This window comes from Vigna unguiculata, chromosome 1 (genome assembly GCF_004118075.2).
Source record: "Vigna unguiculata cultivar IT97K-499-35 chromosome 1, ASM411807v1, whole genome shotgun sequence".
Taxonomy (NCBI): Eukaryota; Viridiplantae; Streptophyta; class Magnoliopsida; order Fabales; family Fabaceae; genus Vigna; species Vigna unguiculata.
The window spans coordinates 39866616-39936432 of record NC_040279.1 but is presented as its reverse complement, the minus strand read 5'-3'; the positions used below and the strand labels follow the sequence as shown (position 1 = coordinate 39936432).

Below are 69817 nucleotides of genomic sequence, written 5' to 3'. Positions count from 1 at the left end.
GCTTGGTATTGTAGTAGGTTAAAAAATTTCATGGTAAATTGCGTAGTCTTTCTAATGCTATTATCTACATTAATATGAGAGTATAACAAGCCTAGCTAATATAGTCTCCCATCCCATTTGTCATAAGAAAATAAAAATTTCATCGAGCTATTGGATTTTAAGTCTTTGCTAATTTTGTTCATCCTTATATCTAATAGTTAAATTTTGTCATTACGTTTTAAATTTCATTTTCTTGGAATTTGATTGGATTAGTTTATCATGCGCAATACGTTCCGTGGTCATATAAATATAATAGGTGTGTACTTGTTTTAAAATCAAAATTTCGTACTGATGCCTTTTGTTTTATTTTGTGTATGTCTGTTCTTTCTTGGTTGGATAAGACGCTATTCAACTTTGAGCTATGTTGTCGTGTTTCCCTCTAATTGCAAACTCGTCTTTGTAGACTTTTCAACCTTGCTGTGGATCCTTTGCAACCAGAGCAAGAATATTATTTACAGCCTGTCGAGCCTGGTAGACTTAGAAATGCCTCATCAGTGTGCCCAGTTGATTTTTCTTTTGGGGGTGACCACTTATGGGACAGGTTTAGTGTAAGTTCTGATATTATTTTTATTTAACTACTAAGTATTTTTTTTGCCATTTTACATTATCTACTGACATTACTTATTAGTTTTAAACATTTTATTTATTGTGCTACTTAACAGGTTTTTATTTTGTTCAGTAATGGGGCTATCTATGTACTTTGCCCAGTTGTGCCATTTGGAAGGTATTTTCCTGGTTTTGTTTTGTATCTGTCTTTCTTTTACTGCAGAAATATCACCAGTACTTCCTGCATTATGGTTACGTTTGAAGAAAGCATATATAGTGACATAAGCATTTTTATGAATATCTGAGAGAGAATATGAAAATAATAAAACTTATTTCGTCATCAATTATAGAGACAACTTGTATAAGAACTTATTCAATAATTGCTTACTTATACTGTTTACCCAAATGAAACCTTGATGTCTTTTGGCCATTTTCTAATGATTGTTGTTTCATAATAGATGAAGTTATTTCTAAAAAATGTTTGTAACCTACTCATATATTTTTTAATCCGTGACTGTTTTCTCTGCTTCTCCAGTCTCTTCAAATGTGAGTCTTTGGTAGAAATATACAATGATGCTCACACATTTGGAATAATATCAGCCAACTCTGTTGCTGCGAGTAATTCAAAGTTGGCAATTTCCTGGTTAGAAGCAGCATTTCCCGAGTTACAGAACCAAGATACTGAAGGAGACAGCCTGTCCTTGCTAAGAGCTCGTGCTTATTCTTTGTTTGATGCATCTCTTGTCTTGCAGGTATACATATACTATGAACTAGACTTTTGTCGGCTGTGTTATCAATAGATGGAAAAGTGCCTGTCAGATTGTTCCATCAGTTGCAGTGTTACATAATGTGATTGTATGTCATGTTTTTTAATTTGTAGGGACCTCTGCAAAGAGTAGGTCAGGATGGAAATGGAGATTCAGTTGGTTGTAGCACAGAATGTGAAGGTCGTGCAGTTAGTTTTCTCTACAATTTAGTCAGCAAAGACTCTATTTTGGTGACTGCCTGGAGTGGTGGGCAATTGCAAATAGATGCTCTTGCCGATGAAATCCAACCTGTCTGGTGTGTTGGTAGTCCACCTCGTCTTCGTGTTGATTCCCATGACCAAATTCTCGGCCTTGCTATGATTTGTGAGTCAATTACCTGCAGCAGTCTGGGGAAGGTCGATCATAATGCCTGGTTGGGTAATCCACCCCCTTTGCTGAGATTGGCTATTGTTGATTTGGCTCTGCCACGAAGAGCAGAAAGTGGTTATAATATTTCGTTGTTCATTGATATGCTTATGCCAGAAAGAATATTTTCCCTTCATGATGGAGGGATTGACTCCATAGTTTTACATTTTCTTCCTTTTACAAGTCAGTCAAATGGCAAGGATGATACAATGAAGACACCGTCTGTACACCCTGTGTTAAATACTTGCCAGAGTGGATACTCCTCAGAACCCTCATTTTGTGGCTTTGTGTCTTTATCGGATTCATTTGGATATTCATGGATTGTAGCTATTACACTTTCTCTTGAGTGTGTTGTGCTTGAGATGAAAAGTTGGAACCTCTTGCTTCCTGTAAGCATTGATATGGAGAAGAAACCCATTTCATCAGAGGGGGTATCAAAGGAGAGGGACATACCAACAATAATTAGCAAAGAACTACTTAGTGGACCGAAGGAGGTACTTGTTCCCCATGCCTCTCCAAGTTTGCGTTCTGTTGCTGCTGATTCTATTGAAGGTCGATCAACATTACATCAGTATTTCAAGCTGTTTCATGAAACTTATGTGGAGTATGGACATAAGGTAGGACTACCATAGTGTCCCAGCTTGTCCTTCTTAATTCTGATTTATCCAAGTCCTTATTCTGACCTTTTGTAGTTTATCATATTTGCTCATTCAGTAGTATTCTCTAACAAATTTTGGCCAGCACTGAAGTAATACTTACGCCAAGAGTCATTAATATTTTTACAGAGGGCTGAAGGTAGCGTAATTAATGGACTATAAATTCTTTCAAATGAACTTAAAAATGCTTTTTATGACTACTTGTGCAATATATTTGCACTAGAAGATCGCTTTAGGAAAAAATAGACATTGCATGTTAATGTGTCAATTGAAGTAGTTCATTATAATTTAATTCATTAGTTTTATATTCTATATTCTATGTACTCTATAGGGGATTTCTAAAATGAGCTATGACTTTTTATAATAACTGTTGGATCTCTTCCATTGCATTTTGTCATAATAGGTGTACCTGGAGCTCAAGCATCACGCACCTCAGTTGAATAAAATCATTAATGACCAACATTCTCGCTTAGGCGAAGCACAGCAGAAACTTTTGAACGTTGAGAAGAAAGAGGCTATATTACAGAAAAGGTTAGATCGTGCTATTCAAATGCACAATTCTTTGGAAGAGCGCTTGCAACAATTAAGGAACTTACCTTGTGCTCACAAAAAACCACTGTCCACAGCAGAGCGGCAGTTTAAATCGGAGCTTGGTAATGGATGTTTGATCCCTTACTTTCAGTATTTATCTGTTCATGAAATTTTGAATACATATTCCCACAGATTCATATTTAAATCCTGATCGGATAAAATTAATACTTCTAGGAGAAAAAAATGAAGTTTTTCTTATAGATTAAAATCAGCTTATATATTGTAATTTCGAAAAAGTTAGATGAAAGTTCTGATACAAATTAATTGCATAAGTTGATAGTTTATAGAAGTTCTATTCATTTTACTTTCTTATTTTCTTTTTTTACAAGTTTTGATGAAGAATTCTATATATAAAAAACTTAATGGTTTGCAATAATAGTATGCTATGCTTTTCACAAGAGCTCTTTCTGAATCTAGACATGTTTACTTTCTACCTTTCTTTTCCTTTGCCTGATGCACCATTCCCCATCATTCTGCATCATCAATGGTCATTTCTGTCTACTGAGAATATTTTTTTCAAAAGCACTAAATCATCCCTTTTTTCCAGACCGCTTTAAGGAAGTTGAATTGGATGCTTTGCATTCTTCTGTTGATGCGGTAAGTGCAAGGTTGAGAAGGCACTTGCAAGCTTCGAAAGCTAATCAGCAACAGAAAACAGCTGGGAAGAAAATTCATGCTGTAGACAGTCAGATATCCATGCTCAAATCGTCTCTTGAAAAACTCTCACTTGTAAATACTGATAATTCAAAGAAAGTTAAACTTGTGGAGTCGACATTGAGAAACAAAGAAAGAAGTAGCGGAAAAGAATCAAGCTTGCCATTGCCCTAAAACCGTCGTGTGGTGTCCATCTGCTTTCTTATCCGAACTGGTGAGGTTTGAATTATGATCCTGCTGTCTGCACTCCAATAGTTTAGTCACCTCCAATTGTCTCTCCAAAATTTGGGAATGAAGTTAACATATTTACATTAGAAAATACATTCATCTCAACATCAACAGGAAAAGGAAAGTAGCAAACTCTGTTGTACACTTGTACTGAACTCCCTTTTCAATATGGCAGTGTCAGAGAAGAAATGCCAGGAATCCATGGTATTTCCATTCAGATTAGAATGGAACATGCAAGAGACCGGTTTTGTTCAAAAAATTATGTACTTGAATTTGTTTTGCTGTATGAGTAGCATACAGGTCCATAACATTCCTTGGTGAACAATCTCTGGCTATATATGAATGTAAAAGAGAGAGAGAAAAAAAAAACAAGTTAAATATCGTGCATAATTAAATTCATTATCATTAGCAGTGAGTAAAATGGATGAATTAAAAAGAACTAAACTGAATCACGTAATTCGGACAAATTGAATTTAAATGAATTATATAAATTGGTTGAAATATCTAAATTGTCGAACTATTTTAAACATATATCTTATTTCGGAACCGTTATTTTTTATTTTTTATAATTACACAAGTACAATCAAGTTTAAACAGTTTAATTTAGAGAAAAATCAATTCTAAATTCCAAACTGGAGTAGTTTGGTTCGGATATTTGAAACCAGTTCAATTTTTTTAATGCACATTAGTTTTGTTTTACCGTGTTTGGTTTAGTTGTATTATTTTACAATTTAGCTGCAAGTGAAATTGTTGATGAATATATCCGTTATATTTATTTATGCGCTAACTGAAACATCTGATAGCATGTTTTTAGAAGTTAAGTAATTTCTTCAATAAAAAATCCAAAAGCTTTTAGCAAATAATTTCCTGAAGAAACAAGATAGCGCCTGTACTGTCCTTTTTAATAAATAACTTAGAGTAATTTTCAATGTTCAGCATAGATTAAATTATAAATGTTCCAACGTCGAGTGTACAAGATAGGTTTGTTAGAATAAATTACTATATTCGAAATAGAGACACTTCAAAAGATCATGTATATAAATTACTTTTAATATTACTTATGTGAGATTAATAGATATACACGAATAAGGTTTATAAATGAACAATAATGATTCTTACGTGATGATGCGAAAATTAGACACATTGTTTTTGTATCTTTTCGAATAAAATAATCGTTTTTAAAAAATGTTTAAACCGATTTTTAACTGAATAGTTGGTGCATGAACTAATTGCTAAAAATTTATTAAACTTATTTAAATTTTATTTTTCCAAAAGTTATATAAAAATTAGATTTAACTTTAAAAAATGTTTTTCTTCTGAGACAAGTTTTTTTTTTTTTCAATGGATTAGTCTTCAAAAACGTCCAGGTCCAATACCTTTCCATTAGCGTTGCAATTCATAAAACATATCGGGCCAACAATAGTTTATTTTTTATTTCATTTGTTGTTTTTATCCATGCAATAAATTAGCACGATAACGCCTTTTTTGGGCTGGCCCAGAATTATCCGTACCATTATGGTTGAAAGCAATTGAAAGAGTGAAAACTGTATGTAAATTTCAAATACAATCGTTTTTTTTATTTGAATAGTTTAAATAAATATTTTTTTTTATTTTTAGTGTATTCTCAAAATAATCATTCAAAAATTTTAAATAATATATTTTTAAAAGAGTAGCATTATCTAAGTAAAACTTTTACAAGAAAATGACATTTATTATTGATCTTAACACGGAAAACACAATCATAATATATTATAAATCAAATATCGTTCCATGTTTTTCGAGTTCTCTTACATGTATTGATTAGTGATCTCCGTAGTATTTTTCTTTTTAATTTGATGCGTTTGGTATCGATAAAACCACTGCTGGTTATAATTAAAATAAGTTGAATTGTGCCAAATTTATTGCAAACTTTTCTGAAATCATATATGAATTGCTAAACTGAAATATAATATAATTATTTATTCATATATGATGAACATGAACTTATTAAATTGATCTACGCTGAGGTTCCTCTGTGCCTTCTCTACCTGTTACGAGGCTCTTAATTTTTCATGTTGCTATACATGGTTTGCACTTCTACGCTTCACAATAATAGGATACCTCTTCTGCGTCCTAGTTGTTGGGAAAAACACCAACTTGTCTTCCTCAGCAGGAACCCAACTGCCATCAATTCAAACCACGAAATTAGTGATAGATTAAAATTAAACTCTTAACACATACACCATAATTAAAGAGTTTTTAGTGTAAAAAGTAAAAACTATAAAAAAAATTTAAAAGATTTAAAAAAAAAAAAAATCACAGACTGACGCGTGACATATTGACTAACGGCGCAACTCTGTCTGAAAGGGACCTAATTGAATTACTTTTTCAAAAGTTAGGATGCAATTGACACTTTTTTAAACTGGGTACCTATTTGACACCATAGCCCCAAACTGGATACTATACGACTAATTATACCTTATTTTAAAGACACGTCAAAAAAACAACATAGAAAAGAGTCTAGATTCTTTATTGGATAACAACATAAAAAAGAGTCCAAATTCTTTATTGAATTTTTTTGGTACTGTCTCTTACTGAGCATTAAAAATACACTGTATTGATATTTTAAATATTTTTTTAATATATTTTAAAACGTCAAAATTAATGACGATCAATGTATTATAAAGACACGGTAGAGAAACAGTACAGAAAAAACCAACAACAGAGAATCCAAATTCGACACAAAAAACAGCAGAAAATTCAAATTCCATAATTAAGATACATAACTATGCATAACGTTTGTACCTGAAGCGGGTGACAATGCGGTGAAGGAAGACAGAAAGTACAACTCTGGCTAGCTCATAACCAGGGCACAACCGTGGCCCTCCCCCAAAAGGTGTATAAACATTCGCAGGGTTTGATGCTTCCGATGAGTTACTCTGATAAATTATGGTCACCGGTAAGTGACAAAGAACAAAAACTCATTTGAGACCGAACTTGGATTAGTAATAAAGACTGAAGTACCTGCCATCTCCAGGGATTGAAGGTGCGTGCATCTTTGTAATATTCAGGATTCAGATGTACAGCACGAAATGATGCGAAGACCTTCCATCCCTTAGGAATAGTGTAACCTATTACAAGTAAAGCATTCAAATTTTGTTGCAGTAGGTAAATTGCAATGTGCGATTTCTCATAGGCTAAATTCCACAACCTTTTTATTGTGGGTTACCTTTTATGTCTATGTCTGTCGTTGCTCTTCTAAATATCCCACCAATTATATTTGCCACCCTCAAGGTCTCATTCACAACCTGTATTGCACAAATGATTAAAAAACAAGGAAAGGACATGACTTAAAACACCGACAAAATCAATAGTAGCTGTTGTTCAACAACCTTATACTGTTAATTTCATTATACATTGAGCATTGAGGTAACATGTATATACTGTATACTTACACACTGGGTAAAAACCATTGACTTGTAATCTGTCCATTCCAGTGGTGCCGCTGGGTCACTCCTTGCTCTGATTTGGTCATGCTCTTCCTGTAAATAACACAATCAAAGTCTAAAAAATAGTCCAGTATTAACATACACTAATGCGAGATTAAGGAAAAAGTAATCCTGATTAACATGGTGATACCAGATTAAATCTAAAAGGATTTACTGGTATTGTAAATAGTTGAAGGAATCAAAGTTATAGTCATCCTCCACGTGGGGTTTGGGACTAATATGACACTGTCACCTTTCACATAACTACGAACGTGTGATCATAAATAGGCGTTGAAATTAGAGCCACACGACTTCCCAGACATGACCATGGGACCGAGAGGTCCAAGGAGATAAGTCCGCGGCAAAACAAGTTCTGCAAACACAAAAAGTACTTTCTGCAGAGTGCAGCAGATGATGCAGAAGCAGATACAGACGCACGGTGGCAAGGGCCTTTCCGTCTTTCCGCACCACACACGGCCGTGATCAGGTCAAAAAGACCAATACCAAGCGTGAGCTTTGAATGTAATAATTTTGCCTCTTGGTTCCACCCATGTCTCCTATGACTTTTTTTTCCTGTCTACTTTTTTACTACGTTTTCACACCATCATTTGTTTCCCCTGTTAAACCAAATCCTGGCTATGAAGATCTTTCTTTTCTAATAAAACATTATCTCTCCACACATATATATAAGAATGAAAGTGTTTTTAAAATATTTAGAAGATCCAATTATTTGAAAGCACTTGTGTTGGGATGTGAAGTATAGTGTGATATGGATGATGTCAGAAAATGACAAAGGACTTGGACACGGGCGGTGAGTAAGAATCATTGATTGGTGAAATGAAAAAATGGAGTCAATGGTGAAATGACCTTGGATAGATCACCATCTGCCCATATCCCTCTCTTCTTTTGTGTCTGCTCTCAGTCATGACAAAGCGTGATTGCTTTCAACTTATCAACCGTGTTACTACGGTGAAAATTTGAAGGAGCCAGGCTTTAACCACAGGGTTTGAATTCAGAATTAATTTAACGTGCACAAAACAACAAAAACCAGACATAAAATCTTTTTCCTGTGTCTGGCAGTGTCCTAGGGAAAACAAAAAAGGAATCCTACATTAATTACAACTTCATAGCCGTACTTTTCCAAATTTGGATTATGGAACTAACCAATTTTTTTTATAAACAACTTAAACAATATTTGCGCTTTTCCTAATGATTGTCATAATATAGTCAGAAATCACGATGAATAAAGGATTTACTCCTTTATTTTGCTTCTTTTGTATTTCTAGGATTAGTTTGCAGAATAATGTTTTCTAATAAAATCTTTATATCATTTCTTATTTTATCTTTCCTCTTTCCATCTAATACCATAAATGTACGATTTAAAATATTTAAAATTAGAAGACAGATAATAGTATGATAATATATATTTAGAATTCAACAGATAAAAAATAATTCCTTTCCATAATTATGACCGATGTAATGCAACAGAGAGTGTTAAAAACCATGATATTTAACATATCGACTATATTAAAAGTCAGGGGTACGATATTTTAATATAAAACAAAAAATTCTCATTTACTATTTCTATTCCAAAATAGCTGCAATTTTAGAAATAAAAAATGTTTCAAAATAATTGAATCTTCCAATAAAGCATTTTTTTCCTTCTTAATATGTTTTCATTCAAATCAATTATTTCTTTTATTTAAAATAATGTATTCATGAAAAGGTAGAATTATTCAAAAAGATAAAAATAGCAGCAGTATATTCATGTATGCGTAGAATAATCTCGTGGAGGTAGTAACCCTGTTAGGCATTTTTTTAAGCAAAATACCTTTCCATAATTAATGTTTAGAATGGGGCGTTTATAATAAGGAAAAAGTCAATCCCGGTGGCGGTGGAGACAGAGAGTATAAAGGATCAGATAACGAAAACGAGTTTCCAACGGAAGCACACCACACACGGTGGACTGGCGGTGGAGTGGTGGTGGTCATTAACATGGACAGGGTGGTGGTGGGGTTGTTTGCAGCCACAACCATTCGGTCCAGAAAACCCAAACCAAATCATGACATCAAAATTCCAGAATTATAATAAAAACAAAAATTGTTAAAAATTAAGAAAAAAAAATTAGATATTTGTGAATCATGTTTTACGTTAACAAACGAATATTCTGATGATCATATAAATAAATAAGGTATAGCATAGCGGGTGCTTAGGTTTGTTACGTACCTTGAGCTGTGCCAGGGCCAGAGGAGTCTCAGTGAGGAACTTGACTGCAAGAGTCATTATGGTGGAGGTGGTCTCGTAACCGGCGACGAGCAAAGCCAACAAGAAATCCACTATTTGGTCGTCGGAAAAGTGGTCACCGGAGGCCAACAGTGCCCCTAGCATGTCACTCTTTTTCTCTTTCCCTTCGTTATACTCTTCTCTCCTCTGCCTCACCACCAACGTTAGTGCCTCTGCCACCTTTGTTCTTGCCTGCAAACTCAATTCATATTCACTAATCACTAATCTCATACTAAAAAGATTTAATATTGTCATTAACCCATGAATTAAACGTGTTGAAATTTGGGTGCATATGGACCTTGATGGCTCTGCGGTATGTGGTGGAGAAGAGAGGTAAAGGGAGAGTGAAGAAGCCTTCAATCACAAGAACATACTCTTTCCTTAAACTCTCAGTCCATTCATCAGGGTCAAAGCTCATCAATTGCTTCACTGTTAGCTCAAACGTTATCTGCAAAACCAGCGTTGTCAAAACAATTATCCATAACCATCATCATTTGCACAAACATTGTTAGCAATTTGGGGAATAAAAAAACACGAGTAGTTGAAAAGGAATTACTAAAAGGCAACAACCCCCTCCCTTTCCACATGTCTTATATCATGCATACAAACATCTTCATACATGTGCATGCTCACCCTACATGATGATGACCAAACGTTTAATATGCAGAGTGTGATTATTATCCTTTGTAACCGAAGGAAACCTTTTTCGTTTAAATTAACGTCTGATGCAAAGCCTCATGTGCAACCAGATTGGACACATTGTACCGAACCATGGAATCTGAGTCACCACACCCCATTTTCATCACGCACATCGCTATCACATGCTCACACACCCGTATTACTTTATTAATTACAAACAACTTTTTCCGATTAAACCAAAATTAAATAAAACAAAAACAAAAACAACAAGAAAAATACTCAAACAGAGACATGAGAGAGAAAGCTTTAAAACTTTCCAGTGCTGGTTAGACACATATACGAAAGTTGCTGATTAGCTTTCAACTAAATAAGTAAACAAACAAAACTAGATTTAGATAATAAAATCAAAGAATTTGAGGTGCAATAGGGAAGACCTGGTCCACCACTTTTCTCTCACTCACAGCCCCCATATGGTACATTATGATGGTGAGTCAACCAGCCAAACTCGCCCGAGCCATAGCTGACTTGACTCGGCAACACACATGAACGTGTTATTCCCCGGTAATGATTTGGGAAAGTTAAAACACTATTAATAACACCTTTTCTAATCAGAATTCAAAATTTCACCTTCGTAATCCACAAAGTCATGAAAAAAACGTTACACAAACATAATATCCTTGAAATATCCGCGACTACTACTATTGTTGTGATCACATCTCTTCTGCAAAATCAATAAATGCAAAGAAACCGCGACCACAGCCATATTTAAAACCTTGGACTAATCAATACTGTAAACTAAACGCAACATAACTGTGACCACGACAGAAATTTAAAACCTTGGTAATTCATAAATGAAAAAATCAAATTCAAAAACCGAAATAAAACTTTTATTCTCACAAGGAAAACACAAAAAACACTAACACAGCTCAAGTGACTAATACATCAACAACTTAAAAAGGTGCAAACAAATACGCAAGTTAAGTGACAAAAAACTTGTACAAAACTTAAAAATATACAAGTTGGTTTAAGTAAAAAACTTAAATTATTTTATATTCTCGTGTTCTGTTATAAGTATTTAACCTTTTTTGCCTGGTTCATGAGAGTAACACGATCGGACCAGGTATCGAGGTTGAGGCCGATGAGGCGGTCGATGTGGTGGAGAAGGTGATCCTTGATGATGGAGGAGTTGGCGAAGCTCATGGTGAGCGAGTGCATTCTCTTGTGCAGAGCGCCTTTCATCAACAGAAGAGAGTGTTTTCCGAGTAGGTTCGATATGGAACCAGGGTAACTGCAATCCAACAGCTTCCCCTCGTTCTGCAGAATGAACCGGTTCAGCTCCGGGTCCGCCGAGAACACCGTCGGCTCGCCGAATACGTGCGTCATGAAGATCGACCCGTAGCGCCTCACGCGCTCGTCCATGAACGGCTCCGGATTGGCGCTCTTGTACGCAGATATCAGCTGCAGCGTCTCGCCGATGAACGGCAGACCGTAGCTGCCCGGCGGAAGCCGCAACTTCCGCCGGCTCAACGCCCGGTGCAGGAAGATCGCGGCGGCGAAGGCGGCGAACAATAAGAGGAGTGTTGGCAGAGAAACCATTGCTGCAACAGAAGAAGTAGAGAAAAGAAGAAGTGTTATGGATATAAACCCAACCAAACTGTTTTGAATGGTTGGAGAGAGAGAGAAGAGAGAGAGAGAGAGAGAGAGAGAGAGAGAAAGAAAGAGAAAGCGTATTAATAGAAGAGTGGAGGAGCGCACGAGGGGGTGGGGGTACCTCTGTGTGTGAGTGCCCAGTGCTCAGACTCTAGAAGATGAAGAAGAAAAGGATCTATTGTGACCAAACAAATTATCTCACATCACTTTTTTTCTTTCCTTTTTAATTTTTACAATCATTTTATTTTATCTTATAATTTATAATTATAATTAAAAGCATTTATTATAATTAATTAATTGCTGAATTCATTTACTACATTGATTATTATTTTTCTAAAATGAAAGCAAATATTGTATGAAATAAATGTGGGATTCATTCTATGGGGTGATAAAGGAAACTGGTAAAGAATTAAAAAGTTTTTTTTTTTTTTTACCTATTTCTTTTTTCACTTTTTCATTGTCAAAAAACTGGATGAGGTGTAAATAGCAGCGTGTATTGAATAGTTGTACCAATGTGTTAAGTTGAATATCCATATTGTTGCCTGTGTACTTGCTTAGTTCCTATGGTTGCTGTAGAAACATTTTTCAGTCGAAGTACACAAGTCTTAAATGGGATTAAATTGATAATAAATATTTATTTAATTATACTTAAATAGTAATATTAAAAATAATAAATACACACGTGAAAAACTTGAAAAACGACGTAGTTTTTAATATTTGTAATATTAAATAATTAGTCAAATATTATCTTCAATAATATCTTTTTAAATAAACACAATTAAATGATGAAATGAAGAAAATAAAATTCTAACCAATGTCCACCGGTTAAAAATATTAATAAACATTAAATTTTAAAACGTTCGTAGTTAATTGTAACATAAATTTTTACCTTAATAATAACTAATACAGTTTTATTTTATTTAGAGATAAAAATACATATAAATATTATTTTATTTTATTTAGAGATAAAAATACACATGAATATTATGAAGGATGTACTGCATTTGCCATTGTAAGTTAGTCGGTGACATTGTTTGTAATAAATTTTTAACAATGGGTATAGATTAGATGAACGTGTCAAAATAAGTGAAGTAGGGTAATAAGTGAGATACGTGGTACACTGATAATTATAGAAGAAGTCAGGTTTAAACTTTGGAAACATTCTCGTTTTTGTTTAAAATCTTAATTGGATTCTTGTATTCTATGTCATCCTAATTAGATTTTCGTTTTTTACAATGTGTTTTAACTTGGTTCTTTTTATCATTGTAACACTATTAATTTTGTATCAAGTGTCAAGTGCTGATTTTTTATTTTCTTTTTTAAATAAAATAATTTTCATTTCTTAAATATGATCATATCACATATCAATTCTTTGTTTTTTTAAAAAATTTTAATTGCTTTTTCTTCAATTATTAATTTAAAATAAACAAAAAAAAATTACACAGTCACATATCGAGGAGGGTTTAAAACTTTTTTTAAGTTATAGTTGATACGCTAGAATTTTGTAGGTGGAACTTTCTTTATATTTGATTGATTTTTTGTAATTTGGTTCATTAAGTTTTTTACAGGAGTCTATACATCTATCTATTATTAATAAAGTAAAAAATATAGTATCTAAAATAGCTTTTATTATTAATAAAATAATTATAATTAGTTTGTGAAATAAATAAGGTTTGAATAGTATTTAATTTAATTAATACAATGATTATTTATTTTTTTTATCTCTAAATTTATTTGCCAGTTAATGATTTTTTTTACAACAATATTTACATCAAGTTTCAGAGTATGATAAAATGTGCGTTAAACCGATACACACATAAATCATTTAGTAAATTTTAGAGTTTTTGTTTTTATTTCTTGATTTTTCTTTTACTCGTTTATCTTAATTTTTGTTAATCAAAATCAAATAAGTGGGGTTGAGTTTTATATTGCTTAAAGTTTATTTTTCTCTCTAATCTTGATTTTTGTTTTTTTGGATTGCAAGTTGTGTGTTTGATTTTAAAAATTAAATTAGAAATTGATTGAACATTATTTTAACAATTATATATATATATATAGAGAGAGAGAGAGATTTATATATTTGATTAAATGGTATTTTAAATTATTTTATATAATGGATTTAGTAGATTAATTCAATTAGTTTGTTATTCATATTTGGGTATGATTATTTTGATAATTGTGACGAGAGACATTCTATTAATTCTTTAAATTTGTTGTTATGCTGATCAATTTTTTTTATACGTACGTATCAAATATATTGAGTACAATCAATATATTTTTCTTTTAGAATCAATTTAAAGATGTACTCTGTGTTGTAAAATTTAGAAATATTTAATATGTCTGATTTCAAATCAAACAACGAATGACAAAATAATTATTTAAAGACATTAAATTTATATAAATTTTAATAACTCTCCTTAAATAATTTTTTTTCCTTCATAAAATTTTACTTAAAGACATTAAATGATATATTTACCTAAACTCTCGTTTTATCATACTTTCATAAAGGTATTATGAAATAATACCTTTATTTCTTATTTTTACTTTTAAGTACTAGTTTGATTTTTTGTACACTTATCATTACTGTTTCATGTAACACTGTTTTTGACGGTTTCAAAAATATTGTACGCATTGATTTATTGTATTTTTCATTTCTATTTATAAATTTATATTGACATAGTAAAACAATGTTAGATTATAGCTATTGACAGTGAATATAAATTTAAAAAATTAAATTAGTCTAAAAAATTGTGTTCATTTTTCCTGTCATTTCTCTTATTTTGTGTTTATTGCGTCTTCTTGTTGAATTCCAATTTATTATGATTTGTATACTGTAATTCTTAATCAAATATTGCAATTGAGGTTTTGTTAATCAAATACAAAAATTTAAACATGACTTTTCTGTTGATAATATGCAACCGTAATTTTCTTTATATTCAGACACGTATTTTATAGCCATTTAAATTGCATGGACTTAATTAGAAACTTCAACCTTAACAAAATATTTAAAAATAGAATCATATTTGGTAATTTCAATTATCAATTGATGAATTTAAAAAAAAAAATATTATAATTATAGTAATGAAAATATCTGTCCACAAAGATAAACAATTAAAGAGAAAAATAGGTAAAATATTTGAAAATGGCATGTATAATACAGTGGGGTGATGACAAATTGTGAGAAAAAAATTATGTATAAATCAATTTTTGTGATATTGAATTAGGTTTAAAGTCTATTTTTGTGATATTGAATTAGGTAAAATATATTTTATAAATTTAATATATTTATGAAATAATGTGAGATTTGTACCATTTTATATATTATAAAATTATCTTATCTTTAATTGACGTGTTAAATGTCTAGTGCACTCAATAAATATTAATTGGTGGTTCGATATAAAACAGTTGGTATAATAATCAATAACAAATTTTACTAAAATAAATTCAAATTTATGATACTGATATTATGTTAAAAGGTAAAACTTTAAGTATAAATTAATCCTACAAAATAGGTTTATCAGATGAGATTTATATTTTTATATAATAGAAAATATTTTATTTCTATTTCTATGTGAGATTTTTAACGTATAAATTTTGTTGATTTAAGAAATGAAATAATAAATAATTGTGTACTGTATAGAGCTTGGCATGTTCTCAAAATATTTAAAAAGTAAAAAAGGTTATTGGGGATAATGGGTTTGGCGAAGGAGCGAATGGGTTGATGTCCCTTTTAGAAGGGTCCATACCTTTGTTTTCTTTTGTTACACAGGGAACATGTGGTTCAACACAATGCACATCATTATACTTTCGTTTATCCTATTAATTAATTAATCATAATAATAATCTTCGATCTATAAATATCCCACCCCAACAACCAAAAGAACTCGTCTATCTTATTTTGAAGTCACTTCTTACAAGTAAGTATATGCTTCATCATATGGATTAATTTATATTTCAAAACAGAACATTACTTTTTATTTTTTTAAAACTTTATTTATTTTAGAAGAAAAAAAGAAGGTGATGTTTTCTCTAGTAAAAAAATTACTTTTTGAATACGTTACGGAGGAAGAAGATTCTTAGCATAATCCAGTGTGATTTTATTAAAAAAGATTATTATATTGTAGTAGGTATGTTAGTGGTTTGGAGACAGATTAAGATCCAAATTTGCGGGATTTGGATGAAACTTTCTTAATTAGTTTCTCAGTTTAAATATCTGAAATAAAATCACAATTCGTACAGTTTCAACAAGGTATTGTAATATCTGTATCTACCATTAGCTTTTATATTTACATTCTACTTAAGGCCAACAAATCAGTAATACTTGACATATTTCAATAAAATTTGTAAAACAAATACTTGACATGACACAATAATTAAAACAATTTTAATGAAATCTTTAAAGTTAATATTTTGCTCGCTTGTTGAACATTTTCTGGCGTCGTTTTTTTTATAAAATTTATTTCTCTACCTTTATACTTATATATACAGAGAGAGAAAGAGACAGAATTACAATCAATATTAAAACAAAGAAGATATACAAAATTACATAATACTTATCTTTATTAATCGTCTAATTCACCAAGTTAATAAATTCAATTGTTTTAAGTGTATTTTAGGTAGTTTATTTAAAGACGTGTTTTTGTGCTTTAATATAAGTGCGTGAAATAAATAAATAAAATGATAATTAAAACTTATTCTATATCTACGCTTTAATTTATTTAGTTTTTTTTTTAAGTCATTATTGGTGATGTATGCAGTAAAAGCATATAAGCTTTAACTTTTGGGCTGGAAATAATTAAGGTGAACTTAGTGAAATGGGGCTACAAATAGAAGTGAGAAGAATTTTTTCCTCTCTTACCAACTAATCCAATCTTTGGTTTCTTCCCAATTATTCTTTTCTCTCTTTTGATTTCAAAGTCAATTTCTTTTATTCCTCTGTTACCCTTTGCCTTTGTGTAGTTACAGAGGGAGCCAAAAATGAAATAAAGGAAAAGAAAAAGAGTAGAAAATGTTGTAATTAAATTAAAAGAAAAATAATAAATGAATGAAAAGTTTGAGTTATTTTTATTTTTTACAAAAGTAATTGCTAAATATTAAAATATTTTATTTTACAAAATAATAAATCTAACCTATTTTTGTTTATTACTATTATTATATAATTTATTTTAATTATTTATTATATTTACCCAAACATAAATGATTCTTTGGGAAAATAATCAATTGCACATTAATATAATGAAATATTAATCGATTATGTCAAAATATTTTAATATTTCAAATATAATTATTTATACCTTAAACATAATAATTATGGATAACTTTTGTTGTAAATCATCAAAAAATTTAAATGATAAAATATGTCTTTATTTCTTGTTTTACTATCAATATTTTAACTTTTTGTTTTCTTTGCTCACTGAATTTTCGTTGTTGGAAACAAGTACAGGGTTAGTGATTTGAAGTCCACAAACTAGTTAAAAGAAATTATAGAGCATCATGTTAATTAGAGTGTTGGCTTCAATAATTTTCTCTTCCCACTTATCCTCTTCAATGTAAATATCTTTCAGAATTTAGATTCACCATCGATTTTTTTTATGTTTGTGTTGTTCTTCTATTGTACCTTTATAATACATTGATTACAATTACTTTTGACGTTTTAAAATATATTAAAAAAATATTTAAAATATCAACACAGTGTATTTTTAATGCTCAGCAGATAACAACACCAAAAAAATCAGTATGCTTAAGATCTTTACGACTATTAAGAAGTTTATTTTGTGTTCTTTACACCTATTTTTATTTTTTCAAATTAGAATTTACTACACAAGGAAAATAAAGTTAAAGTATAATCTAGTTTTGGTTTTGTTTTCTAATTTAGGTTATAAGTTACATTTGTATAGTGTGATGAGTTGATATCATTGTATCTGAAATTGATATTTTATTAAAGCTTTTTGAGATGTAACTATTGTTGACTTGGTGGATTAAACCTTAAAGTTTATTTTTGTTTTACTTATAAAATAACAAATTTAATAACAAAATTACGAAATTAAAAGTTTAGTTAAAAGAACCGCAACATTTAGAATTTAGGAAAAATGTAGAAAATTATATAATAAAATATATAATTAAAAAGCTCGAATTTACCTCATTTTAACGAACTCATAAAATAAAAAATTCAAAAAATTTAAAATAGCGTGAGACAATGATGATGTCACATAGTCAAAACAAAGATTGTTGTCCCTGGTCAGCAAACACCCTCACGTGTCCGCTTCTGGTTTCCTTCTTCTTACGAATGCTTGTGGTACGTGTCAGTCCTCGCACGTGTACCTCCAGTTTTCTTTTCAATCTTCATTTAAATAATTCTGGTGCTACTTATATATTTGGCAAATAATAATAATCCACGTATATGTCCGTACACCATATACATCCATTATCCAGGCACGTGCATGCAAATTTAGCTAGGCCACATTTTGCTACTGCCATGGCACGTGTTACTGTCACTAAATATCTATTACTAAATATCTATTCGATTTTCTTTACCTTTTCTTTCTGATCTTCTGTGTCACCATCGTCATTCACTCTTTTCTCTATGGAATGAATAATTGCAATTTTTCACATGTTTTTTAATTTTTACTCATAAAAGGGAAGGTTAAATGCACTGCAAAATAACTTGGCCTTGAAAGCAAAGAAATTGAGTTTGCGTAAAGCTAAAACAGAACAAGAAAGCGTGAACTAAAAACATGTACCCTTCTATTAATTTTTAGGTAGCAAAAGCATAGGAAGAACTCTGATTGGACAAGATACTAGAAAAATGTTAGCTTTTTGTAATCTTAAATGAACACCAATAATTATTGGAAGACTTTCTGATTAAACCAGTGATAATTGGATTATCTTGATTGACATTAATTGCGGGCTAAATTACTGTTAATCTTTTTTGTTCTGGTTACTTTTTGTTTCTAACTAATGATGCTCATTAGGAGAAAATCCTATCCAAAAATTGCCGCTTGTGCCTTTTTTTTTTGTCAAATCCTTCGATCCAACGTCGCAATTTGCAAGCATTGAAAATTTGTTCATAATCATTCTTCAATCGACTATGTATATATTATTGTGAAGCCTAAACCAATGAAGTTGGTTATGAATTTTGTTTGGCGTCACATTATTTATGGTGATGAAAGAAAGTGATTAGAAGTTGAAAAGACTAAAGTACGTGGTTACAGTGTACTATTGATGATGTTGTGGCTTGCAAGGTGCATAACGTAAACGAGGGAGCAGACACTACAAAAGTGTACCATCCATGGTCGACATGCTGTTTTCTTTTCACCATTTTCATAAAATCATCGAGTAGTAACAGTGTAGTTTTATGATCCTAATATGCCATTCACATCTCTGACTATCATATCTCTCTAATCACACTGTCATGTCCTCTTCACATCACTTTTCCAACTCTACTTTTAAATAAGAAAATTTTATATAAGTTATTGGTATAAAATATAATTTATGAAAGATTAACAATGATATCCAAGTAATGAATTAGTTTAATGTCGTTCTGATTTCGATTCAAGTTTATTTCGTAGTTATTGTATTTTCAAAAATATTGTTAGTTTAGAGTGTTTGAACTTCATCACAAAAACGTTTCAGAAGATGAAAATAATAAAAATATTTAAATTTTATTTAATCTTAACTCTTAAATAATATAAAACTTATTAGATATATCAAAACAAGTAAGAACTAAAAATCGAGACGTGAAAATGAGAAAACACTGACCTGGGAGGATTAGTAACAGTTTGGAACTGACATTGGGAATGATTAGTGTCGAGGACGATGGGATTTGACAATGGACTAAAATTATAGTGAAATCATGATTTTCACCAAACAAACACACCTGCAAAATTATGGTGCTGAATGTGTACCCATTGTGGGAGGTATTCATTTTTGTAATTCCTGTTTTGACTTTTTTTTTTCTTCTTAATGCACAGATTATGGCCCCATCTACTCCACTTAGGCATGTCCCTTGCAACCTTTGTGCCCATCACCATTCTTCACTTTCCACTGACACTCTCCGACACCCAACACGTGTACAATCATCACTCTAATTCTTCTCCACTTTAAAATATTTTATAACAAAAATTATCCTATTAAAAAACATAAACATGAGTAGAGTTTGCTGTTCATGAATCAAAGTCAGTGTTTATCTCTGTAGTACATGTGAATTCTGATAACAACAATCTCGGTAATCTAAACCTGTTCAGAAAACGATAGTCCCGATTTGTTCTCACTCTTAGCATTATTCAGAATTCAGAAAGAGGTTTCCTTCTTTCACAAACAGTTCCTGATCCATAGATCCACTGTTCATGCATGTGTATGTTTCCTGGGTCATAAGCCTATAATGCATGCCATTATAAATTTCACTACAACAAAACTTATAATTATAATGATAATATTTCAATATAATGTTAAAGCAAAAATTAAGCTAAAGTAATGGTTTTTCACTTCATGTTAGTGAGTGAGTAAAAGATGGGTTCATTATTAGCATGTCAAGAAAATAATATTTATTTTTCTGTTTAAGTGTCACTCTCCTTTTGGCATGTTATCTTTTATAACAAAAGGTTGAGCACGGTCAAGTAAAACTGAAGTTAAGTTTTACAGTAAATCTTGTTGGTTCCTTAAAGTTAAATCGTCGTGAACGTGGTTAAATAATTAGTCCATTGAAGAGCCAAATTTTACTGTACTGGTTGTCTATGCGTGTTGTTGTGAAATTAATCTCTAATTATTAAATCAATATATGTTTTTCGTCAGCACTTAAAATTTTTTCGTAGGAATGAAATATAAGTATACATTCTTGATGTTTCAGAGATTAATTGGGGATTTTTTTAATATAATTTTTTAATTTGATGACATGAAAAACTTTAAAGACCAAATCGAAAATATTTCTCGTTTACCCTTGGTAGTAGTGGGTATGCATTATTAGGCATAGACTTTTCAACTTCATGGGCTTCATTTTAAATTCTGATACTTGGGCTTCATGGACCAGGTTATCAGATGTTGCATAATTAATAATGTTGATTTCTTCATCTGTTCTTACTTGCTGCAATAAGGATATATTTGGAGTTCCAAGAAAAAACAAAACAAAATTCTCAATAAACTAATACAAAAAAAAAAAAATCTTTATATCATTTTTCTAAATTTTTATTTTGAACTTATATATAAACTACTTTTAGTTTAGGAACAAATTTATTTATTTAATTTTTACCTTGTTCTCCTAAAAAAATTAATGCCACTGTTGTAAAAACAGTTTAAAAAGAACAGCAAAAACGAAAATTGAAATGAATGTTGTGATCTAGCATCATGTCAAATACATCGCAGACAAAGCACATAAACTGTTAAATTGTCAGTGTGCTTACAACTGAGGAAACACTTCAATAACTCTCACTATTGCAACAAAATAATAATTCATGCAAGATATTATACTCCAATAAGAGATGTTACCAGTGATTACTTTCACACTGATAGGGTTTAGTTAGACGAATACAACACAGTATTCATGTAAACATATATCTAAGAATAATGCAAAATTTGGTTGAAATCATAGATACATGGTGATTTCAGATTATTTCACGTACGGATCATGCTAAAACAAGAATTTTTTTATTTTATTTGGCAAGTAGAAAACAAATAATAATTGCAAGGCATAAAAAAAAAATCAAGGGAAACCAACAAAATGTGAATGTAAAAAAAATGGTGTTTTTCCACCAGGACCACAAAATAAATGTGAAGCAGCAATCAACCAACCATCCAAGAACACCCATGGCAGATAAGGCTGAGAGATAAGCCACATTTTATGCTCACACACTCACTCCTCACTGCATCCATCACAAAACTCACCTACACTCAAAAAACATACTTAACCATATTCATATATAAACATCCCTTTCCCACACTTTTTCCACCCATAAACACCACCTCACTAATCTTTAAAACACCGACATGGCCGCCATCGCCGCCACCACATCATACTTCTTCGGCACCAATCTCTACAGCCCGACAACCTTAAACACCGGAAGGTTCCACGCGTTCTTCAACTTCGGCACCAAGAAGGCGCCGCCGCCGCCGCCGCCGAAGAAAAAGGAAGTGAAAGTGAAACCCTCCTCCGGCGGGCGCCAGCTATGGTTCCCGAATGCGGAGGCGCCGGAGTGGCTCGACGGAAGCATGATCGGCGACCGCGGGTTCGATCCGTTCGGGTTCTCAAAGCCCGCGGAGTATCTGCAGTTTGACCTGGACTCGCTGGATCAGAACCTCGCTAAGAACGTTGCCGGCGAAGTGATCGGAACAAGGGTGGAGGTCGCAGAGGTCAAGCCGACGCCGTTTCAGCCCTACACGGAGGTTTTCGGGATTCAGAGGTTCCGCGAGTGCGAAGTCATTCACGGAAGGTGGGCAATGCTGGGTGCTCTCGGTGCTTTGGCCGTTGAGGCTCTCACCGGAGTCGCATGGCAAGACGCCGGAAAGGTACCGTTTTAGTGTCTCTTTCCTTAAACTGATTCTTCTTTTCGATACCCTTTTGCTCTTTCTGTTTTGGATTTCACCATTTTTTAGAAACATTTGATGGGTGTGAACTTTGACTACTCTTTTGCTTGATTTTACATTTTGATTTGTTCGATTCTCCTTCGGTTAACGACACAGTGATAGGATATCTATCTGCGTGAGGAAACTTGGGTTCCGAACTTTTTTGACAAGACCATAGAATTTGCATGGAGATGTTGATTTTCTTATTTTATTTTGTGGGATGATGGTGTTTGTGTTTTGTTGTGTTGTGTGTGTATGAGTTTCAGACAACGTAGCGTGGTCCCAGGTCAGTGACAGCAAAATACTGGAACATACCTTCGACGTGTCCTATTGTAATCCACTGACATGCACAGTGGCACCAGATATTTTCAATAAATCATTATAATATTTTACAAATTTGATTGAAGGCGGAAATTATGTACTCTAAATAAAGTAATTAATACAAAAGAAGAAGGTAAAGGTGTTGTTGTTTGGTTTCAGGTAGAGCTGGTGGAAGGATCATCTTACCTGGGACTTCCACTTCCGTTTTCATTGACGACACTGATATGGATCGAGGTGATAGTGATAGGATACATAGAGTTTCAGAGAAACGCAGAACTTGACCCAGAGAAAAGGTTGTACCCAGGAGGAAAATTCTTCGATCCTCTGGGTTTGGCGAACGACCCTGAAGAAAAAGCCAGACTTCAACTTGCAGAGATCAAGCATTCGCGCTTGGCCATGCTCGTCTTCCTCATCTTTGCCATTCAAGCTGCTGTCACAGGAAAAGGTCCTATCAGTTTTATTGCTGCCTTCAACAAGTGACATATACATATAATATAATATAACTTTTTACTCCTCTAATTTTATTAATTCTTTTCGGTACACCCAAAATATCAAAACTGCTACCTGTAATCTTATGAACCAATGTTATGTATGTTTCTATCTATAGTAATTTCGTGAAACCTATACGCTTCTTGAATAATAATCTTAATAAGAGGAGGATTATTAGTAATTTTTTTTATTGGTATCATCAAACTTACAAAATTTAATAATATTAATAAATAGTAAAAATACATTAAGTATAAGAATGATACTGTTAAGATTTATCTTTCACGTATAAACTATATTAAGCTATTGGACACGAAATTAACGATGAATAATTAACACCTGCTAGATTTTGAAAAGAAAGATGATGTCTCTTATTATTTGTTCTTTTACAATTATTCACCGGAGAACACGATAGAAAACTAGTAGCATGACGTTGAGTTAATTTGAATGAATGTGTTATATACCTTTTTATTTTTTTTTTAATTTTTACTTTTGATCATATAGAAGAAAAATATAAATTTGTATGTTGATTGAATTAATTATTCGTCACAACTGTGAATCGATTATAGATCTTGCCGGAAAAAAAAAATGTGGGTGGTGAAACTATAATCAATGAAATAAGAAACTTGTAAAACGTTATTATAATTAGGGACACGTTAGTTTCTATATCTAATATTTTGTCATTTTTCTGGTTTCAATGAATAGATAAGATAAAGTCTAATTAGTAATGGTATGTCTGATGATTAGTAATTCAGCATTCATAGTCTAAGAGATTAAACTGTCTCATAATCAAATAAAAGTGTAAATTAAATCTTTAACTTTTAGTATTCTAAGTTTTAGTTTCGAGAGTTTATTTTTTAATGAGTTTCAAAAATTTTAAGAATCTTCCTATAATATAAGAAAACTTTAACCTAAAAAAGACTTGAATGCTTCGATTTAAAATCACATAAACTTTGAACCAAGACGCTTTATAATAATATATTTTTTGTTATTTAATTTTTTTCTCCTGTCTAACAATTTTATATTTTTCTTAAATGGAGTCCACGATTCATCTCAAATTTTTTTATTTTATTATTCATTTTAAATTAGATTTAATGTATTTTAAGTCAATCATCAAATAATAAATAAGCAAATAATATAGTTGATTGCCTGAATTTTTCACTGAAAAACTCAAATAAGTATACGCAATTTTTGTAATTAGATTTTTTGTGATACATGAAGAAATAATATACAATAATAATTTGAAAGATTAGAAAGAATTTTAAGTTAATAATTTTATTTAAGACTGTGAAGGAAAATAAATCAATGTATTATTAATATAGTTTAAATTTTAATCACTTAATGTAAAATCAAGTGTTGAGTTGATTCCATGAAGAATATAATTTTTTGTTCATACTTTAAAGTTTAAATGATATATGTTAAGATAATTATTTTTTATTTTGAATTCTTATTAATATACATTTGGTCGTATTTTGAGTCAGTTTTATTTATTTATTTATTTATTATTTTGAATTCTTATTAATATACATTTGGTTGTATTTTGACTCAATTTTTATTTTATATATATATATATATATATATATATATATATATATATTATTTTCTGAAAATTTTTCACATGTGAACCTAACCCTGTATCACGTGTGTTGATGTCAAAATTAATATTTTATATAATTTAATTTAGTTATTTTATTCTATATTCAAATTACTCTTTATTAAATAACAGCTTTTTAAAATTAAAATAATTATTTATTGTTTTACTTAAGTAATCATTTGATAGATTTAATTGTTTCATTCATTCATTTTCTCTTTAAATTAATATTTTTAAACTAAAATAAATATTTTTAATAATAAAAAGTTATCTCCATAGTAAATAACAAATATTTATAATAAAATTTAAAAAATTATTTAATCCAAATAATATATGGACAGGACTCTACAAAGTATATTCAGTTTGAGTCGGTCGTCCTATTTTTGAAAATAAAAAACATTTTAAATTATTATAATTCATATACATCTTCAAATTATATTGTATCGCTATATTAACTATTAAAATTAGTTTTTCTATTGTAATTTAAATCTTAAAAAATCTATTTTTCTATCTGCAATATTTTTTTTATCTATTTCTAATAAGACCAGTATTGTGTGTTAGTATGACATACGAACTTGTTTTGTATAGCGACAATAGAATAGTATAGCGGAGATGACTATGACCACATTATTTGTTTTGGAAGGTTTACCATTGTAATGATGAACTAAACATATTTTTTATTAAACTTTTTAAAAAATATATATTTAAGTTTAACTTTGGCAATTAATTATTTTAACTATCAATTTAAGAGTTAATGTATATGCTTGGTATCCTCTTTTATTTAATTTTGCCATTAAAATGTATTTTGCAATGCTTATCTTGTAAAAAAGTGGGATAAAACCACATATTTCGAAATTAGTTCATGCTTATCATTATTTTTCATTAATTCACAGCACAATTTCTTCCTTTCTTTTTTTTGTTTACTTTAAAAACAGTAGTTATCACATATACTTTCTTTCCAATAGAATTATTTAAGAATGAAACCCATCAGTTAATTCCTAATTTGAACTGTATCCATCATAACACATTTCATTAAGAAAGTTTTAATTAATAATTGTTTTAAATATACATTTCAATCACATTTAATTTTTTAAATTCCAAATCGGTCCAAATATTTCAAGAGAATATTAACCATTGTCCTAAAGGTACTAATTAAAGAATAATTAATATGTATTGGTATAATTATTTTTACATTAAAAATTGAGATAATTAAGTATATTAATTAAAATAGTATAAATGTATATAATAGAATTTTTTTAAGAAAAAAATACCATTTTAATTTTTAAACAATAATTTTCTAATACAAAATAAGGATTTTGAAATTTTTAAAGTGTCTATTAAAATTTATACTTTAATTGTTTATTATTTTTTTGTAATTTTAGATGTTTCACATTATTTTTTTATTTTTGCTGGTTTTTATGTTAATTTAAACTTTATATTTAATTTTTAATAATATTAAAATATAGTTATTTTATTATTTAATTATTTTAATTTTTATTAGTGAACATTAAATAAGATATTAAACACTTATGGATATTTTTGTCCTTCAAATAAAATAAAGTTATATTAATAATTATTAGATTAACTTTTATTCAATATCACACTTAACTATATACTTCTATAAAATTTATTGTATATTAATTATTTTTAATCGGTTACTTTAAGGCACTAGTTATCAAGATCAACCTTTTAAAAATAAAATTAGAATAATTTAACATTTTTTAACTTTTATAACAAATGCCAAATAGGTCTATTCATTTTTGTTTGAAATTTTTATATATTTTTATTTAACTTAATTAGATCTTTATGTTAAAAAATTCGTTACAATTACATCTTTTATCACCTATATGTCAGTACATTATTTGTTTCGTATCTTTTCTTATTTTTATAATTTTTGATAGAACAACCAACTAATGAACAACCTTACCGGTGTCCTGTGCCTTATCGACTTTCACCAAAATATGAAAATACAAATATTAAAAAACACAATAAATACAAATACTCATGAGTTTCTCACCTCTGAGTCCACAATTTTATTTTATTTTTTGCACCTACATTGTAGCAAGTGTCACAACACAGGTAAATAATCTTCAAACATTCTTCTCCTCTTCTTGTTCCTTTTTCTCCTTTATCCCAATTGTCTTTACTGTGCAGACTATGGGGAGATTGTTTGTGGTGAATCTGGAAGGGAAGATCTATAGCTGCAAACACTGTCATACCCATCTTGCTCTTTACGATGACATCTACTCAAAGGTTCCATCTTTATCCGTTCCCCTCTTTTATCTCCTCTATATCTTTTCTGGGTATAACATTTTCAATCCCCTTCTTCTTAATTCATCTGTTGAAAATTCGAATGGATCGTCATGCTGTGTAATGTTTTTCTGGTTCCTTGATTGGTTATTGCTTTACCTATTTTGATGTTTGACTTAACCAGAGTTAGTTTGTTAAAGAACAATTCACCCCTCAAGTTAACCACCACCAGACATTTCAATAACTTCGTGATTCTGATAAGCCATAGCCATTTCTAAAACATACTTAACCATTAGTCGCAAGCACAATTCGATAATTGTATAAAATTGTATTCATTTACTCTTAACTTCTTATGAGACAAAATATGAGGATTTTGTTACTCTTTGTTAAAGGAGATATAGATTCTGTTCTTCTTTACCCAATTCTTTGGTTAAGGCGCTTAGCCTGTAACAATCTTTGAAATGGTTATTACTTTTCGTGTCATGCTTTTGGTGGTTTTAGACTGTTTTTTAGCAACTAATGACCCCCTGAAGCCATGGGGATCTTGATTACGATATGTTTGTTTGTCATTCTTTTTAGTAAATGGACCGAAGTGAGTAGAGAGGTGTGGTGTTTCTCCCTCACCTAATTCTGAACTTAAATACATTGATACTTGCTGTGTTTTTCTGATTTTTTTTTTATCAAAATGGTGCAGAACAAAGCAGATAAATTTCTGGATGTCCTTTAGATATTTTACTTTCTCCTTAGATGAGGCATGTCTATTTCACAGGGAAACTGTAGAAAGCCATTTGAAATCCGATATCTTTGAAATTTTATTGCAAATAAATGTGATAGAGTTTTAGACATCCTTGCCACTTTTCAAAGAGTGTTCCTACTTGTAACATTTATCTTCTTCTCCATTAGAATTTGCGCTATATTTATGATCTTGGTTAGAGAAAGCTGATTGCGTTGAGTAACTTGTGTAGCATTTTAATTAATCAAGTGTAGGTTGTGTCCACTCAAGTTTCCTGTTTACTGACTAGAACGGAGGGAGACCTCAATCAGCTTTCACATCTTTAAATGTTGCGACTTGTTACCTCTAGTTTATTTAGTTATGTTTAGGCAGACTTTGGTTGCATTTGCATAGATGCATCTTCAACTGTTGCAATTTGTTACCAGCATTTATAAGTAATATCAGATATAAGTCTGTTCCTGTCAATTCACAAGTGCCACATATCTAGGCATCTAATAGATTGTCATATGAAGTACATTACCTTTCAAATGCTGCTAGAGTTTAGTTTCTCCAAAATTTAATATTTTCTTCTTTATTTTCTTTTTTGTGATTTTTATTGCTTGGACCCCAATTCTGAATTGAGTTTTTTCCATAAGAACAAATTATCTGACTATCATTTTTTCCTTTGTTATATTCAGACATTCCACTGCAGACATGGGAAAGCTTATCTCTTCAATAAGGTGTAAGTTATCCTTACTTTTGCGCATCTTACCACTGGTAAATTCTCATGTGCATTTAGTACACGTTAATCAAATTGGAAATCATAAAATTGTATGTGAATCACAAATGCGTGACAAAAACATTGCGTTACTACTATAAGTTTTGTGAACTGTTTCAGTGATTGTGTGTAGCATGTGTAAGAAAACTGGCTCTTGAACCTTAAAGCTGTCACATTATAATATTGGAGTTGGTTCTTTTCACGGGTACAGTTTAAACTTTTATTCTTTGTCAGTGTGAATATTTCTATTGGAGAAATGGAGGACAGACAGATGATGACAGGGTTACATACCGTGGCTGACATTTTCTGTGTGGGTTGTGGATCGATTGTGGGTTGGCAATATGTAAGATTATGAAGTACTGCTTCAAACATGATGGTATTTTGCCTGTGTATATGTAGTTCTTAGTTACTCAAACGATTCTTTTCAGGAAACTGCCTATGAAAAAGCCCAGAAGTACAAGGAAGGAAAATCCGTGCTTGAACGGTTAGTAGAAATGTTGAGAGAAAACATTGATAATAATATAATCAAAGTGAAGTCATGTTTTAGTGTTAAGTATGTAGTGGTTTAGATAAGCTCTATTATTGAGCAGGTACAAAGTGTCTGGTCCGGATGGAAGCAATTATTGGATCAGTCATGAGGCTCATGTTGGTGGAAGTGATGCAGATGATGCTTAGTCATCCTACCATTCACAATTGTACATTCCTCAACCCTGTGTTGTTCAATGAGTTTAGATTTATGGAGGAAATTTCACAAAAACAAACTCATTGTCAAATTCTGTGTCTATAACGTTATCTAATTGTTGGTTTAATGCTTTCATTTAAAAAATAAAACTGATTCAAAATTCTAATGTATCCTGTTTTTCAATTTGTAGCACATATTTGGATGAAGAAAGTCTTTCAAGTGCCCTGATTATGACTCTCACTAAATAGAATGTTCTGAAATAAAAGACTGGTGCAAAAATGTATAACTAAAACTTTGTTGGCTGAACTCACTTTAGTTGCTTCTTGAAACAGATTTTCATCAATTCTGATTCCAAGTAGAATATGTTTGAATGTATATCGACATAACAGGATGTGTCTCAGTCTTAGTGCATGAGTGGTTGATTGAGTTGAGTGAGATATACTGAAAGGAGAAATCTTAAAGAATGTATTTCAGTTACTTGTGATATAGTTTTCAAAAATTGAAATTAGAATTTCATGTTGATTTGAGCTGACATTAAGATGTTAGTTGGTAAAATTCTTAATGTGGTTTGGATTCTCTACTCGATGTTCTCTGATGTTTCTTTACTATATCTTCAAAATATATCGATAGTCATTAATTTTAAAATTTTAAAATATATTAAAATTATCTTTAAAGTATTAAAATAATGTATTTTTAATGTTCAGCAGAGGACAATGTACAAAAGTTCAACAAAGAAACTGGACTCTTAGAGTCAGTTGGCTGGAAAGTAATTCTTCCAATTTTTTAGATAGTTATTTTTTATTCTTTTATTCTATAGTCATTGATTATTAACTGAATTTTATTAAGTTTAATTAACAATTCAAATGTTTTACGATAACATTTGAGTTATTTATACCATATGATATATTTTCATTTCAATATTAATTAAAAAACACATTTGAAATGTCAAATAGACCTAACAAAATTTGATTAAAAAAATTAAATTCACTTATTTTTAAAGTTTAAGAACTAAACTATGTCAAAATTTTGAAGAAAGAAACTAATTCCAACTAAAACCATATTTAATCCATAAAAAAATCCTAACTAATTTCAATGAAAAAAATGATTAATATGAAAAAAAAGAATAGCAATAACTTTTTAGATAGAAATAATAATTCTTACAATCAATTGAAAAATAATAATAAATAATCTATAACAATATATAAAGGAAATTATCTCTTTTGTGTCCACATTTTATAATACCAATTTTATCCTTAATTATTTTAAAAATTAATTATTTTATAAATAATTTACTTTTAACCTCTATTCTAAAAGCCTCTCTTGTCTTAAACTATTATTTAAAATTTCTTTTGTACATATCTTTTTTCTTTAATTTTATATTTAATAACTATTTTAAAAATTAATTATATATTTATTATTAATCTTAACTTAAATTTCTTGAAAATTAAAAAATGGAACACATATACACGTCAGTATCTTTGTGTTCGCTAGTGATAATAATTAAGTTTGGCTTTAAATAAACATATGCACACGTTAGTTAAAAACTAAATGTCAAGTCACCGAATTTCTGTTCCAAAAACAAAAATATACGCCTCTGAACTCAGCTATTATGTGTAACATGGAATGAAGAAATGACAGAGAACAATAAATAAACAAAATAAGAGAAGAAGTAAAATGACTTTTGTATTGATGATGGATGATAACTCCCAGATCCTGCCAGCTAACAGGAAAAAAAATCGTTCCAGAAATGGAATTCCGATATCCCATTTTGGATCATTGACTAACTCCTTCTAATGATATAGGTACTAAAAGAACAAATAAAGCATCCTGAAAAAAAAATATTCAACTTAAATCCACTGCTATCACTGATTGAATAAATTAATCATCTAACTATCTTGGATGAATCCTATGCCTATGCTTTCATAATATACCAACACACCAAGACATTCTTTCCTCGTTTCTATGTACTCATAAGATCTCCTTTTTGAAGAAAATAATACTAACGAGATTAAATTTTAGACAAGAATTTATATATAAATTAAGATTTACTCAGATTCTTTTTTTTCTTCCTTTTTGTTATATACCAAGTATACATGGGAAAAAAAATGCCTTACCTAATGCACTTGACTAATGCACCGGAAAGTAAATACCATTGAACTCCATTATGCAAAAGCAAGAGAAATTTGATTAGGCAAGATCTAAAACGAAACAATCCATTAACCAAAAACTTCAGGGCTCACACAATTGCTATTGCCATTATCATTAGACTATCCCAGAGAAGAACGCGTGAATTATATTTGCAGTGGTTTCTTTCCTTCCCTAGGAGATTGGCAGTAGCTTCTTATTAAATTCAAGTACTGAGATTATATTATCCAAGAGAATAGACCATTCGCTCAGATAGCACTGTACCCACAACCTTCCTGTATCTCCGCAATTGTGACTCCAAGTAACTTCGCTGCTCAGGACCAAAGGCACCCCGCAGATCCTTCACAAATAAAAACGGCAGTATATGCAAACCAAAAAAGTGGACAAAAGTTAAGTCAGACTGAAAAGGGACAAATCATACAGCAGTTACCTGTTGTTAAACATAAAGGTCTGCTAAATCAAATGACTACTATCCCATGTAATCCTGTTCTGTGTTTAACAATGCATTATTTGTTTTCATTTCATGTTTTACAAATAATTACTAGAATGTTATGTTTTCACTTTCTTTTTCAAATATTTGTACCCAAAAATGATGAAAGAAGATTGTTCTTTTCACCATTTCCTTCCATTTTTACTTCAATCATATGTTCAAACTCCATTTCAAATAGCGTCTGAAAAAATGCTATAAATTAGTGAGATAAATTAGTTAATCAAGCACTTCCATTATGGCCAAGTCAAACATGTTAAAATGGCAAATGCTATATGCTCTTTAAGAACAATCAGGTGCTTAAAGTGCAGGAAGTAATAGAGGTTTTTATTCAACAACCATTAAGCATACCTTGTATTTCACATGCGATCCCTTTATCCCCAGCAAAACCTTGCTGACATCACCAATTTCTGGATCATCACATGAAGTAGTTTCTAGGTCAGGTTCATCATCAGAGCATTCTGATTCAGAGTCAACCGTTTCTTCATCTTCAAGCATTGGAACATCATTTGCATCTTCTTGGACACCGTCATCAAACTCCCTTCCCATTATGTCATCAGTAACTTGAGGTAGGGAGGACTCTCCTTTTTGTGGAATGGAAGCATCTGATAATACAACATAAGGTCTTCTATCAAGCAGAGGCCTTGCAACATCAAATGGAACCCACCTGGAGGTCGTGCATTGCAGTCAGACTTGTATAATATGTAGGGACAAGGGAGCAGAGAAAAAGTGATCAAAGTTCACGGAAAAACATAGTATGATCTGTGTAACATATACCAGAAGTATACGAAGATACAACTATCATTTTACATTATTTATTCCTTAAGCGATTACACCAAGATTTGTAGTCAAAGAGGAGGAGAATATTGAATGAAAACCCAAGGGTTTTAGACAAAGTAAATGCTCCATAAATTCTAGAATAAACTGCAAGCATGGTGAAGAAGTGGATTTATTAGCTCACTGAAATGGAACAACTTACTGATAGCGAAGAGGGCATAGAAGTTCTGAAGGGCGATATGCAGCTTTGTATCTCATCTTGCTGCAAGAGTGAATATAGTAGCCAAGATAATAGTATTGTAAACTAGGACAATAAACCTGATTTTCTTTCACCCAACCTATTTCTTGAAACGCTGAGTACTTGCCTAGTGATAGAAAGGCAAAATCTGGATCCCAGAACAAATATTTACTTGACAAACATTTAGGAAGGATATCTATAACACCAACTGCTACTAACTGGCCATCTATTAGATATTGTTGATGGAAAGAGCCAAAACCACAAGGAGGAACCGTGCTATCACCATTAGGAAAAACTTGTAATAATGGAGAATCAACCAAAAACATGCGATATGAGTTCTCTGTGACATCTTGTGGTTTATCATTATGTACTTTGACCTGATACCTTCTGTACAAAGCAAATTCTTCTGGATCAAAACTGGATCTGTTTAAACGGATCTCGAGCTTTCGCCTTTTTACTTGACAATTTTGAGAACCAATCAAACCATTTCTTCCAACATCATGCTCCATTCTAGACTTTTTGGGAATGGAAGCAATTTTACCACTTCCTGTCAGGGAAAAGTGCTTACTAGAAGCATAAAAATTAATATGTCCATTGCAAGCCCTGATCGAAAGACCATTCACTGTTGGATCTAAAGACGCCACTAGCTTTTCTGCAATGATTTTAGGAGACAATTCATTCTCCTTTTCGCAAACTATTGATGGATTGGAATCATTGCCAACCTTGTCACAAGAATGTGCTCGTCTAATAGATGCTGCAATTTGGAAGGCTATATTACTACTGTATAAGAGATCATCAGATCCATTGGCTAGGGACTTTCTTTTTCCCTGTGAAACTATGTTTACTGAAGCTTTTGGTAATTGAATACCAGAAGGAAATTCCCCCTTCTCGATGAAGATCTGTATCACACTATCAATTTTGTTTGATAAATAGTGCAGAGATTTTTCAACTTCATCCTTGTCATCATTGCCAGCAGCTTGGGATTCTTCTGACATAGGCCTGGGGTGGTTTTCTGTTTTAGTTGAAGTATTCGGGTCCTCCATAACCTCAACTCTTTTTACATCCAAGGCTCCATCTAAAAACCTAGGAAGATGGAATTGCTGATGAAAAATACAGTTTATGGATGGACAAAGAATATGTGCATGTTTATGGGTCACAAATGTCAAATAAAGTGAATTTCCTGTGCTAGAAAAATACAATTCCAATGTACCCTACCAACTTGATAATTCCCACACAAATAAATGAAGGAAAGAAAGGAGAAGCAACGTCTTAAATTAATATACATTGATGCACTTAAAAATTCCAACCACCTATTCCCAATCCCAAAAGAAAATAAAATGAAGTTAGAAAAAAGTTTTTCCTTTGTAAAATAATGTTATAATTGTTTCTCATATCACGCCTATAGAGATGCTTAAAAAACATCTAAACTTATAAAATAGTTAACAAAAATAACACTTTTTAATTTCAACTTTTTCGATTTTAATAAAAAAAATGTGTCTCAAATCATCAAGAAAACCATATCAAACATGCATACCTTTGCATTCGTCTAGATACACGAAGTTGTTCCTTAGAGGGAACATAGTCACTTGCTTTCAAGCGAATTGTATAAGAAGGGCAGCATGTCCTTTCCATCTCTGGTTTATAAAGAAAAGATCCAGACCTTCTCCAGCCCCGATCAAGCAGAGCTAGCAAAAGAAAATAAAGTGAAATTTAAATAGTCCGAACAAAATACCACAAATTCATTCAAATCAAAGTTCTATTAACCAACAGCTAAGAGATTACAACTATACATCTCTCTGAAAACAGAAATGTGGAACATAATGGAATGTGAAGGTCAAGAAAGAAGGAGAAAATTAAACCATGAAGCAAAGATCATGATTTCAATTAGAAAGCAATCACTTTCATTAGAAACATTTTTTTTAGGACAAAATAATCATTTCTTTTAAAAGCTTACTTTGGAGGCCTTTTATTAAAACTTCTTTAAATACGCACATCAACACTTCAAAGAGGAAAATATTCAACACAAAAGCATTAATTTTGATTTGCAACAAAGAATATATGGTTCACGTAGCTATACTTCGTGAAGAAAACAGCAGGCCTGTTAATCTAAGCCTCGAGAATTTTCTTACTCATAGTTGGAAATTAGACATCACATGATGCAGAAAAAAAAAATGAGCAATCTAGAATTGAGTAGAGTGTCAAGCATGAACAAAGAACAAACTGTACTGACCTTGGTAGTCATCCACTGTAAGACTATGTGCCCACATCCCTATGACAACAGGGGAAAAACATAACTAATTAGACAACTGATTAATTACATTAGTATAATAAGTCTGGAGAATGCAAGAAAATAATAAAAACACGATATCTACTCTCATCTATCAATAATATTGGAAATGCATTTTCCAAAAGGAAACTAAGCACCCACAATCTGAATTGGCATTAACAACTTGGTGCTCTGGCCAAGCTTAGCAGAAGTGTATGACTGAATGTAGATCATTTGTTCACTCATCCGTTTATATGTCCCCTCACAGTTAAAACATGTCTATCAACAATACAAATTTTTATAATCTACTCGGAACAATCAAATTAACTGTTCGAGTCCATGGCTCAGTGGCATAAGATTATTGAAGTAAACAAAAATTGAAAAACACGGGACCGGTAAACAATAAATGAGAGGAATTTTCTAAGCTCACATAGTCATATCAGGATTAAGTGAGTAACTAAATCTGCAAAGCGAATTAGAAGATTAGAAGGATGCGTTTACGTCGAATTAAAAACGCTATCGCTTTCTGCAGAAGATTATTTGTTTCTACCAACCAAACCAGCTACTTCGTCAAATTGACGGAGAAAACGAAAATCGCACCGAATCCAATAAAGAACCGAAAACTCAGTTGAGGAAAAAAGAAACAATTCACGAAAGAATCGAATTGAAGAGAGAGAAAGGGAAGGGACCATGAGAGATGCTGTTGTGACGAGAGGATCTGCAATAGCCGCAAGAGGTTCGACGCCTTCCGCAATCCTCAACCACGCTTTCCTTCGGCGTGTTAGTGCTGCTACTCGCCATTTCTTCTTCGCGTTTGGAGAGGTTTTGGGTGGAACGATGTCGTATTAATGGATATTCATCTATGTCAGTGCACTCTTAATAAACAGAGGGTTCTTTCTTTCAAACAGGTTTTCCAATTTTTTCTCTTTGTTTGGAGATCTAAAGAATAACACAGTACTAACAGAGAAAGGCGTCAACGTCAAACCACTGCAACAACAAACGCCGTCCGGGTGATTAGAACTGTGATTAGGATACAATCCTTTATAAATGGATGAGATAGTAATTATATATATATATATATATATATATATATATATATATATATATAAAATATAAATTTTTAAAACTTAATCTGTTATTTTTACATATTTTTTATAAATTTTTTTATTCTTTCTTTTTTTTTCCTTTTTCATTCGTCAATTTCATATTTTTTTCATAAATTTTATTTTATTTTTAAAAGATACAAATTTATTTTACATATTAATTTAATAATAATACAATATTACCAACACAATACTTACATTCAGGTTATATTAGTTGTAAATAAAGAAAATTAAATTTAAGGTGTAATTAAATTTTTGTTTCTAATAACATTTTATAATTTTAATCAAGTTTTATTTAATATTTATTAATTGAGTCTTGAACATCTTTTCATTAATAACGAATATAATTATTATTTTATTTCACAATTTACTTATTTATCTTTATTATTATGAATGATGAAGTTTTGGGCATAATATAAATTATATTAAAATTAATTTATAATGAAAAATATTTTTAAATAAAAACGTGTTAGATAATATATTATATTTATGACCACTAAAGAAGCATTGTCGATTTGTATTAATAATAAAATTTTAAATTTTTAGGTGAAAATTTTAATTTGATCTACTAATTTTCATGAAAAATTCAATTACACTTTTTATCTTTATCTTTTTTTAGATTGACAATATATATCTTTTATAATTTATACATTAAATCACTCTTTCTATAAAATAAAATGAAGTTAACTTTTCATAACAATTAGAAGACTAGAAAAGAATTTTAATTTTTTTTACAAATAAAGACAAATAAGCAAAATCAGAGGACAATTTTTCATTTATGTCATTATAATAATAGAAAAATTAAATGATAGGATTAAATTGAAAAATATAAAAATATTGAGTATTCAATAAAATAAATAAAAATTAAATTAAAAATATATAAATTTATAAGAGATTTAAAACTAACTAATTATAAATTAAAATATATTTCTATTTTCTCTAAAATGATTATTACGTGATTATATATTAACAAATACTCATATAAAAATATATATATATATATATATATATATATATATTCTTATTTCTTCAAAGTAAGATCCATATTAATTACATTAATTATCAACTTTGTTATGAAATTAACATTTATTTATGTTCAAAACTTTGATATATTTTGGTTCTCAACTTTTTAAAGTAAATGAATATAATTTTAATTCAATTATTTTGAACTTTTTTGTGTTACTAAAAGGTTTTAGATAAAAACAAATTTTAATTTCAGTTAAAGTTCAAATATTACAAACACATTTAATCCAATATAAAAATATTATAAATAAACTATAAATTCAAATTAGATTCAAAGTACTTATAATATTATCTTTTTAATATATAATTATAGTTGGAGATAACAAGAAATAAGACAAATACATGTTTCAGTATCTCAATATCTTGTTATAATCAAGTATTAATTGTTAAAACAATACATATATATTTTTTCTTTATAATCAAATATTTGTTAAAAAAATTATAATGATATAAATATCAAGTAGTATCCAATAATAAATTGATAAATTTGAAATAAATATAAAACATAGTAAAAGTAGTCAAATGTATGTATTAAAAATAAATTATGAAAAAAAAATACAAGATAAAAGTTGATATATATTTGTTAGATTACCTAATAAATTAAATGTATTTTAATAATTTAAAATGAAGACAGGTACGAAGACAAATGTGTACATACTCATATTTGTTTTCATACTTAATTTAAAAAATTGAGTATTCTTTTACTCAATTAATGCAAAAAATTGTAGTCAAAATTACAAGTTCATTTATCTCTATTCATGGTGATTTTTCTCTTTTGGGAGTTTGAGAGGAAGACGGGTTGCGATTTGGAGATAGAGACGCTATTGGAGCATGAAATGACTGTCAAAAACATTGAGAGACAGCTTGCATTTCTCTTTGGTTTCCATTTGTTTTATTTGTAAACCATAGGTTCTCCACCACGGATAGTTACCTTTATTTGTTGATATTATTTATGTAATAAATTGAATTTTTGCGTAATTTGTGTTGTTAACACATACACACACACACACACACACACACACACACACATATATATATATATAATTCAAATGAGTATTTGATTTTTGTGCTTAATGCTTATTGTGGCTTAATCATTTATGACTTGTTGGTTGGTTATTGAGGTGTTAGAAAATGTCTTTTAAACCTATAAATGAAATTGATTGTATCCATTGATAGAATGTGATTCATTAGTAATCTTAAAACTCCTAAACTGAATACATGATTGCTTGTTGATGATTAAAGAAATTAACTTTGATGAGTTATCGTAAATTTAAAATTATTATGAACAAGATTCAAGTAAACTAGTTATTTGATTTTAACTTCAATATGAAATTGAGATGTTTTGCAAATATATGAGAATGAAGTGAATGAACTTTTACAATTGTATTTGTTCTATTTTAAATTTTAGTTTGACAAATTACCAAAAATAAGTTATTTGTGTTGTTCATGACTTTGTTGTGTATTTGTGATGTGTTATAGATGTACATGCACACAAAATCATATTTATTAATGCACTTGTCATTTTTTCTCTAAGAAACATATCTCTCGTTGAAACAATTAATTATTGTTCAACCGATAATTTTATTATATTTAATGAAATTTGTAGACAACATTCTTTTTTTTTTTCAAAAATGATTATATCAAAACTATACGGATTACATACCATATAGACTCTTTTCTCTGTCCTGATTATTGATGTGATAACACAAGTATTTGTTTGTTTTACTGAATATGAAAATAAAATGTTTTTTATTAATTCACCGTTTGTAATAATTCATCAATGTTATAAAATTTTCAAGATTGGTTTGTATATATTAAGTAGTTAAGATTAATATATATATATATATATATATTATTTAAATTATTATTTTCTTTATTAAAAATAAAATATATCAATATTGATTGTATTAAACCAATTTTTATTCTAATATAAATTATAATTTTTTATCAGGTTAGTATCGAAAATGAAATACATAAATAAGTTAGTTCATTAAAATAATCTATAAAACATTTGTTGTTGATCGATATAGTTTTAGTAATGATAGTTTAATTTATTATTTAATACAAAGAGAAAAAGAATACATTTTTTAGTGGTGTAAATTTTCACCCTATGTAACAACTTATAATATATATATATATATATATATATATATATATATATATATATATATATCATCATAATTATTTTATTATTTCAATATATAGTTGGAAATGGATATGTCAAATTATATATAATAAATGTACTATTTCATATTTATTATTTAAATAATGAGGTGAAAATAGTAATTTGAGTTGTTGAGTCAAAGTTTTGTTTCAAAATTGAACTGAAAATATTTATTTTTTAGTACAAAATATGTTTTAAGCTTAACAGATGAGACAGTTTTATAACAACAATCTCATAAGTTTCATTCTCTTCACCTTTTGAAAATACACAAATATGTCTCATTCTTCATTCATTTTCATATACTCTCTAAAATATTTATCTCCCATTAGACAAGTTAAGTTTACAACCTACCCAGAAAGTAATCCTCCATTAAAATGAATTTTTTATAGTATTAGTTTAACCAATTTCTTATTGATGATTTTAATTTTTGTTTTCTGATTTTAACTTTCCTATTTTAAAAAAAAAATCAATTTTGGTAACATAAATTTTATTTCATTTATTTTATAATATGTGTACTTAAGGTATTATCAAAATAATGAGTTAATCAACTAAAAATATAAATAAACAAATTAAGAATTAAGAATTAGATCAAAGTCACGATTTTTTAAATAAAAAAATTATAACAACAAAAACTAATTAAATTAAAACTTTTATTTGTTACAGTTACTTGCATGTATTTGTAACCGAAGCCCAAAGCTAATATTGAACTCTTCTTATGTATATCACTATGCTAAACAGCTAAACAACGTGACATTTTTTGTTAGAGTAAATAATATTTTTATAATATAATTTATTAGTTCAGGAAATAATTATCAAACTATTAAGATATTAAAGTTGAAGACATATGCCTGTACAGAAATGCCGGTAGTTTTGTACTAATGGTCTGTAGAACGGAAATATTAAATGCTTTTGCTAGTTTCACTCCAAACCTACTGAAAAATTATTACACAATTTTTATACATGAAACATCATATTATTTTTAAGTTAAATAGATTATCTAATTGACTATTTTGATGGGATATTGTTTTCTGTCTTCCGGATATTAAATTCAAACTACAACTTGTACTCTATGTTACAGAAAAAATGATTGAAGCAAGAAAATCTGAAAAATGTATTGATGCTCGAAAAATTAGGAAAATTTAATATTTTAATTATAATGTTTGGAATATGTTTGGAGTATACCAAAAAGAGACTACATTCTTGAAAAACATGAAACACGCAACCACTATTTCTCGTGACCTTTTCTATTTAAAAAAATGTATATTTTGTTGTGATATGATCGATTTAAGCAATGAATACGAACTCATTAAAATATTCAAATTGGGAACAGTGCATGGCTTCTGAACAAAGTCACCGTTGCTAAAATTCAAAAATAGAAGTCCTAAGAGGAGGGGTATTTTGGTGATTATCCACTGAACCATGAAAAGTGGCATCAAACCAATAGGAACCAACGTCTGTCCTGTGTCCTATCCACAATATATTCCCAATTTTGCATCTTAACAGTTACTCATATTACTACTCACTGCCACTGTCTCTCTCTCCACCACCGTCAAACTCAACCATCCCGTTTTCCGATCTCTCTCCCCCACGCGCTTCTTGTTCCTACCTTCTCCACGCGACCTTGGCGTTTCCTAGAACGCGGTTCGTTTTTTTTTTATTCCTTTATGACAATGTCGTTTTGTTGGAGCAGTGAGCGTTTTGTTTTCATTCGCTGAGATTTGAACTTTGCAAGAGATTCAGCGCTTTATTTCTTGATGGCTTTTGTAGAGTTATCTGTGTAGGAAACAGTGGTTCTCTGTGTTTGTGTGTGGGGTTGAGTGAGGAGCTCGGTTAGGTTTTTCGGTTGGAAATCTAGGGTTCGTGGATTGTGGAGATGAATCGGAGTTTCAGGGCTCAGGAGTCGCAAATGCACTCTGCGTTGAGGCGGAGGGAGCAGCAATTTGGGGGTTTTAGGACTTCGGTGATGAAGGATAAGGAGGAGGAGCTAGCATTGTTTTTGGAGATGAAGAGGCGCGAGAAGGAACGGAGTGATCTTCTGCTTAATGGCTCTGAGGACTTCGATGCGCCTCTCGGTATGATTTGTGTTCATAAGTTTCTTGATGTGTTTTTGGTTTTAAGGTTTTAGAGGATTTGCTTATTTGCAGTGTTTTAGTGAACTGAGACGAGCATGTGAACTTGTGTCTGTTCGTCTAACTGGATGAAGAACTAGAAAATGATTATGTTGTGTTGGATTTCTGCCTGTTATGTTGCATGTTTCATGGTTGCAGGGTCGAATGCCAGCTCGAATCCCATATTTAACATTTCTTCATCTACACCGGCTCCTGTGAGGAAGACTGGTGTTGATGATTTTCTCAATTCGGAGAATGATAAGAATGACTATGACTGGTAAGTTGTATCCTTCTAGTAGCATTTTGATTCCATGTGTGTATTTGTGCAATAATGAGTTTTTGTTGTGTAAATGATTATGACATCCCAATGCGGTGGCCTTCTAGAGGGCAGCATTAATAGGCACGACCCTCTAATCACACTAGCTCATGCATAGGAGAGGCTTGAGGTTTCACGAGTTCATAACATGCTTTAGAACTCCTCACTCATTGTATTTTTAAAGCATTTCCTTATGGAGAAGTCTTTCCTTTTTTCTTTTTCTTTTCCTTTTATCAAGCAGCTTGTGGTTGGTTGACAGGACCCATTTTTTTCGTACCATATTTATGCCCCTTTTCTTCTTATGGTCCTTGACTCTCTGTGGTTTTCCTTTTCAATTTAAACAACACCCTTGCTGGTATTTGATGAAAACTTTGGGAGAACCACACCATGAGAGCTAGCTTTTGTGGTTAGAGAGGTCAAGACCTTCCCCACACTAGAATTCTACGCAATTTGTGAAATACCGGTTTCATGATCACCCTAGCTGCTCGATTGCATCTGTGAGAGATATGGCTAGCTATTGATAATAACCTTAGTCTAGGTGAAACGTACTTCCAGTGTGGTACTCAATTCCCACACCTTGCAGTTTGATCCTAACATCTGATGATAGAAACTTCTCTGAACAAATTTGGTACCATGGGGCTGAGCTTGTTCACCTATGCTTTCAGTAAAAGCCAAAAAGAAAATGTAAGAAACGTAGTATGGTTTGCTTCAATGCCTAAACAAAATCCTCAAGACCTGGATGTGTGAACTAATGAGGTAGTATTTTTTTACCCCTGATATTATCAAATAAAAGAGAAGATCATGGTGCTAAATATATTTTGGATAAGTTCAATATTTCAGTTGAATGTAATTATTTATTGCTTATAACAACCTTTCTTTTAGTTATACTTCTAGTACGTTTACCTTAACAGATAAGGGTTGTTTGAAGAAGTTCCACAAAAACAATTTGTAAAATGTAATCAATGACACTTGCTACTAATGCATTGCATTAGGATGTAGAACTCCTAATATAGATCTGACCTAATGAGACACCGATATGCAGAAGCTGCAAGAATCCCTTACAATATTCTGAAATTAAAATATATATATATATATATAATATTTTAGATTCTATTGCTTGTGTCTACTGTTGCAGATAATTTATTTATCTTTTTTTTTCAATTGCTATTTAAATAACCAAATAAGCATGTTAGTTTTTTAAGAGTCAATTTGGATGAACTACTCGTTAACTACTTATAGAAGAGGAAGATATAATGAATTAATGAGGTAAAAGAATAAAATGTCTCTCCAAACTTGAAATTTACTTGTACACCTGTTAATTTTTTGTAAGCTCCCTCATCTAATATTTCCACAAGTTGTGACCGAAAAGTTGATTTTATTTATGGAAGAAGTTTGATTCATATACCTCTTTAATTTCCCCCCATCTATTAAGTACGCATATTGAGGACTTTGTTCTAACTGTGACTCAAAATGCAAAGTAAAGCCAAATAAATTATTACTACCTCTGTTCTCATTGATAAGAAGAAAAAGCAAAATTTTCTTGTTCTCTAATACAAGTAAATTGTAATTAGTATTTCATTTATTGATATTTTCCTAAAGTATCTTAACTATAATTAATGTTTGACTTTTGGTTATGCTATCATAATAATATGTATTTTTTGTTTAACGATACCACCATTTTAGAAAGAAAAGTATTAAGAGATTAGTGAAATTTTATGCATCAACTGATTTCCTCAATTTGTGGGAAGATAACTTCTTTTGCTTATATATGAGAACATGTAGTGTTATTAAAATTGATGCTTAGTATGTTTAATTTGTTTCAGGCTTCTCACTCCTCCTGGTACTCCTCTTTTCCCTTCTTTGGAAATGGAAAGTCGAAAGACTGTTATGAGTCAACTTGGTACTCCAACCACACGTCCTGTAGCATTAAAATCTAGGGTAAGCATCTCAGTGAAGCTTTCAGATTATGTGAGTTATTTTATTCATAGTGGATGTTCGTCCTTTTGTGTCTGGTTTGAAATAACTAATGGAGTGGTACTTTTCCTTGTAATTTTGGTCTTAGAAATTTTATCATTATTATTATGCTGTATACAGGATGAATGTGGTCTGGACTTTCAGCAAAAGTAGTTGATATGCATAACATGTGATCAATATTTTGGGTTACTAATGACTTACTAGATAGGATTTGTTATCATTTACTGCCCCTCGTAACAATGACGTCCTTGGCCTATGACGAAAATAGCTTCTCGTCATATTGCATTGTTTACATATTTTCCACAACATGCTTTGGTTGGGGGTCTAACTTCTAAGTATCACATTGCGTTGAATATGTATCAAGAGTTTTAGATTCGGGTAAATTGTCCATTATTTCTATTAAACTTTATATGGTGCTAAAAATGATGACTTTCTTTGATTGTTGTTGTCACTGATCTCTCTCTCAGTGAGAACTGGCTTGGCTGTTGTTAGTGTCAGGATTTCAATATTTTCTTATTGCTTCCTTGTGGTTTATAGTTAGCAAATCATCAGTCAGAGCCTGCTGGGAGGACTAATTTTGTATCTAAACAACCTGCTTCTTCTCCTGGGTTGAGCTCTTCGAGTGGGGGAACCAGGAGGCCTTCATCATCAGGGGGTCCGGGATCACGACCTGCAACTCCTACTGGGCGCCCTACACTAACTGCATCTTCAAAATCATCAAGACCTTCCACACCTACACGGTCCACCATACCTTCAAATAGGTCCATGGCAGCTGCATCCAAGAACACAGTTTCCACAACCAAGCCTTCAGTTTCTACCACAAAGCCTTTGAGTTCTGCCGCTAAGACTCCAGTCCCTGCGGCCAAATCCTCAATTCCTTCAAGATCCTCTACACCCATGTCAAGATCTGCTGCAAGATCTTCTACGCCTACTAGCAGACCTACTTTACCTCCTTCCAGGTCCACATCAAGAGCATCTACCCCAACCCGGCGACCCTCATTACCATCAAATGAACCCATCATATCTGCTTCTTCAGTTAAAGCTTCTTTGAGTCCCAAGCCAACTACTGTGACGTCAAGGCAGCCAACTCCTGTGACAACAAGAAAGCCAGCTCCTGTGAACTCAAGGCAGCCAGCAGTACCATCACGTGGCAGTTCACCAACAGTGAGATCAAGACCATGGAAGCCGTCTGACATGCCAGGCTTTTCACTTGATGCCCCACCTAATTTGAGAACAACATTACCTGATAGGCCTCTTTCAGCAACTAGGGGCAGACCTGGAGCACCAACTTCTCGGTCTTCATCTGTTGAGCCTTCTTCTAGTGGAAGACCCAGGCGACAGTCATGCTCTCCTTCAAGAGGACGGGCTTCCAATGGTGTTGTTCATATCAGTGGAAACTCTATGCCTGCTGTTAGTCGTGGGCGCTCCAAAGTAAATGACAATGTTAGTCCCGTTGTAATGGGCAACAAAATGGTTGAGAGGGTAATAAATATGCGAAAACTAGCACCACCGATGATTGATGACAAAAACTCTCCGCGTAGTAATCTGTCCGGCAAGTCAACCTCATCTCCAGATAGCTCAGGGTTTGGAAGAACACTTTCAAAGAAGTCGTTGGATATGGCGATTAGGCATATGGTGAACATCTTCTCTGCATCCTATTTATTGTCTTTCCTGATGAAAATAAACTTGCCATGCCTAACCTGCATATAAATAATTTTTTTATAAGTGCTAATTATCTGTTCTTGATGCGTGCTGTAATTCAATTTTCTTATGTATTACCTTCACCGGACATGATGATTATAATTGTTTTATCTTTTGAATAGGATATAAGGAGAACCATTCCAGGCAATTTACGGCCATTGATGACAAATATTCCGGCATCTTCTTTGTATAGCGTGAGGTCTGGATCTCATCATGGCCGAACAATCAGTGTTTCAGGCTCTCCACATGCCACAAGCAGTAATGCTAGTTCTGAACTGAGCGTAAACCAGAATGGAATTTGTTTAGATAGCAGTGAGGTAGATGATGATATTGGCAGTGAGAGATGTGGTCAATCCCCTGCCAGTGTTCGGGGAAGGTAAATCTTTCGCACTTAGGGGAATTCTGCGTATTTAAATAGCACCAATGTTCTTATCCTAGTTTCAGCCATAGCGGATTTGCATTGTAGCTCACCTAACCACGCTTGTACTAATGTAAAGCTTCTTGGAAGCGATGTAACCTCGTTTAATGTGAGGTACTCTGATTTTAAGTTAGATGATGGGTTATCTGTTGTAGCGTTAATGCTCATTTTTTGAAACAAACCGAGGTTTATCCTCCATTTATGAAAATTGAGCTTAGTATCTGGAAACCGTTAGCCAGATATTCATATCCTATGTCATTTCAATGTAAATGCTTCACAACTTCGCATTAGGCTTCACTTTCTTTCTTTCCATTTGATTATATTTTTTTAATTGACAGCTTTATAAGTACTAGAATGGAATGGATGAAAATAAGAGAATTTGCGAAATAAGTGTTTATAAGTTAACTAGTGAGGCTTGTTCATATGTGTTGACTATCACTAAACGATTTATAGTCATTAAAATAAATTAAAGTGGATATTTTGATAGGGAAAGGTCAAACCAGTCGAGTGATTCTACAAAATTATGATGGTACTTTATTGTAATTACTTTTTAAAATTTTATCAAACTAAACCGAATATTCAGAACTAAATAAAAAAAGAGATAGATCAAACAACTTAAAACATAATATAGGGACAAAAGAAAAACTGAGAGTCAAGCCAAGTGAAAAATTATTTGACACAAAATAAATTAAACAAAAGTTTTTTAAGTGATAAAATCAAATATGATTAAATTTTAAGAACTAAGAACATTTAGGATAAAATGTTCGAAAAAGTAAAAGTTAAAGTTGTATATACAAAATACGCCTCTGGTTTTAAAACAAAAAAAATATAAAGAACATGCAACTTTAATGAAAAACGTATATATTGTTACCAAATTATTTTTGTATTAAATATATAAATGATTTAATATTTAATAGGAAATATTTATTGTCATGTGGATGAGTTGTAGAACTCAGGAATCACTATTTTTGCTTTAAAAAAATATATATAAACATACACCTCCATTTGGACATATCTTCTCTACATTTTCACATCTTAAAAATTAGTATAATTATTCGTTAATTTCATACATGAATGAACCAATTGTTACACATCCGAACATTACATAATTACGAAAAGATCTTCTAAAACCCTTATAATCATCACCAACCTTGTGATACATGAAAAATCATTATCATATTATGATGAGACACGACGTCTAACTTTTTTTTCAAGACCACGACATTTTAGTTAAATCTGTGTAATGTGTTTTATTAAATCAATATAATTGTAAATTAAAATCTAAATAAGTAGTATCAAATCGGTGTATACAATCTTAGTGAGATACATCTATCACAATTCTATTATCTTTTTCATGAATCGTTATCCAGATAATTTAGTAGAAAAATGATTCATGGATACAAGAAAAGTATTTCAACACTTACTATATATGCCTAACGAGAGAATAAAAAGGATAGGTTTAATGATTTTATGACGTGATACGAAGAGAGATAAAAAAATGTAGATAAAATGAAAATGCATGCTCAAGTATTCTACAACTTTAAGGAAAACACATAGGTATGTGATTGAAGTTTAAATTTGGAGGTTTATGAGGTTTGTAACGAGGAAGTTGAGTATAAGAATTTGCTTATGAGAGTATATTATTGAGGAAATATTTGAATTCAGTGATGAACAAAAGCTGACTCAGCCAAGTCAATAGCACGAGCAAGAGCTGCAGCTTTGTTCTGACACTCTTGGTGCTCATCAGCAGGAACACTATCAGCAACAATACCAGCGCCAGATTGAAGATAAGCAACCCACTCCTGACGTTGGTCGAGGTTTTTGTATGAGTACATTGTGTCGTACCTTGTTCCTGTCGGAAAAACCATTGTCCTCAGAGCAAGGGCAATGTCCATCTCCCCAAAGAAAGATATGTATCCAAATCCTCCACTGTAGGGCCCTCTCCTTGTCACCTCCAACTTATCGATCAACTCCATCGCCTTCACCTGCACCCACCATTCATCACATTACATAATCTTCCTATCACAACCAAAACCACCTTAAACTTAAACTTCCACAAACCTTTGGTGCTCCACTCACGGTTCCAACCGGTAATGCAGAACGCAGCACATCCCAGCTACTCAAATGCTCTTGCATCTCTCCCGTTACCTGCAATAAATAATCAACTTTTATGTTCAATACTTACTCAGTTCAATACCAACAAACGCTTACTTACCGTTGAGCTTATGTGCATGACATGGGAATATCGTTCGATATTCATGAGTTCCTCCACTTTCACAGAACCACTTTTTGCAACCTACAAAAAAATCATCTTTTTTTTCAGAACCATCAAGAAATAATATTATCCAGTAAAATGAACATGTATAACAAACCTTTCCAACATCATTGCGTCCCAAATCAACCAACATTACATGCTCTGCAATTTGCTTTTCGTCTTTCAGCAGCATTTCTTCTAACCTTGCGTCTTCTTCAGGTGTGTTCCCTCTTCTGGTTGTCCCAGCCAAAGGACGATTCACAATCTTATTCTGTTCATGATAAAAATTCTTAATACCCCAGTTGTTTTAAAATAAATCAGATTAATCTAGCAAAGCTAATATACTTTTTTTCTTTTATGGATCAAATAGATATACATAATTCTACCTTCTTTATACGAGTAAGAATCTCTGGACTTGAAGCAACCAGAATACACCCCCTAGCCTGTTTAGGAAATACATAATCATCAAAAGAGGAAAAAGCAAAACAAGAAAAAACTTTGTTGAATGAAGGATGCACAGAAATAAACCTGCAAATAGGCCATGTATGGACTTGGGTTAACAATTCTGAGTGCTCTGTAAATTTCAAAAGGATCAGCAAATGTTCTTCGTTCAAATCTCTGACTTAACACAATCTGGAAAATATCCCCTGCTTTAATGTGTTCTTTGGCCCGAAGAACTGCTTCCTTGTATGCTTCAGTTGTCATGCTCGACTTCTTCAACGGTGGACCAAAATGGTGAGTGTGTAAATCCACAAAACCTGGAGCCAGCCTTTGACTGGGGAATACCCATTTTAAATCAATCTCGATTCAATCATAACATGAACATCATCAAAGAGAGAAACGACCCACACAAATGACTTACGCTTTAACATCTTGTAATTTGGCAGCTAGTTTTTCTAATCGTTCTATTCCATCATTGTAAGCACTCTCAACAGTGGAGTACCGATCAATCCTCACCCATTGAATCAGATATGCTTTCTGTTATCAGTTATGGATCAGTCCAAAATACAACCCATATCAATGCAATCCTAACATTTTGTAGAAGCGTGTGAATGGAGTTTTTGTTGAAATGATAGGAGGATTTACTGCAAATTTCGACATTGTCATGGAAGAATTACCGAGTTATATTGAGACAGCATTTGTAAAGGTACCTTTTCGACATGGTCAAACACAATGAGACTCTCGTAGAGGCCCAGATGCATGTCACAGAGGTTCCTATCATCCACTGGAGCATTTGAAAATGGTAGCTTTTTCTTTTCCGCATAACGAACTGTGTCGTATGAGAAATAACCTGCCCAACCACCTAGAAGAGTATCTTCAATAGTTAATGTACAATGGATAACACAATTACAAAACCAAAATCTTAATCGTCCCAAATCACAAAAAATCAAAAACAGAAAATACAAATCTTAAGGATTTTTTTATTTTCTCTAAATTGTTTGTGTAGGATAATTTGATACACTTCAAAAGATTAAATATTTAATATATTAATTAAATTATTTTAAGTGGTCGTTAAAAATTAATAATATTTTATGTTAACGGATAGAAAAAAATAAATATTTTACGTATTAGTTTTTATGTTATTTCTATGTAGATGGTGTTGTAATGTAATGTTAATTTATTTTATTTTATCGGTTAGTGAAACTTTGATATGCAAACGGGTAATTTAGTTATTTAAGTTTGATCAATGTAGGGTATGTAAATAACTATTTTAGCTCCTTTTTGAAAGATATTTCATTGATTTTAAAGTGATTAAAATAATTTAAATTTTGAAAATATGGATTTGATGATAGAACTTGTTTCTATTGGATTTTATAAAAGAAAAAGGGTTAATTTGGTTATGTTGTATGCATAGTGTGAATTAAAAGGTGTTTTAATTCATCTATGATATGGATAATTTTGTTGTTAAAGTTTGGCTAAAACATTGATGACTTTGATTCTTGGATAAAAGACATATTTGAAAAATGAGAAAAAAAAGACTAAGTATACAATATCGATAGAAATTTTTATAATTTTGAACTTTTTGTTGGTTCTTTGAGTTTGAGAGGAGAATCCTTATTCTTCTTCATAGTAGCGTAAACACATATTTTAAATATATGATATTAATATCTCTAAGTTAATAAATAAATTTATATTTAAATAGAGAAAATAAGAAAAATATAATTATTAATAAATGAAAAAAAAATAACTGTTACAATAATTTTAAAAAAATATGTAAAAAAATATTGTTATTCTTTAAAAAATAAATAAATAATTATATTTTAACGAATAACTTAGAAATAAATAATTATGGACAAATTATATATATATATATATATATATATATATTTATAGAAAAAAATGCTTGTATGGACTCTTTGATATGTGAGTTTCTCAAAGTAATTTTTAGAAATAATTTTCTTTTTATGACATGATTGTTTTATTATTAATATTTTTGAGTAATTTTATTTGAATTAAAAATTTAAGATTATTTACATAACAAAGTATATTTTTAATTAAATGTATATATATATATATATATAATGATATATTGACACAATAATAGATTTAGACAAAGGATTAACTTTATTTGGTTCTCCATCTTTTTTTATAATTACAAAATTTTACTTTACTTTTTAATAATTACGTTACCGTTAAATCCGGTGGTAAAATTGTTCTATTGGAGTTTCCATATCAGTCTCTTGTATTTATAAGGAAAAATAGTGTTTTGATAATCAAAACAAGTAGTTGTAATAATATTATAATATAACATGGGTAAATGGAGTTATGAATATATCTTTCTTCATTAGGAAGTGTGTTTCTTAAACAAAAGTGAAAGACACTATATATGTTATGGTTACTTACGTGAACATTAATGCATGATCATAAGGAAGATGAAGAGTGAGAGAATCCTTACCACAAAATGCATCAGGAAGTTCATCAATGAGATAGGGTTTCCAACCCTCTGAGATTTCTCTCGGAATCATGACAGGGTCATCAACAGTTCTCTCAGTTAAAGTCTCAGCTACATGATCAATAATCGCCACCTTATTTTCTTTTGCCACAACCTCCATTGAAGGGTGAGCTCCAACAACACTATAGCGCCCCTGCAATCAACAAATCCAAGTAAAGCATCTCACAGATTAATTCAAAATCATGAAACTGCTAAAACCGTACTCACCACACTCGAAGCATGATAACTTGGTTCTGCAGACTCAAAGAGAAAGCTTGGAGCCTCCCGATCATCCTCTTTAAGCAAAATCCGGTAAGCAACCACCGGACTGAGTTGGTCGGAGAATATGCACTGATATAGAGGAATCAAGTTCCCCTTCTTTGCAGCCTCTGCAAACTTTGTTCCTTCCTCAAATGCAAAAAAAAAATAAAAATTAAATATTCATCATACATGTTTAGTCCAAGATTATAACTTTACTGACCCATTTGTCATGTTTTGCTTGAAAGTTAAAGCACCACAAAATACCCATTCAGACATCGTAGAATGTATTCAAACATGGAACAATAGTGAATCTTTATGAACAAGATAGTCACCCTTTTGTCATTCTTCCTATAATTTAACGTGGGAAACTGGGATCAAGATTACGAAAAAAGAAAAACACTTACGATAGGAAGAACTTTTGAGTGAAGAGCACCTCAACGTGAGAGGAGCGCGTGAGAAGGATATGCCGGTGAGTGTAACCGGAGAGAGACGGCTGCCAGAGGGAACCACCCGGCGGGAGAAGGATAGTGAGGCATTTGCAGAAGTGACGGAGGTAAGAGACATTGGAATGGTCGCAGAAAACATCTTTGTAAATTCTGTTACTTTAACTACTACTACTTCTAATTCTAGCGTGGAAAAATTCCTAATTTTTAGGACAATCATGTTGAACTTTTCTTTTTGTGTAAGGTTCGAAATATTTGTCCATATGTTTTGTTAAAGCAATTAAGTAACACTATTATATTTATCTTTCATGTTTATTATTAGAAACATTGTTTTTATTTTAATTCTTATGTGAGAAAATACTATTTTTTCCATGCTTATTATGTTTGGGCTGATCATTATGAAAGAGAGGTAGAAACATGATGCTCATTTATTTACCTATCTAAATGAAGTTTATAGTTGAATTGAAACTCCATCAAGTTTATATGCAATCAAGTATTTCATTCCTTTGATGGAGTTTGCTTTTTGTAGAAACATACACCTCCCTCCACATTCACATGATTGTTGAAAGACAGTGATGCTCATTTATTAACCTATCTAAATGAAACTCCATCAAGTTTGTATGCAACGAAGCATTGATTCGTCATTTATCAACAAATGAGGACTCAGCCAAGTCAATGGCACGAGCAAGAGCAGCAGCTTTGTTTTGACACTCTTGGTGTTCATCTTCAGGGACACTGTCAGCAACTATACCAGCACCGGCTTGAAGGTATGCAATCCACTCACGGCGTTGGTTGAGATCTTTGTATGAGTACATTGTGTCGTACCTTGTTCCAGTCGGAAACACCATTGTCCTCAGAGCAAGAGCCACATCCATCTCGCCGGAGAAAGAGATGTATCCAAATCCTCCGCTGTAAGGCCCTCGCCTTGTCACCTCTAACTCATCAATCAACTCCATCGCCTTCACCTGCATCCACCATCCACCCCATTAGACAATGTTTATCACTCCTCACACCAACCAAATCTATGTTCTTATCACGTACCTTTGGTGCTCCACTCACAGTTCCCACAGGTAGTGCAGAACGCAGGGCATCCCAGCTACTCAAATGCTCTTGCAACTCTCCAGCAACCTACGACCAACATTTTTATTCAAACACAAAAATGCAATTAAATACTATGTGCATGGCATGGATAACACTTACCGTTGAGCTAATGTGCATGACATGGGAGTATCGTTCAATATTCATGAGTTGCTCCACTTTCACAGAACCACTTTTCGCAACCTGCACAAGTCAATTGAATTTCTAGACTGGCACAAGGGAAGGAATATAATTTGCAAAGTGATATGAGTATCCATTAAAATGAATATGTAACACAAACCTTTCCAACGTCGTTGCGTCCCAAATCCACCAACATCACATGCTCTGCGCATTGCTTTTCATCTTTCAGAAGTAACGATTCTAACCTTGCATCTTCTTCAGGTGTTTTCCCCCTTCTAGCTGTCCCAGCCAATGGACGGTTCACAATCTTATTCTGTTTGAGAAAAAAACAAAAACAAAATAACTATCTGTTAGTAATTTAACAAAACCCCTTCTATGTTGTTCTTTCAAGATTTTATGACTAACATATATCAGTATAATTTAATTGAAAAGTCTATAATATGTAAGGAACACACCTTCTTTATACGCGTAAGAATCTCTGGACTTGAAGCAACTAAAATACATCCCCTGGCCTGTTTAGCAAAAAGATTGTCATCAGAAGATGAAATGAGTTGAACAGTGAAGGAAGCATTTTCAGATGTCACAGAAAAATAAACCTGCAAATAGCCCATATATGGACTTGGATTCACAACTCTCAATGCTCTATAAATTTCAAATGGATCAGCAAATGTTCTTCGCTCAAATCTCTGACTCAACACAATCTGGAAAATATCTCCTGCTTTAATATGCTCTTTTGCCTGAAGGACTGCCTCCTTGTATGCTTCTTTAGTCATGCTTGACCTCTTCAATTGTGGACCAAAATGGTGAGTGTGTAAATCCACAGAGCCTGGAGCCAACCTTGGACTAGGAAAACCACACTTTAAATTAATTTTGCCTCCTCAATCATAACATGTACATCATCAGAGGGAAAAGTAACAGATTACTTACGGTTGGCCATATTGTAATTTGGCCACCAATTTTTCTAATCGTTCCATTCCATCCTTGTAAGCACTCTCAACTGAGGGGTACCGATCAGTCCTTACCCAAAGAATCACATATGCTTTCTGTTACATACCAGTATCAAATACAATTTGCTGTCATGAATCAGTCCTAAATGTAATCCATATCAATGCAGAGATAGTATCATTCTGTTACATATTTTGTTTATGATTAAGAAACTGTCTTGTGAGAAATACCAAACTGGATGGGAATATTGATACATTATTTGTGAAGAGAAAAAAGGTACCTTTTCCACATGGTCAAACACAATCACATTCTCATATAAACCAAGATGTATGTCAGCAAGGTTTCTATCATCCTTTGGAGCCTTTGAGAATGGTAGCTTTTTCTTTTCCACATAACGAACTGTGTCGTAGGAGAAATAACCAGCCCAGCCACCTAGACAAACAGTTGTAACAAGTTAATGTACTATGGACAATATATTTAGATAAATAAAAAATGCTTCATAGTTAGAATTCTCTGCCTCAAACACACGTCCATGTGTGTGCATGCACATACACCGTGCAAACAAACGTGTAAATAAGTCACCTAACTACAGATAAGTCAAGAATTTCAATAACAGAATCTTCATCATCTAAAGCCTATAGATTTCAGAAACAGAAACTATATAAAAGCATAAACTACAAGGCAATTTAATGTGCATGCACACCCACATGTGCGTACAAACAGACACATGTATACGCCTAACCACGGATAAGTCAAGATTCTAATAACAGAATCTTAGTCATGTAAAACCTCTAGATTTCAGAAGCAGAAACTATAAAAGCATAAACAACAAGGTGATTTAATGTGCATGCACATGCACATGTGCGTGCAAACACACATGTATACGCCTAACCACGAACAAGTCAAGATTCTAATAACAGAATCTTAATCATGTAAAACCTCTAGATTTCAGAAGCAGATACTATATAAAAGCATAAACAACAAGGCAATTTAACGTGCAAACAAACACATCTAAATCGATCGGTCACCTAAATACAGAGAAGTCAGGATTCCAATAACAGCATCTTAATCATCTAAAACCTCTAGATTTCAGAAGCAGACACTATAGCATAATGTTTTCTTCTATCTTAGGATCTTTTGTCATTGTAAACACCCCCACATAAATGCCAATGACAATGTATTCATACATAAATGATAACACAAAATAAAAAACCGTTCAACCTTATCATTTCATATCAACACTATGTCTATATGAACAATGAATCATAATTTGACACTATTCTATCTTGATATACATGAGTTATGATCATAGAACTCTTACCACAGAATGCATCCGGAAGTTTATCAATGAAACAGGGTTTCCAGCCCTCTGAGATTGTTTTGGGAACCATTATAGGATCATCAACAGTTTTCTCAATTAAATTTCCAGATTCATGGTCAATTATTGTAACCTTATTTTCTTTGGCCACAACTTCCATGGTTGGGTTAGCCCCCACAACACTATAGCGTCCCTGCAATCAATCAATCCAGTCTAGAATATAAATAAAGACACATTCAACTCAACAATTTTATATCATTAAACTACCAAAAACACACTCACAACACTTGAAGCATGATAGCTAGGCTCTGCAGACTCAAAAAGAAAGCTTGGAGCTTCTCGATCGTCTTCCTTGACTAAAATTCGGTAAGCAAGGACAGGAGTAAGTTGGTCAGAGAATATGCACTGAAAGAGAGGAATCAAGTTCCCATTCTTTGAAGCCTCTATAAATTTTGCTCCTTCCTCAACTGAAAAAAGTAGTATCCTTGCACACTTTTAGTCCGACATTAACAAAAAAAGCTACAATCAATAATAACAGGAACAGTTAACCAAATGTTCATGAATGGAAGCCCCAAAGTTATCCGAAAATAACTAAAAATAGTTAATTCAATAATAACAAGAACAGTTAACCAAATGCTCATGAATTGAAGCCCCAAAGTTATCCGAAGATTCTTTCATTCATATAAAATCAATTAAACATAATTATATTTCATTGGATACGCTACTCATCTATGATTTACCACAGGACATCAAAAGTTTATTCAAACATGGAGAAAAGATTTAAGCTTCCATTGACAAAATAAAAAGCTTGCTAGCGCCTTGCAGCGAATGGAAATAAAGAGAATCAGAGAGGAGTATGATAGTGGTTTGTTTGAACTGATTTGTAGGAACTGGTGAAGAAAGTTTTGTGGACTCCATTGACTATTGTTTCAGCTCAAAGGTGGTGAGAAAGGTGAGGTTAGTGGCAGTCTGTTTGTGTTGACGTGAGAGAAAAACCATTACTGATATTTCTTTTTCACCTTCTTTAATTGTATATAACAAATAATTAAAAATAATAAATAAAACTATTAATATCAACATTTCTTCATCAATCCTTTTCTTACCTTTTTCTTCCTCCTTCTTTGTCTCTTTCTTCTTCAACAAACAGACCATAAAACTTTTCATTCAAGATACTAGCCCAATTATCATTTTTGCCATCAGAGATCCAAGAAAAAGATAAAATAAAAAATATTTTCAAATCACCATTTTTTTATTGAGAATGAAAGATTGAATCTTTATGAACAAGACAGTAACCCTTTTGTCATTCTGCCTATAATTTCATGTGGGGAACTCAAAACAAGACTACCCAAAGAAAAAAGAAAAAAAAAAAAGAACACTCACCATGATAAGAGCTTGGGAGTGAAGAACACCTCCACTTGAGAGGAGCGCGTGAGGATGAAGCGCCCGTGAATGTAACCGGATAAAGAGCCTTACCAGAAGGAACAATGTGGTGGGAGAAGGCTAGGGAAGCCTTTGCAGGCATGAGTGCAGTAGGAGACATTGAAAATGTAGCAGAGAGCATGTTTCGAATTCAGGTACTGCCACCACTTCTGGTTCTAATTCTAATACTCAAAAAATTTTATGCATTCTCTGAATAAATCAAAATACATATATATTTTTTCTCTATGATTCAAGTTCCAATGCAATTTAAATTTAAGACTTGCTTCAGTTACATAGCATTTAATTTTATTTAATATGCAATTGAACCTTTCCATTTGTTTTCCTTTATAGTGATAGTCTAAGTACATGTAGTGCAATGGTAGTGCAGGTGATTCAATTATCCTATATTATATCTATTATTTATTATTATATTTATATATATCATAAATGCGAAGCACAAATAATATATTGATGAATGCATTAAGTTTATTAGAATTGAGTTTAATGTTATATATGAAAATATTATATCTATAAATTTTGGCATTTTTTTAATCTATTAAAAGCTTTTGTTTTATTGAGCATTTAAATATTTTCACTGCCATCATTAATGGCAAAAATAAAATAATAAATACTTAGATTATTCTAAAAGGATAGAAATTGAAAAGAAACTCTAAATAATCTCATGTAATTAATGATTATTCTAAAAGAAAAGAAAAGGGATGAACACAACTTTTTCTTCTGGCACTTTCCTTTTCTTTTTCACATGTGCCATTTAATTCCTTTGAAAATACTTTTATAAAGAAAACTTTCTCCACTTTTCTATATATGTGGTTTTGTAACGCCACGTATTTCTTTTTATCTCCATTTCCCATAATTGTTATCCAAGTATGGGTTTATCTCTGTCATATAAATGTTCTCCTTGGTAAGTTATAGGAAACTATGTCATGCAAATTTTATCACGTGTTACACATCCATCATACATGCGTGCATGCATGCTGTTCTCTGGTGAGGAACACAGTATGAATTTTTTTGTTCTCATCTTCCATCTTTTTTTTTTCGTGCATACATCTGTTTCTTGGAGAAAAAATATAAAGCTTTTAAAAGATGGTGATTATCTCTACACCTTCGTATGTTTTTTCTCCTACACACTTAATACTTTCAATATACTTATTTTTATCCTTTGTAATTTATTATACCTGTCAAAATGGGTAATCCAACCTGACATCGTCCGTTTTGGGTTGATTATTTAGTGAGTCAACCCAATCCAGTTCACTTATTAGCGAACTAAAAAAATTTCAATCCGATCTGACCCACTACAAGTTAATGGGTTAAACGGGATGACTCACGAGCTCACTTAATTAAAAAAATATAATTTTTTAATTTATTTTTTGAGACAAAACTATATTATAATTCTAATTAATATCTAAAAAATTTTTAATACAATTCAAATTCAAACCAAAATCACAAAAATACAAATTATCTATGTGTTGGCTAAAAAAACAACATAACATGACCCAAATACAAAATTCAACTTAACAAAAAATATTTGTGTGACCCTTTATTATCAACCCGGCTTACCATGGGTTCAACCCGGCTTATCATGGGTTCAACCCAGGTGAAACAGGTCAAAAATCAATCCGTATTGAAATTTGTAAAAAAAAATTCAATCCAATCGAGCCTGAACCAAGCCGGATTGACTCGCGGATTCCAACCCATTTTGATAGCTCTATAATTTATACTATTATCTTTTCGTATTTTTTTAATTGCAGTGTTAGTTATTAATATTTTTATTAGTGAAAATAGTTGAACCTATAACATGAGATAATCTCTTTCGTCATTTTTTTCAACTTTATTACTGAGTTAAACTTATAATTCCTTTCATGTTTTTATAGTTGGTAATCTTTTAAAGTATCGACAAATGGAACAAATGGTCCGGTCTTTAGAATTAATCAAATATTGAACATAAATAACTTTAAGAAGTAAAATAATATACCTACACATTTATTAACCGTCGTAAATATAACAAAATAAACATAGTATAATTATAATTATAAAAGAAAACACATGTCTATAATATTATGTTAGATTATTTAAAATTTTTTAACTCATCAATAATTAAATTATAATTTTTTTAAAATATAAATAATCATATTGTATATAAGATATTCATGTTCCAATATATTTTGTTTCTTTATTTTGATAATTTTTGTTGTGGAAAATAATATTTCTGTTTTAGTTTGATATAGTTGTATAAATAAATAAAAATTAAAAAGAAAGACAAATTGAATAACGAATCAAAATAGTTTGTCTTCAGCTTCCATTTTTTTATTTAAAATTAAAAGAAAACATAAAAGAGCAAAAAAAAAAAAAAAACTCAAGAACAAAGAATAAAAAATTCAAGAACAATGTAATATGAGTTTTTCTTTTGTTTTTGTTATATCTGATTTGGTGTTTACGTTTTATTACCATTAAATTAATGATGTGTTCTATACAATATATAAAAAATCTACCTAATTTAATTTATAAATTTTTCATTCTATGTACACATAATTTTAAAAAGTGATGACGACACCTCTTACCCTTTCAAGATCCGTCCATGAACATAGATGTGTATTGAACTAATTTGACTTTTAATTCAAATTAATAAAAAATTAATAAACTTCCAAAATTCAACAATGAAAGGAAAATGTTAATTTTAGATTAACTAATTTAGAAAGAAAAAAAAAACATTAGATTCCTCACTCTAAAAGGGAAAATTCTAAATTGTAAAATTCAACATATATTTCTAAATCGTACAATTTGGAAGTGAAAGAAATAATTGTACAATGTAGTTTTGAATTACACAATTAAAAAGAAAAAGGTTTTGGGTCGTTAATCTATAATGTATTTTCAAATTCCACAACATATGTTGTTATATTATGTAATAAAAAATATAATACCTATTTTTTTAACTTCCAAAATATACAATTCTGTTTTTTTAATTACTCAATTAACTATCTTTTCTGTGAAATTACATGAAGGGATATTTTTAACATGTACGAGGTGTAGGAAAAAACATGGAGGTAAAAAGACACAATGCATTTTCTCCCCGTACTATCTTTTTTCTCTGCACCCTATCATTTCAGAATTTTATTTTTCAGAACGCACTAAATAAAATCTAAAATATTTTTTTTGGAAGACATCACCACTTCTATTCGGAAAAATATTTCTGAAATTAATTTAACGTGTTTTGAAAAATAAAATCCAGAATGATGAAGTGCATAAAGAAATTTGACAGGTGCCGGAAGAAACTACTGAAAACAACTGTCTTAAAAAGATTAAACTGATTGGCCTTTTAATTTAGGCCCACAAGTATATTGAACAAATTTTCAATCTAATTTAGCACAAAATGAAACTTTCAAATTGTTATAAAAAAAATACATTACATATATAACCCAAGTTACATTAGTGTTTTAAAACTTAATGGTGCATGTATATTGTAGAAACGAACCCTCTTATGTTTTATATAAGAAATTGAAGCGTTGACATTTATAATCAATTTTCATAAAACAATGGATTAACTCTCTTGGAGTGGTCTTAATCAATGGCGCATCTTGAGCCAAAATTTTGGGATGTCAAAATTTTGGTTGAATTATTTTTTTTGTTTTTTTTTTTCGTCTAAAAAATCATATTGATCCTCTAATCTAAAAATATCATTATTTACAACTTCAATTTTGATAAAAAAATCTTGATCCAATTCAAGAAATTTTAAAAAAATAATACCAAATTGCATTATTTTTAAAAAAATTGGGACCAAATTGAAGCTAAAAAAACTAGAAGATGAACTTGATATTTTTGAACTGAAATAAAAACCAAAAGAATCTCAAATCTTTTATATAAACTAGTAAAAATATTGATTTTATTTTTTTATGATAATAAAAAATCATTATTATAATTATAATTATAAAATTAAACATAAATAATTTTTATTTTACTATAATTAATTTTCATTTATATTGATTAAATTTTAAAAAAATTAAATAAAAAATGGTTAAATTAAACAAGTAATCACATAAAAAAATATTAAGAATATAATTAATTTTATTTAAAAATATTCAAAAATTCAAATTGAAAAATAAATATAGAAAATAAAAAAAATATCTTATGCATTAATTTATAATTTTTTAAAATATAAAATATATTAAAATATTAATTTTTTAAAAAATATATTTAAAAATATATAATAAATTATGTAAGTATAAAAAAATTTGGAGAGGTCATAACCCATATGTTATAACGTAGGTCCGCTAATGGTCTCAATGTGACCCACACGATCATAACACATCTCTACTCTTCCTGATGGAAACACAAACAACTCTCTTAGATGTTTCCAATAGATCTTAACAAAACTTACATTATTATATTTTACTGGAAACTTGTTTATTATTTTATAATAATTTTATTTATAAATGATTAAATTTTCAAAAATAATCATATTTTATTTTATCATTATTTAAAATATTTATTGATGTAATAAAAAATATAATTAAATTTGTGTTTTATTTAAGACAAGGAAACCTCAAATAATATGATACAAAAACATTAAATAAAATATGTATTAAAAGAAATTTTTGAAGTTTGTGAAGAACTATCAAAAATCATGTATTTCATGTTTTTTATGTGAAATAAGGTTTTAGAATGTGATAATACGTCAAATGATATTTTAATTCACTATTTTAATCATCATTAAATAATCTATTTTATTTTTTTAGTGATGTAATTATAATTGAAATAGTGAATTAAAAATACATAAAAAAATGATTAAAATATTATTATTTTATTTTTTCGATATTTGTTGATGTTGAGTACATCATTTTCTTTTATTTCCTTGTGATATTAAATCATGCATATATCTGCAAATATAAAATTTTACATAATTCAGTCAGTTATGTATACATAATCATAAAGTAGTACCATGGATAAAATGTGTAAACACTATTAATTTAATGAGAATGGTTGAGTTGATAAAGTTCAGATTTATTTAAAAATTTATTGGAGCTGTCATTTTCGATAAATGGTTGTATAAAGCAGTACAGGAGTGAATAGGTCTATCTTAGTTAAACATAGTCATTCAACTTTTAGTTCATGATATTCCATGTTCAGCAAAACTTGTAGTGCTTAATAGTTTCTCTATGAGACATATTAAAACTTGTAAGAGAAAATCTCTGTTTCAAACATATATAAATACAAAAACAATCTTCTCCTGCAGCAAAACGCAAAACTTGGTCGTAACATACCATTGTGGGAATTAATATAACTCACTTCTAAAATATTTCATTGACTTTTGACTATAATAGTGTATTTTAATGCTATTAAATATTTAGCAAAGTAATCAGAATCCAGCTGGTTCCACTCTCATCAATTGAAGAAGAACAGTGTAGGCTAGTGTTAGCCATAATGATTGAAGGTTTTTCCAGGAACATGGTTTTATTAAAAATGGAAGCTATAATAGGGACTTCTGCAGCCTTTACATGCTATCCCTAAGCTAGCTATGTTGGTGTTTATGATGAGTCCAAACGATTAAGAAAACAAATATTAAAAAAAAAAGTAAAGTTAATATGTAAGAAGTATTCTAAGAAATTGTAGTATAATATATCATATATCCAAAAGCAATATGGCTTGCTACATAAGGATCATTAACAGTATTATGATGGTAGATTAAACAGGGATAATACAGAAGCATCAAAAGGGTAAAAGAAAAAATAAAAGATAGTTTTTTATGAGTGATGCAGGGTGTGGTTGGTGAATTTGGGCGGGCACTGGTAGCACTTAGCAAATAGTCCAAATGTGTCGACCTGTCTGATGAAATTAACCATGCTGGCCCATCCTCCAAACCCAAAGCCCACCACCAGAACCCACACCACCACCAATGCATTCACCACGTACATCATCGTCCAGTTTCGAATGAAGAACGGCAATTTCTCTGCAGCATTCTGTTTAAAATGCCAAAATAAATAACCCATCATAATCATATTCTCAAACATTATCAGCAATTGACGATAGAAACAAAGGTTACCTGTCTTGCGGTGGCAGATCTGAAAGTGAGCATATGGGCCGAAGCGGGAATGATGTAAACGGTGAAGCTGACCAAAAGGGCCCCCACAGCTGAATTAATGGGCCCAAAGAAAGGGAAAATAATAGCCAAAAACCATATTGGTATCACCACAGGTAACCTGGCTACAGCCCTCAAGCATATGCTCTTTGTGTCATGCATTCCTATCACTTTCTCCCACACAAAATACAATGGCGTACAAGCAAACCCAAATGTGATAATCTGCAACTCACACCAACTATTAGTCACTAATTAACAATCAATTATTAGTGACTAACTAACAATTATACACTAATTTAGGAAAATTATATATGGAGGACCTGGTGAATGAGCATTAGGATGACACCGGCGTCACGCCAGCCACTACGAGGGAGAAGTGAGAAAGCATTGGAATGATCCAAAAGTTGGTCACCGAAGGCCCAGTAAACGGAAACAGCAGAGGGGATAGTGAGAGTGAACACATAAAATGTTGCATACAGATATATATACTTGAACTTCTGAGGCTTCCACATTGCATGCATGATTTCCCTGAAATACATAGTAGTTTCTATCACACTCATTGCTCATTCTAACCAAATATATGAGAATTTCCAATATATGTTTCGTATTAGTAGAAAAAAAGTTGAAGTGGGGTCTGAACATTTTTTACTGCTAATGACAGAGTATAACCGTGAGGCAAGACACCATCGTAATGGCTATTAAAAAGTGTTGCATAAAATGTTTGTCCTATTTCCGAGGGTTATTAGAAATTAATGCAGGATGATAATGGTGCAGTTGAAGAAAGGGGACCGTGCAGTGAAATTCTCCAATTATCTTTCTATGGTGTCTGCCCCAGACAATAAAGAAAACACATATCATGATTGTTTTGTCCAACTCAATAAGCAAAATATTAAAAGGTGCATACACTGTGACGGCGTGCCCGCCGAAAGTGTAGAGTATGTTGGTGGCGCCTGTGAAATACAAAACCAACTTTTTTGGGCCCGAATGTGTCACATTTTCAACCTATCAAATAAAAGACAGTTTTTAAACAAGGTTTAGTTGAGACAATTTCAAAGAGTAGAAGCGTTTAAGGTTGTTGTTGGTTTTGCTTACCCGGCCATGAACAAGTGATGCAATGGTCAAATACCAAGCAGTGTAGGTGGTCATGCCAAGACCAAGGAAGGACCATATCCTGTAGTTGTGAAATGATGGAATGAACACTGTGGTGGCACAACAAGCCCCAAATATGTAGGTCCAAGTCCTTTTGTCCAAGTGATCATTGATGTAGTATATATTACTGCATATAAAGACAAGAGTTTATATATCTATTTGGATCAATTCACACTCTTCTATTAGGCCAGTGTTGCACATTCTAACCCGGTATAATAATAGTTCCAGTGATATAATATACTAATGCAGATACATTAAGTAATGAGGAAATGAAAACCTGGCACAAGCAATGAGCTGGATAACAGATCCAAAGAGGAGAAAAGTGCAATTGAAGGCCAATCCTATGGCTTTCCAGTATGGACCCAGTAAGCCTTCCAACACTTCAAACCACTGCAAAGAAATTGAAGGGAAACTTGTTTGGTGTCAAGAGTAAAAACAAAAATGGCACTGTATAAGGTGGAAAAAGGGGGTAAAAAGTCTAGGTTCCTTGGATATCTAACCTGGATGACATGGTTTTTGAAGCTGACATTCTCTTTCTCTTTCCGGCTTCTGTACTCAATGTACAGAATACTGATTAAATAAGCAGTATAACTCCCCAGCAACCCATAGAACACCTGGAATATAACGCCTGAAACCACACCCAGCTGTGCGAAAGAGTAAGGCAGAGTCAACAGAACCTGGGCAACCTGCACATCACAAAACCAGAAAATAAAAAACTTTTTTTTTTTTTTACATTTTCCTGCTTCAGAAGAAACCAAAACCGTGTTCAAACTCAGAATCTCATCTCGTATCATGAGTATCATAAGACAATAAATCCTTGACTCATTTCTTTAGGAGAACAAGCCAAGAACCAGAACTAATATGCAAATACTGAGATTCTTTTAAAAAAAATTACCTTTCAAAGCAAATGATATTATTATATATACACATAAACCTGAGTATGGTTATTTGCAGATCATAACACACTCTCCTCACTGATATTTACCTGATTTGAGGCACAGCTGAACCAAGCATCATAGGCAGAACCACCATGCCAGAGAGCATTTCTTAAGGTAAAATGTGGCGTCTCCCCTTTGACCTCCTCTCCCTCTTCACGCTCAACCGCTTGGGTGAGACTCGACATCATGGCTTCTTCACCTTGCTTCTGACGCGACATCTTTTTCCAATCTGTTAAAACACATACACACAAGGACTTAGGAACTAAACTAAAACATGCTAAAACCTGACAAGAGAAGAGACTCTGGTGTGTGAAAGATAGTACCAAATTATTCAAGAACACAACCAGAGCAAGAAAGTTGGGCAATGTTGAAAGGGTTTGTTTCTCTCGGTGATTTATAACTGAGAACTTGGAAGGTAGCGATTTAAGGTGCAGCAAATCAGGGAAGGTTTCTTGTAACTCTTTCCAAACCAGCGTGCTTATCTCATTTTTTTAAGATGGGGCAGTTCTTGCGGCTTTACCACTCACTCGGGGTAAAGTTTCATAATTGCAAACTGAAGCTCCTATCTCCACTTTATTACTCCTACCCCTCAACCAGCTTTTGAGTTCAGGGTGTTAAATGCGGAGGAATTGGCAGAAGAAGCAGCTAGTGTAGTAGCAATTTCAATGCATGTAGATAGATTGCGGAAACCCAGTGAGCAAGAAACAGTTACTGTTTATTAAATAATGGGAAATGAAAAAGGTGAGGTTAGGAGAGTTTAGCTGAATTCTTGGATTTGGAGAATGGAGATCTGACAGAAACGTACACGAGAGAAACCATTGGCAATAGGCAAAACAAGAAAAAAAAAAGTGTTTTAGTTTCAACTGTGGTTACATTTGTCACGGTCTTTGGTTCGGCTTGGCCTTCTCTTTATAGTGTGATCTTTTTTCTTTCTGCACTCTCTCTCTCTTGCTATTATTTGTCTCTGCTGTGCTGTGAGATCGTTTTGGTTTGGCTGTCACTCAAGACTTTTTTAAAATGGCTGGTGAGAAATGAGAATGTGACGGTAGAATAGTAATTTTCAGACATTTGTGTGACAGTGACACTACTCATTCCTCCATTTTTTATTAACATTAATCCACCAATGAAGATTTGGCTACAAGTAATTCATCAAAAGAGAACCAACATTAAAATATAAGTACTTTTTTTATCTTGAGTATAGATACAACAAAATTTCTTATTGTTTTATATTAATTCTAATATCATTTCCTTTTATATTAAACGTATGATTTGGTATTTATTAACACAATAAACAACATCAATCAAGATAAAAGTCAAACCTTCTACTTCACTAAAAAAAAAGTAACAGATAAGGATTCAATTAAAAAAATTTAAAATTTAAACAATTCATTAATGAAAAAAATTAATAAATATTCATTTAAATATTCAAATTTATTCCAAATTTAAGACTTAATTAACTCTCATAATAAATAAATGAACATACAAAATCAAAATGTATGACAGAATCATCTCATAAATGATTTAGAAACAGTCAAGCATCGAATGCATTAAATGAGTGTTTAATGTTGGAAGCGTTGGAACAAACCCCTTTAAATTTCTTTGTTGACTACTAAACTTTCCTTAATTTGGATTAAAGTTTTGAAATGATTAGAGAAATTTTACATTAGAAGATTTTTTTTTCTCAACAATGCCTTATAATTGTATTAATATTGGTAATTAGTATTAATGTTTCAAATGGTGAGAAACTAAAATATAGATAGAAAATAAAAATTTGAACGAACAAAAATTGTAAAAATAAGTATAAGTTACTTAAAAGTGATATAAGATCATATATGAGTCATTTAAAACACAATAAAACTCTTACCAATTTTTATAAGACTTTTTTAGTTCAAAATCAAACACGCAAATATAATAATAATCAAAGTACACAGAAATATAATACTAAAGAAAAACATTTATGTGTATTACTTTACGAAAATTATAAATACACAGCTGTATGCGGTTGTTTTCTTATTAAAACAGGAAATGACTAAGTTTAAACATCATTGATTAATTGTTTTTGTCATTTAACAAGTTTCAATCAAAGCAATACAAATATCTAATGATTTTACATTAATATGATCTTAGGTGAAAATAAATAAGTAAAATACATGACAAGATAATAAATTATCCATTGTCAAATAGATTTAATTGAAAAATATAAATATCTTAAATACTAGTATAACAAAAAAGTATTTAATAAAAAACTGAATAACGTAACTTAAAATATACACATTTATTATATATTTAAAACTTAATTAAATCTAATAAATAACATCAAACCATTTGAAAATATTTAATGAATTAATTTATAAATGATTTAAGAACATTTAATGTTACCATAAATTAGTATTAAATTTTGATCATGATTCATGTATGGCATTAAATGTGTGTTTAATGCAAAACAAACTCCGTTACATTTCTTAATTGACAACTAAGTTCTTTTTAACAGTTGAAACCTTTTTTCGTAACGCGGATTCAATGAATTTAGTAGACTATCAAAATCCTTAATATATAGCCTTTGTTTAGATTAACGTTTCAAATTAGTTAGACAAATTTTACATAAGAAGATTCTTAGTATTTTCTCAACAACGTCTTATAATTATATTAACCTAAATGTTTAAATGATGAGACACTAAAATATAGATAAAAAAAAAAATATGAACGAGAAAAACTTATAAAAATATAATATGAGTTACTTAAAAAGCTATATAAGATCATATGACTCGTTTACAGTACAATAAAATCCTTTAATAAGAATATTTCAATTTTAAATCAAACACGCAAGTATAATAGTAGTGAAAAAATTAATATAACTTAAAATTAAACTTCTATAATCGTCATACTGTACAGATATTATAATAAAGAAAAACTTTATAATCAAAGTATGCAAAAAAATATAATACTAAAGAGAAGAGAAACTTTTATGTGTATTACTTTACGAAATTTATAAATATGCACATTCAATTATCGTGTACTAAAAATTATTTAATATTATCAGTTTTACTCCATGGTTGTAAAAGTGCACCACTTTTACATAATTGCTATAAATAAACTTTTATTTGTTTTCTTATTAGAACAGATAAATGACAAAGTTTCATATTTATTATAATCATTATCGTATTTGTTTTCTCATTTTCATTTGGTTTCATCGAATTAAAATAGTTATTTAATATCACAATATTATTACTAACCGGCATACAGATTAAAAAATTATTATAACTGAACAATTTCTGACTTGTCATAGATTGGATAAAATTAACTTTATTACTTATAATTTAATTTATTTTAAATTAAGTTCAATAAATTCATATGATTGAGTCACTTTAAAGCAAATGGTGTATTTGTTTTTATGGAATTGTGCATTTACTTCTATTAATTACTCACTAATTTATTAAAAGAGATACTTTTTTATAATAAAGAATAAATGAATGACAATTTTGAAGTCTAAAATACTGTTTAGTATGATACATCTATGATATCCTTATTACTAAAATTTGTTAATAAAATTTGGAAGAAATTTTTCTTTTTCTATTTTTTTAAGATCTAAATTAATTGATTTTTTTTAATCATTAATTTTTACAAAATTTATTACGAAAAATGTTTTATATAAAATATTTTTAAAAAATTGATAGTAATTTTTTATAATTTTTTTTCATAATAAAATTTATAATTTTTTTTTTTGTAAAAAAGTTTAGAACAACACAAAAAATAAAATTTTTTTAATAATGACTGATAGGATGTATTTGATATATTTAAATATTTATTTTAAAAATAATAAAATATAATATGTGATATATTTATGTTAAAAAATATAATAACTTTTATAAATATATTAAATATACAATTATTATCGTATAAATCTAAATGAAAATAATTTTTAAAATTGTTAAAACTATAAAATATTATCATCATCAAAATATTATTATTTTATGAATTAATATTTAATCTATAATTATCAATAAAATATTAAGAAATATATATAAAATTTTATCGATATATCATAAATAATTTAAAAATATAAAAGCGATTTTATTAATAACATTGGTATATTTACTATTTAATAGTCTTTATGAGTTTGTTGAAAAATTACAATTTAAAAATTTATTATTTGACAAGTCAACCTAGATAATTCACAAGCTAATTAATTGTGATGGTTGTCTTTTAACTTGTCATAGACAGGAGAGAATTAAATTTATTATTATCTTTTAATATATATATTGAGTTAATTTCAAAATATTTAGTTGACCACAACTTTAACGTCCTGTGAAATAATGTATTTACTTTATAGAAATAGTGCATTTACTTTTACTGATTTATTAAAAATCATTCTTCTGTAATAAAATAAAAGATAAAGGGTAAGTGTGAAGTGTTAGAAAATCTATTTAAGAATAGAAAACAAAATATAAATGATACTGGTATATTTTTTTATTTAAAAGTCAAAGTTACGAGTTGGAGTTTATGAGTTTTCATTTATAAAATATTAATTTATCTAGAAATTTATTATTTAAAAATTATTTTATTCTTTCTTTAAAATTTTAAAATTCTTCTTTTATTTATTTAAATGTTTGACTATTGGTGAATAGGGTTCCAAAATTGTTCGATTAAAATTTTTAATAGAGGAAACATTTATTTCTCTTCCTTTTTTATTCAACTCATGTTCTTTTCTGTATGTATCCTATAAATGAGTTGGATGTGTTCTTAAACTAGGTGATTTTATGTTATTTTCGTGTTCATGAGAGTATAATAGGATCATATTTTTTATTTGCTCAATAATTCTATTACATCTTT

At 30.8% G+C, this 69817-nt stretch overlaps 9 protein-coding genes across 14 annotated transcripts in view; 4 read left to right on the top strand and 5 right to left on the bottom strand.

The window, feature by feature from the left end:
* The window catches only part of LOC114192790 (nuclear pore complex protein NUP88), a 5657-nt gene extending 1393 nt beyond the window's left edge, over window positions 1-4264 (top strand). The window contains exons 4-9 of one of the 2 annotated variants that reach the window (XM_028082608.1): window positions 443-587; window positions 702-763; window positions 1121-1337; window positions 1466-2374; window positions 2817-3066; window positions 3552-4264. In XM_028082608.1, the coding sequence (XP_027938409.1) occupies window positions 443-587; window positions 702-763; window positions 1121-1337; window positions 1466-2374; window positions 2817-3066; window positions 3552-3832 (1864 nt within the window). In that variant the 3' untranslated portion in view covers window positions 3833-4264. The remainder of the gene's footprint in view (window positions 1-442; window positions 588-701; window positions 764-1120; window positions 1338-1465; window positions 2375-2816; window positions 3067-3551) is intronic. The other variant, XM_028082617.1, reaches the window with a different exon arrangement.
* A 1519-nt stretch (window positions 4265-5783) lies between these two features.
* Window positions 5784-12124, bottom strand: LOC114162864 (cytochrome P450 90A1-like). Its single transcript, XM_028046852.1, has 9 exons — window positions 12047-12124; window positions 11356-11873; window positions 9935-10084; window positions 9580-9828; window positions 7321-7407; window positions 7095-7173; window positions 6890-6996; window positions 6671-6804; window positions 5784-6046 (listed from the first exon to the last, which is right to left on the bottom strand). Exons 2-9 carry the CDS (start codon window positions 11869-11871, stop codon window positions 5944-5946), a joined length of 1425 nt encoding a protein of 474 aa, XP_027902653.1. The 5' UTR covers window positions 11872-11873; window positions 12047-12124; the 3' UTR covers window positions 5784-5943.
* A 9567-nt stretch (window positions 12125-21691) lies between these two features.
* LOC114173097 (chlorophyll a-b binding protein CP29.3, chloroplastic) lies at window positions 21692-23475 on the top strand. The gene is made up of 2 exons (XM_028057323.1): window positions 21692-22422; window positions 22960-23475. The coding sequence occupies exons 1-2, from the start codon at window positions 21904-21906 to the stop codon at window positions 23278-23280; spliced, it is 840 nt and encodes a 279-aa protein (XP_027913124.1). The 5' UTR covers window positions 21692-21903; the 3' UTR covers window positions 23281-23475.
* A 3395-nt stretch (window positions 23476-26870) lies between these two features.
* LOC114173461 (protein yippee-like) lies at window positions 26871-29854 on the top strand. The gene is made up of 7 exons (XM_028057893.1): window positions 26871-26956; window positions 27032-27130; window positions 28538-28581; window positions 28852-28960; window positions 29046-29101; window positions 29208-29312; window positions 29490-29854. Exons 1-6 carry the CDS (start codon window positions 26882-26884, stop codon window positions 29290-29292), a joined length of 468 nt encoding a protein of 155 aa, XP_027913694.1. The 5' UTR covers window positions 26871-26881; the 3' UTR covers window positions 29293-29312; window positions 29490-29854.
* A 1588-nt stretch (window positions 29855-31442) lies between these two features.
* On the bottom strand, window positions 31443-36235 carry LOC114185285 (arginyl-tRNA--protein transferase 1). Its single transcript, XM_028072930.1, has 6 exons — window positions 35902-36235; window positions 35177-35215; window positions 34481-34631; window positions 32911-34029; window positions 32283-32598; window positions 31443-31784 (listed from the first exon to the last, which is right to left on the bottom strand). The coding sequence occupies exons 1-6, from the start codon at window positions 36011-36013 to the stop codon at window positions 31668-31670; spliced, it is 1854 nt and encodes a 617-aa protein (XP_027928731.1). The 5' UTR covers window positions 36014-36235; the 3' UTR covers window positions 31443-31667.
* Window positions 36236-40917: 4682 nt separating this feature from the next.
* On the top strand, window positions 40918-46304 carry LOC114187204 (proteoglycan 4). Of its 3 annotated transcripts, none has more exons than XM_028075399.1 (6): window positions 40918-41143; window positions 41284-41574; window positions 41770-41887; window positions 43750-43864; window positions 44438-45535; window positions 45724-46304. In XM_028075399.1, exons 2-6 carry the CDS (start codon window positions 41376-41378, stop codon window positions 45979-45981), a joined length of 1788 nt encoding a protein of 595 aa, XP_027931200.1. In that variant the 5' UTR covers window positions 40918-41143; window positions 41284-41375; the 3' UTR covers window positions 45982-46304. The 3 variants fall into 3 exon arrangements, with proteins under 3 accessions (XP_027931200.1, XP_027931188.1, XP_027931195.1); XM_028075394.1 differs by having other exon boundaries at window positions 40919-41143; window positions 41270-41574; XM_028075387.1 differs by having other exon boundaries at window positions 40918-41574.
* Window positions 46305-47680: 1376 nt separating this feature from the next.
* On the bottom strand, window positions 47681-52051 carry LOC114191174 (anthranilate synthase alpha subunit 1, chloroplastic-like). Its single transcript, XM_028080358.1, has 11 exons — window positions 51871-52051; window positions 51434-51609; window positions 51170-51359; window positions 49425-49576; window positions 49136-49251; window positions 48802-49048; window positions 48660-48716; window positions 48392-48544; window positions 48235-48315; window positions 48081-48167; window positions 47681-48004 (listed from the first exon to the last, which is right to left on the bottom strand). The coding sequence occupies exons 1-11, from the start codon at window positions 52049-52051 to the stop codon at window positions 47681-47683; spliced, it is 1764 nt and encodes a 587-aa protein (XP_027936159.1).
* Window positions 52052-52387: 336 nt separating this feature from the next.
* On the bottom strand, window positions 52388-56989 carry LOC114179967 (anthranilate synthase alpha subunit 1, chloroplastic-like). Of its 3 annotated transcripts, XM_028066494.1 has the most exons (11): window positions 56771-56989; window positions 55673-55857; window positions 55394-55583; window positions 54353-54504; window positions 54055-54170; window positions 53724-53970; window positions 53583-53639; window positions 53288-53440; window positions 53110-53190; window positions 52951-53037; window positions 52388-52874 (listed from the first exon to the last, which is right to left on the bottom strand). In XM_028066494.1, exons 1-11 carry the CDS (start codon window positions 56949-56951, stop codon window positions 52551-52553), a joined length of 1773 nt encoding a protein of 590 aa, XP_027922295.1. In that variant the 5' UTR covers window positions 56952-56989; the 3' UTR covers window positions 52388-52550. The 3 variants fall into 3 exon arrangements, with proteins under 3 accessions (XP_027922295.1, XP_027922289.1, XP_027922297.1); XM_028066488.1 differs by having other exon boundaries at window positions 53583-53970; XM_028066496.1 differs by lacking the exon at window positions 56771-56989 and adding an exon at window positions 56131-56350 and having other exon boundaries at window positions 53583-53970.
* A 5429-nt stretch (window positions 56990-62418) lies between these two features.
* On the bottom strand, window positions 62419-65967 carry LOC114174875 (auxin transporter-like protein 1). The gene is made up of 9 exons (XM_028059608.1): window positions 65311-65967; window positions 65035-65216; window positions 64550-64735; window positions 64327-64439; window positions 63993-64176; window positions 63805-63902; window positions 63221-63428; window positions 62865-63122; window positions 62419-62781 (listed from the first exon to the last, which is right to left on the bottom strand). Exons 2-9 carry the CDS (start codon window positions 65203-65205, stop codon window positions 62566-62568), a joined length of 1434 nt encoding a protein of 477 aa, XP_027915409.1. The 5' UTR covers window positions 65206-65216; window positions 65311-65967; the 3' UTR covers window positions 62419-62565.
* Window positions 65968-69817: the final 3850 nt, after the last annotated feature.

Excerpts from the sequence above, each read along its gene's own strand:
- LOC114162864 (XM_028046852.1), bottom strand. The coding sequence starts at position 11,871 with ATGGTTTCTCTGCCAACACTCCTCTTATTGTTCGCCGCCTTCGCCGCC. Across the intron at positions 9,829-9,934 it reads CATACCGCAGAGCCATCAAG|GCAAGAACAAAGGTGGCAGA; the intron begins GTCCATATGCAC and ends TTGAGTTTGCAG. Across the intron at positions 7,408-9,579 it reads TGGCCCTGGCACAGCTCAAG|GAAGAGCATGACCAAATCAG; the intron begins GTACGTAACAAA and ends TGTTATTTACAG.
- LOC114173097 (XM_028057323.1), top strand. The coding sequence starts at position 21,904 with ATGGCCGCCATCGCCGCCACCACATCATACTTCTTCGGCACCAATCTC. Across the intron at positions 22,423-22,959 it reads CATGGCAAGACGCCGGAAAG|GTAGAGCTGGTGGAAGGATC; the intron begins GTACCGTTTTAG and ends GTTTGGTTTCAG.
- LOC114173461 (XM_028057893.1), top strand. The coding sequence starts at position 26,882 with ATGAGTTTCTCACCTCTGAGTCCACAATTTTATTTTATTTTTTGCACC. Across the intron at positions 26,957-27,031 it reads TAGCAAGTGTCACAACACAG|ACTATGGGGAGATTGTTTGT; the intron begins GTAAATAATCTT and ends TTTACTGTGCAG. Across the intron at positions 28,582-28,851 it reads GCTTATCTCTTCAATAAGGT|TGTGAATATTTCTATTGGAG; the intron begins GTAAGTTATCCT and ends ATTCTTTGTCAG.
- LOC114185285 (XM_028072930.1), bottom strand. The coding sequence starts at position 36,013 with ATGGCGAGTAGCAGCACTAACACGCCGAAGGAAAGCGTGGTTGAGGAT. Across the intron at positions 34,632-35,176 it reads TACAGTGGATGACTACCAAG|CTCTGCTTGATCGGGGCTGG; the intron begins GTCAGTACAGTT and ends TTCTTTTGCTAG. Across the intron at positions 31,785-32,282 it reads GATCGCATGTGAAATACAAG|GATCTGCGGGGTGCCTTTGG; the intron begins GTATGCTTAATG and ends TTATTTGTGAAG.
- LOC114187204 (XM_028075399.1), top strand. The coding sequence starts at position 41,376 with ATGAATCGGAGTTTCAGGGCTCAGGAGTCGCAAATGCACTCTGCGTTG. Across the intron at positions 41,575-41,769 it reads GGACTTCGATGCGCCTCTCG|GGTCGAATGCCAGCTCGAAT; the intron begins GTATGATTTGTG and ends TCATGGTTGCAG. Across the intron at positions 45,536-45,723 it reads ATATGGCGATTAGGCATATG|GATATAAGGAGAACCATTCC; the intron begins GTGAACATCTTC and ends TCTTTTGAATAG.
- LOC114191174 (XM_028080358.1), bottom strand. The coding sequence starts at position 52,051 with ATGTTTTCTGCGACCATTCCAATGTCTCTTACCTCCGTCACTTCTGCA. Across the intron at positions 48,545-48,659 it reads TTCTTACTCGTATAAAGAAG|AATAAGATTGTGAATCGTCC; the intron begins GTAGAATTATGT and ends TATCATGAACAG. Across the intron at positions 48,316-48,391 it reads GACGCAATGATGTTGGAAAG|GTTGCAAAAAGTGGTTCTGT; the intron begins GTTTGTTATACA and ends ATTTTTTTGTAG.
- LOC114179967 (XM_028066488.1), bottom strand. The coding sequence starts at position 56,951 with ATGCTCTCTGCTACATTTTCAATGTCTCCTACTGCACTCATGCCTGCA. Across the intron at positions 55,858-56,770 it reads ACTCCCAAGCTCTTATCATG|TTGAGGAAGGAGCAAAATTT; the intron begins GTGAGTGTTCTT and ends TACTTTTTTCAG. Across the intron at positions 52,875-52,950 it reads CTGTGAGTGGAGCACCAAAG|GTGAAGGCGATGGAGTTGAT; the intron begins GTACGTGATAAG and ends TGGTGGATGCAG.
- LOC114174875 (XM_028059608.1), bottom strand. The coding sequence starts at position 65,205 with ATGTCGCGTCAGAAGCAAGGTGAAGAAGCCATGATGTCGAGTCTCACC. Across the intron at positions 63,903-63,992 it reads CATCACTTGTTCATGGCCGG|GTTGAAAATGTGACACATTC; the intron begins GTAAGCAAAACC and ends TTTATTTGATAG. Across the intron at positions 63,429-63,804 it reads GGCGGGCACGCCGTCACAGT|GGAAATCATGCATGCAATGT; the intron begins GTATGCACCTTT and ends TATGTATTTCAG.